The 63,382-nt window shown below is 38.0% G+C and overlaps 4 protein-coding genes, 2 long non-coding RNA genes and 1 pseudogene across 8 annotated transcripts; 5 read left to right on the top strand and 2 right to left on the bottom strand.

Annotated features, from left to right (window-relative positions):
* Positions 1-6,269: 6,269 nt before the first annotated feature.
* On the bottom strand, positions 6,270-8,122 carry LOC148689965 (uncharacterized). Its single transcript, XR_015957992.1, has 3 exons — positions 7,691-8,122; positions 7,153-7,589; positions 6,270-6,408 (listed from the first exon to the last, which is right to left on the bottom strand). It is a non-coding gene; the product is annotated as an uncharacterized LOC148689965 (long non-coding RNA).
* A 9,032-nt stretch (positions 8,123-17,154) lies between these two features.
* On the top strand, positions 17,155-18,811 carry LOC137730510 (S-adenosylmethionine decarboxylase proenzyme 4-like). Its single transcript, XM_068469500.2, has one exon. The coding sequence runs from the start codon at positions 17,450-17,452 to the stop codon at positions 18,515-18,517; it is 1,068 nt and encodes a 355-aa protein (XP_068325601.1). The 5' UTR covers positions 17,155-17,449; the 3' UTR covers positions 18,518-18,811.
* Positions 18,812-26,115: 7,304 nt separating this feature from the next.
* Positions 26,116-30,211, top strand: LOC137731988 (putative protein phosphatase 2C 35). Its single transcript, XM_068471263.2, has 5 exons — positions 26,116-27,799; positions 28,645-28,776; positions 29,256-29,473; positions 29,556-29,616; positions 29,755-30,211. The coding sequence occupies exons 1-4, from the start codon at positions 26,882-26,884 to the stop codon at positions 29,560-29,562; spliced, it is 1,275 nt and encodes a 424-aa protein (XP_068327364.2). The 5' UTR covers positions 26,116-26,881; the 3' UTR covers positions 29,563-29,616; positions 29,755-30,211.
* A 2,467-nt stretch (positions 30,212-32,678) lies between these two features.
* LOC137731804 (SAC3 family protein B) lies at positions 32,679-43,199 on the bottom strand. 2 transcript variants are annotated; one of them, XM_068471029.2, is made up of 19 exons: positions 42,968-43,199; positions 42,436-42,519; positions 42,075-42,173; positions 41,702-41,800; positions 40,902-41,135; positions 40,437-40,514; positions 40,153-40,230; positions 39,564-39,731; positions 38,897-39,127; positions 38,554-38,810; positions 38,196-38,296; positions 37,865-38,080; positions 37,228-37,455; positions 37,058-37,149; positions 36,888-36,981; positions 36,105-36,197; positions 35,174-36,027; positions 34,974-35,088; positions 32,679-34,533 (listed from the first exon to the last, which is right to left on the bottom strand). In XM_068471029.2, the coding sequence occupies exons 1-19, from the start codon at positions 43,117-43,119 to the stop codon at positions 32,761-32,763; spliced, it is 5,046 nt and encodes a 1,681-aa protein (XP_068327130.2). In that variant the 5' UTR covers positions 43,120-43,199; the 3' UTR covers positions 32,679-32,760. The 2 variants fall into 2 exon arrangements, with proteins under 2 accessions (XP_068327130.2, XP_088543671.1); XM_088687545.1 differs by lacking the exon at positions 40,153-40,230 and having other exon boundaries at positions 42,968-43,183.
* A 1,764-nt stretch (positions 43,200-44,963) lies between these two features.
* On the top strand, positions 44,964-47,074 carry LOC148689964 (F-box protein At3g07870-like; annotated as a pseudogene).
* Positions 47,075-52,716: 5,642 nt separating this feature from the next.
* Positions 52,717-57,085, top strand: LOC137731110 (putative E3 ubiquitin-protein ligase RF298). 2 transcript variants are annotated; one of them, XM_068470195.2, is made up of 3 exons: positions 52,717-52,908; positions 53,488-55,769; positions 56,267-57,085. In XM_068470195.2, exons 2-3 carry the CDS (start codon positions 53,493-53,495, stop codon positions 56,807-56,809), a joined length of 2,820 nt encoding a protein of 939 aa, XP_068326296.2. In that variant the 5' UTR covers positions 52,717-52,908; positions 53,488-53,492; the 3' UTR covers positions 56,810-57,085. The 2 variants fall into 2 exon arrangements, with proteins under 2 accessions (XP_068326296.2, XP_068326295.2); XM_068470194.2 differs by having other exon boundaries at positions 52,724-52,908; positions 56,219-57,085.
* A 3,743-nt stretch (positions 57,086-60,828) lies between these two features.
* LOC148689963 (uncharacterized) lies at positions 60,829-61,928 on the top strand. Its single transcript, XR_015957976.1, has 2 exons — positions 60,829-60,914; positions 61,621-61,928. It is a non-coding gene; the product is annotated as an uncharacterized LOC148689963 (long non-coding RNA).
* The last annotated feature ends 1,454 nt before the right edge of the window (positions 61,929-63,382 follow it).

Below are 63,382 nucleotides of genomic sequence, written 5' to 3'. Positions count from 1 at the left end.
TCAAAAGACCATGACTTGATATGCATCGAGTTGTCTTTCGTAGGAAGAACAAGCTCTTTAGGGCCAGTTAACGGCGCATAACGTTTCAACGCCGTTCCCCTATCTTGCGAGTCACCTTCCTTCGCAAGAATAGTGATGGTATTGCTCTTAAAGCACTTGAAAAATACCATGGCTGCAACAAGTCAAAAAAATAAAAAAAAATAAAAAAAAAGAAGACAAAGCACAAGGTGGAATGGCAAGAAAAAAAGAAAGAAAATGATAACAAAGTCACAACGACGAAAAGAAATTAGCCACAAAGCTTGTGCAGCACAACAAAGAGGGCAGCTACAAGATGGTCCTTCAAAGCACGCTACAGTAGCACACAATCGCACTATGCAACCCCGTAACGATTACGCAAGCAGTTTCTTGCACTGTACAACAACGTCATCATCTAGAGAAAACTACAACCAAAAGGCACTACATGGCGTAACACCATTACAGTTTTTTGCATAGCACCACACGGTAAAAAGTGAAGCACTACAAAAACTTGGGTGAATTACAAAAAACTACCTCAACTATTGGGTCATTAACAATTTCATACCTCGTCTTTAAAAAGTTTCAATGTCATACTGTATCTTTCGAATTTGTTGCAATGTCATACCTTCTGTCAGTTGTCTATCAATTCCTCTATTAAATGCTGACATGGCGTGTGACGTGACACACTTTCTATTAAAAATTAATAAAATATTATTAAAAACTAAAAATAAATAAATAAAAAACCAACCCCCTGCAACCCAGAAGAAGAAGAAGAAGGAGAATGAGGAAGAAGAAGAAGAAGAAAAAAAGAAAGAAAAAAAAAACCCAAACTAAACCCAGTTCGTCCCCCCTAACAAAACTAACCCCCTGCAACCCAGAAAGAAGAAGGAAAAAAAAAGAAAAAAAAAACCCAAACCAAACCCAGTTCATTCCCCCCTCCCCCGACGACCCCTGCGCCCACAAACCCCAACCCAGAAAAAAGAATAAGGATGAAGAAGAAGAAGAAACAAAAAAAAAAAAAAAAAAAAAAAACAAACACCAAACCAAACCAAACCCAGTTCGTTACCCCCCCCCCCCCCCCAAAAAAAAAACAAACCCAACCCCCTGCAACCCAGAAAGAAGAAGGAGGAAGAAAAAGAAGAAGAAGAAGAAGAAGAAAAATAAAAATAAAAAACACCCAAACCAAACCAGTTCGTCCCCCGCCCCCCAAATAAACCCAACCCCCCTGTAAGAAGAAGGAGGAAGAGAAAGAAGAAGAAAAAAAATTTAAAAAAAAAAAAACCCCCAAACCAAACCCAGTTCGTCCCCCCCCCCCCACCCCACCCCAAACCCAACCCCCTGCAACCCAGAAAGAAGAAGAAGAAATTAAAAAAATAAAAATAAAAATAAAAAAAACCCAATTCATCGCCCCCCCACAACCCAACCCCCTTCTCCTTCACCTAACCTGCAACCTAGAAGAAGAAGATGGGTTTTTCTTTCTTTTTTTTTTTTTTTTTTTTTTGTTTTTTTTCTGGGTTGCATGTGAAGGGGGAAGATGGGAAAGATAGGTGCGCGGAGGAGGTGGAGGATGGGTTGCGGGTTGGGCTCTGGTTTTGGTTTTTTTTTTTTTTTTTTTTCTTCTTTTGGGTTGTAGGAGGTTGGGGTTTTTTTTTTTTTTTTTTTTTTTTTTTTTTTTAATTTAATTTAATTTATTTTTAATATTTAGTTAATATTTTTAATAAAAACTGGACCCCGCCTCATGCCACGTCAGCATTTAACAGAGGAATTGACAATCAACTGACGGAAGGTATGACATTGCAACAAATTCGAAAGATATAGTATGACATTGAAACTTTTTAAAGACGAGGTATGAAACTGTTAATGACCCAATAATTGAAGTAGTTTTTTGTAATTACCCCAAAAACTTCAAGTAGCACCCACGATAGCAGCAAGAACGGTGCACACGGCAAGGTTGTGACAAAAACACACACCCAATTGTCCTATAAATAAGGGTCAATTGCTTCCTAATGCTATAGGGAGAATACATAGCAAATAGCAAAAGGAAAATCAAAAGAAGGAAGCACATTCCAACTGCAAGAAGGAAGCAAATTCCAAGCAAAAAAAGGGCAAGCTGATTTTGGCACAAAGAGAAAAAAAACATGATGTTTTTGCAACAAAATCAGCAAAGAGAAGACAAGGAAACAAAGAAATAAGGAAAGGGCTTTAAAATTTCTAAAACATCAAAGGAAAGTACCTTTCCTTGCCAAAATACAAAAGGAAATCCCTCCAAAGCAAGGACAAGTCTTCAAGTTTCCCAAACCAAAAGGGAAAAACACCCTTTTGCCATGGAAAAAGAAAGGGAAGAAAAAAAAAATGCAAATCCTACTTACCCAAGGACAAGAATTAAAGCCTTCCAAAACCTTGAAGGAAATCACCCTCATTGCCAAAATTGAAGGAGGCTCTTACGTAAGGAAGGAAAAAGCATTTTTTCCCACACCCACAAGGACAAAATTCAAGCCTCAAAATACACCAAATGTATTTTGTCAAAAATTATGGAAAATCAATACGCACAATAAGTATGTGTCAATTTATCTATTTTCAAAATTTTCATTCAAGATCAAGTCTCTACGGCCCTTGAATTAAATTTTCATTTCATTCAAAATTAAGCCTCTACGACCCTTGAAGAAAATTTCCATTTCATTCAAGACCAAGCCTCAACGGTTCTTGAAGAAATGTTTCGTCCAAGAAATACGCCTCAATGGCCCTTGCAGAATTTCATCATTTCAATTCAAGAAATACGCCTCAACGGCCCTTGAAGAAATGTTTCATTCAAGAAATACGCCTTCACGGCCCTAGAAGAAGCAAACTAATTCAAGATCAAGTCTCGACGACCCTTGATATATAACATTCACATTGCAGGACTTCAAAACATGTGTCCTACATGTGACAAGCACATGCCTACAACACGCCTTAAAGTGGTGGCATTTGTAGACATGTAAATTTCGGTGCATGCAAATGATGCATCACAAAGCTCCACGTAGCATATGACTCATCACAAATGGACAAATCATCAATAACATGTGGCACAAATCAAGCAAAGGAAGCTCAAAAGCATTCCTAAAATGCGGCAAAGGGGAAGAAATCTCCTTAAAATCGGCAAGGGGCCCAAATTGCTCCCAAAACCGAAAAGACAGCTAAAGCATCTTTACAAAATAAGCAAGAATTGAAGATTGCTCACAAAATAGGCAAAAAAGATCTATAGATTTCGGCCAAGCAAAGGAAAGTGGCTGAAATTAAGACACAAAACATGCCTAAATTCTCCCATGGAAGAATCAAGACACAAATCAAAGCCAAATCCATCCAAAGGAAAGCTTTGAGAAGTCTATAAATACAAGGTCCCAAGACAAGCATCAGGTGGACAATTTCTACATTGAAAGGCCGAAATTCTCACAAAAGAAAAACCTCTGCCAAATCTTTGAAGATTAATACACTGCCAGAGCTCTTTTCGAAGAACGTACAACCAAAGCCGAAGCTTTCCTTCAACCAAAGGTAAAGCATTCCCTTGAAGAATCAATAAGCACTTGTGCACCTAGAGGTGAGGACTATCCACGCACTGTTTCAAGCTCAAAACTTGAAGCAATCGTTCAATTGTTCGTCCGAGATCAAGTCATTGCAACCTTTGGGTCAACAACCTACGCATCTACATCAAATTTGAAGACTGAATAAGAGAAAAGTTGTAAACAAAGATTATAACCCTACAAATTCATCAATACAAATCTACTTTGTATACGTGTTCTTGTTTCATTCGTTACAGAATTTTTGTATTTACAATAGCATGTACTAACATGAAGGAACTAGTTACTACGAAATGACTAGGTACTTTACATTGTAATATTATTTTAGCGTTTATTGGAGTGGGGAATGATACTTTGGTTTGTAGTGTTGGTGCCTCCTTGTGTTCTCTACTCCTATTTATTTTGTTAAACTTGTTAGCCAATTGTGGTTTTCCTTTTGTACTTTGGCTTTTGCCTAGTTGTGGAATGCATTTCTAGTTTCTCCAATATATATATATATATATATATATATATATATATATATATATTGTAATATTATTCTATAGTTTTTTAAGGTATTTGCTTAATTTGTTGACTTGGAGCACATATACATACATACATACATATATATATATATATATATATATATTTCTTATTCAGTGTCACACATGCTCTATTTGATTAAAAGAGGTTATGAGTTCAAATTTTATGCAAGATAAACTAATGTTAGAAAAAATATTCTTGAAATTCAAGAAACCTCACTTATGATCACTGTTCTAAAAATCACCGTCTTAATCCGTGTGCATTTGAAAATTGAAAGAGTACTTAGACTTGCTTAGGCACTCACCTGTACTAGCCTATGCATCCTCCTAACATGTCTAGACATTTGCCTAGCCTGCCTAGACCCACTAAGGTAACGACTTGGTCATGACTCTCACTTAGATAGAAGATTAGATAACTTTCATTTTACATTTTATTTTATTTAATAATTGTAGAAGACTTGTTAAATATTTTGATAAACACCTCATTATATTTTGGTTTCCCATGTTTTTGATATGTTCTAATACTTTCTAACCTATATGTCATTGTCTTTTTTAATTTAGGTATCCCAACACCATTATGTATTTGTTAAGTATACACATGCATTTACTTATACGATATATATATATATATATATATATATATAAGATAAGTTTACTTAAATCTGCCTAGGCTCTCGTTGCTTAGGCGCTGAGTCCCAGTCCACCGCCCAATTAATGCCTAACTTCTTTTAGAACTTTGCTTATGATATGATTTCATGGGCCAAGATAATTTCTAAGATACAGCCTACAACTTTTGCATGCACGTTGATCTTCCAAGTTAGCTTCAACAAGCTCTAACGTGTGTGTTACAATGTAATTCAGGTTCTATATATCTATTTCATAAAAATACTAACTTGAGGCTTTTGTTGGAGAATTTGGAGTAAGTAGTGTCTTGAAGTCTCCTTCGAGGATGACATTTTTTAATTGTAGATGAACTATTGAGATAAGTGCTTGTTTTAATGTCAACGTGAAGAAAGTTGAGTTTCATCATAAAAAATTGGTAACATAATAAGTAATTTTGTTATTTATAAGCACATATAAAATTCATTATTTTTTCGATATGGGATTAATACTCGTAACACATTGATTCCACTGCAACACATTTGATATACAAATAAAAATACTTCAAAAGAAAAAAAAAAAAAAAAAAACCAACATCCTGATATGAATTTTAATCTAGCATGCACTGACACTGTCTAGGGATCTCACAAATTATATTGTACGAATCCTACGTTTTCTATAATTAATTAAATATATATAATCAATGTTGAAAACTTGAGTTTGATATCCTTCTGATATACATTGTATTATTCAAGTCACGTTAGGCACATAATCCACTTATAACATATCAACATTACAATGATTATGTTACAGTGGGTGCAAACTACTATATATATACGTATATTGCTTTTTCTTAACCTAATTTTTAATCCATGCAGATTTTCTAATGAGTAATGCTAAGGAAATTAAATTTGTAGACACAATTTTGTAAACTAAATGACATGAAAGTTTATGATTTGATTATTACTTATGCGTTGATAAACGTGCTCATTTCCTATTGGTGACATATAATTTAGTTTGTAAATTTTGTTTACAACTTTAGTTTCTCTAACATTACTTTTTTCCAATATATATGCTACACTAACAGATTATTCTCTAGCTTGAAAGCCTAAATATTAAAAAAATAGGCTATGTCCATTGTGAGACCTTATGCGTTGACAAACATGCTCATTTTCTTTTGATGACATATCATTTGGTTTGCAAATTTTATCCACAAATTTAATCTCTCTAGCATAAATCTTTTCTAATATGCTATACTGATAGATTATTCTCTAGCTTGAAAGTCCAAATATTAAAAGATTATGCTATGTCCATTGTGAGACCTTGTGTATCTACAGGTAAGAACTGGCATGAGCGACTGTTCTAAACATTTCTCCAAACTAATGCTATAAGCGGGTGTCGATAATGACACACCTTGACCGAAGTTGAGGCGTGCTGGCACACACTCGAAGGTGAAGTAACCATAAAGGAAAGTGATGCATACAAATATGGATAAATTTAAATCAAAACTAGGATTTATTTAAGCTAATAAAGTGTGTGTGCAGTAGTGGGAAGAACCTATAAAACACAAATGTTCAGAGCATAGATGACATAGGTAGTGCAGTCGAAACTGGTTAAGTACTTAATACACAATAGAAACAGCTCATACATTTAATTATAGATATGTCAGAACCGTCGGAGATTCCTTGTATGCCACAGAGAGTTCAGCTATCTAAGACCTAGATGGGCAAAAAACAGAAGAGTGAGTGGGCAAAAACAAAGGTTTATAAAACACATTTATTTTCTAAACATACTAACCCTTCGCTGTAAAACATGTATAGTTTCCAGAAAATCATACTATGTATAAGTATGAAATCAAATGCAAATCAACAATAATTCCAGAAATATGCCAATCACAATATCTCAATGGTAGCATAATAATATTAGATGGTCATCGATCTATGCTAGCACACAAGATGGAGTCACCTAATGCAATATGTACGACAAGACTGGGTGTAATCATAATATACGCTCTAGTGCTACAATTATGTAAAGACTAGCGCTATTCGCGGTCACATACGAGTCAGAGTTGCCTATTGCAACCTATAAGACAAGATGTCGGAGTCACCTAATGCAACATGTACGACATGACTGACACCTACTTGGATCCAAGGTGAGCGTGCGATGCGGATGTGAACATACATGTGAAAGACTGGCCTTGGCCTGAGGCGAGCACTAACATCGGGTGCAACAATGATGAGTAGACTACATAAATATAAGCATGCCATAATGATTCAATAATTCTAGTCAACATAATAAACTTACCTGCACATCCCGTAGTATTATTTTAGCATTTCACAACAGTACAACATTTCTTATAACAATATTTAATCATGGCATAATAGGCATGAATCAATTCAAAAACATTTGTGGAAACTATAAAACTTTATATATCATATAAATAAAAGCAAATGTCCACTCACTGATACATGGTCGGATCGTAGCCTCCTTGCCTTACTTGACCTCGTACTTCTTCAGGATAATTTTCTTCTATACGTGAAATAACTAAAATAATTAATTAATTAACACATACACAAAGAGGCTAGGAAAAACCCCATAGTTTGCTTAAACGGAAGGTTTAAATATACAAAAATGTTATATTCGACTTCACGGACCTGTACACGTCAAGCACATGCCAACCGGAGGCTGGACGGGCCACCTAGCCCACGGCCACACGTGTGCCCAACGCGCAAGTCAAAAACTGACAGACCTAGGGAATATTTCGTTAAATAGTAACGGAATGTAACGGTGTCAGAATATTCCGTCAACTTTGATGGAATATTCTCCCTCTTCTCTGGTGATTTCCGCCATCCGTTGCCGCCAGCGCGTTTCGTCGGAAACTGGAAAAAGTTATCTGTTTCTGGAAAAAATTTCAAAACTTCAAAACTTGCTCATTTCTCAACCATTTTTAACGAACTTTATATGGAATTGAAGCTCTTGAGGAGTAGAACAAAATTGTACCTTACAAAAGTCCAAAAGATGGACAAAAATGGCTTGAAAAAGTCTCGAAAGGTTTGGACTTATTTTCTTCGCCTCGAAACCGTGTGTTTCCACGTCAAATCGACTTCAAACTTAGGCTATTGACTCGAGGGAGTTGTGTGGAGGCTTCCAAACGTCCTAAAAGCTTGTAACTCGGCCAGGAACACGTTGGGAAAAACTCTTCCGAGTTGGAGCTTTCGAGTTGGGTGTTCAAAACTCAACCATGTCATGATCGGTTTGCATGGTTGGGTTCGTGAGGATGAGAGAAGTGTCATGATGGAAATTTTAGGCTCTATTCGTGGAGTTTGGTGGTTGTTCTTAGTGGTTGCAGAGAAGAGAGAGTCTCAGGATAGAGAGAGAAGAAGAAGAGAGAGAAAGAGAGAGAGAGAGAAGATGAGTTCTAATTGGCTGAGAAAAAGAAAAATATGATTGGGTGCAATAGTGTGGGAAAGTAATTGATTGGTGGTGAAGAAAAAGGGCACGTGTCCAATTTTTAAAAGAAGAAGGGGATAAGATTTTCATATTTTGTACAGTAAGTTGTACATCAAAAATCTATCTCCTTATCAATAACAGTGTCTCCCACATTGATAAATTAAAATACGAGTGTACCAAATTTTCCCAATGTTAACGTACTTTAATTGTGCATAACTTTTTCGTTACAGATCCGATTTAGGTCTAATTAGCACTCACGCGATCGTAACAATGAGTACTAATTAATTATGATAACGAGAAATTTTTTAATTAAAGCCGAATAACCACGTCCATGTCACTTTGCCCACAAGGGCATAAATGTAAATTTACACACTTAGGAAGAAAATTACATAAGAAATTAGGGACGGGTCGTCACAAATAACCTTGAGCTTATATCAAACCTTATATAATGATCATGCTTATTTAATAGTTAGCTATATAAGGTTTTGTGTTTGGATCAAAATGTCCCATACAATTAATCTAAGAAAATGGAGTATAGGCAAACAACAAATTAAACCAAGTAACTAATTAACCAACGATATCTTTATAAATATGTTAAAGGTAATCATAGGTGATAAACTGATTAGTCCAATGAGGATCTTGTTACTGCCTCTAAACACTTATTAAAGCCAGGATTGAGTTCCAAAAGCCTAAGAACACTTTCCGTTCTTACTAATTGGAGAGATTTTTCAATGTGATCGATACACGGGATGATACACTACATGTCATTATACAAATAGTGGGATATGTGTGCTAAAAAATTAATAACTTAAAATATAAAATTTCTCACTACTTCTATTAAAACACATGATGTACCACTTGTGTTCCTCTCACAATGAAAAATTTCTCTTATTTATTGGTAAAAGTAAAAAATTCAAAAGTAAAGAATAGAAGCATCTTCTAGATTTGTCTTTGCGAAATCCAAAACCCTAAAATAGGGTTTGAGTCAGAAATGTAGAAAGTAGGTTGGTTTTAACCAAATAAATAAATAAACTAATTAATAATTATAAAACTTTTGGAGAGGACAGAGAGTTTGGAGCAGAGGGAACATGATGGCCTCCATGCTTACAAAGCCATGCCTGAAAGTGCCTGACTCTTCCTCACTCAGACAGACCCACTCTCACATTATCAATGGCTTCATTCTAAAAAGAGGCATGGGAAATGTAGTCACTTGATGACATGAATCTCTCTGGGAACTCCCCCCAACTTTTCTTTTCGCTTAAGGGTCCACTACGTACTACTGCCATTTCCTGAACTGGATTTCACTGACTCACTACGAGTTTGCCCAATCTGGACCAGACCTAAAATTTCTTGCGGCCACCACCTCGACAATGCATGTTCTTAGGAATTGTATGGAGATGAAATATACGCATTGCCTAATATTAGTGGAATATCTTCTTAAATTACGTACACACAGATTTTTTGAGATTGTAGTGTGGCAGATCACATTCCAACAAATAGTTTGCACTTAGAATTTCTTCGATGCCATTAAGTTGATATGGATGTGAGAGTGAGACGAGAGTTGAAAGTTGACATCTCAACACATAATTGACTATGAAAATTGAATTTAGAACTTTAAATACCATACTGATCAACAAATGAGTAAACTAAAACGAGTTTAGAACTTCCTATCATACCATAATGACTAAGTTTAGTAAAATAAAATGTAAACATCTATCATAAAAGTAAATGGCAACTCTCTAATATCATACTAGAAACTGAACATCCAACCAAAAATCAGTTGGTAATAAAAGATCAAAGATTATTCAAACTACATATGTGAAACTTTCTTTTCAAACTACATATGTGAAACTTTCTTTTGCAATGTGAAACAACTCACAACCAAATGGTCATGAAATTAATCCAAAACTTGCTCTTAAATTCCTAATTTGAATTAATCTCAACCTAAAAAAATTTCAATAATTCTATTTAGATACATAAGACTGAAGACTTACATACTCTCTAATAGAGGTGAGTTCTACCATCGTAAACATAGGTTCTACTTGTATTAGAAAGTGTGTCAAAAAATGTGAGTTTTGTGTGTTTAAATTACATTTCTCAAAGAACTCATATATCATGTTAAGTTCAGACTATACATGTATAACATTTGACCAGGTATATTCATGTCAAATTAAGTAAAAATTATAACTTTTCGTAAGCTTCGAATTAGCAGAGTGGATGAGAAAGATCATCCATAAGTTATCTGCTATTCAAAATGGATAAGTACTACTCTGCTGTTATGTACTTGAGTGAGGCCTTTGGCTAAGAAAAGTAAGTGAATAAGACAGCAGAGGCAAGGGTGAGGCAGCAGAGAGAAAAAAAACAAGTGAAGGGCTCGCAAAGTCACATAGCAGCATGAATGATGCTTGCCTGGAGCAATTGAGAGAGATTCCAACTGTGAGAGAGAGAGAGAGGCTTTCTGAATTAAAAAAGCACGAGAGAAATGATGTGGCGTGTATGGAGGATTAGGATATTGCTCTCTCTCTCTCTCTCTCTCTCTCTCTCTCTCTCTCTCTCTCTCTCTCTCTCTCTCTCTCTCTCTCTCTCTCTCTCTCTCTCTCTCTCTAACCCCATCTCCCAAGCTTCGAGATAGATTTTACATTTTGGTCTGGAAGGGCTCGAGGACTTGGAGACTGTGTGTATGAAAGGAGTAACCCTTGTTATTATTTGGTCACTTGGGTGAGGCTTTGTTTGTTTGTTTTTGTTACTATGTGGGGGCAGTGTGTGACTTGGAAGATTATGGCCACTTAAAACTTCCTAACATGCTTTGTTTGCTTCAGAATCTTCATCACCTACTAGGATGTATCATATCATTCTTTAGTGGGAGCCATCACTTGTAAAGAAATTAAAGCCCCAAAGAAAAAAGAACAAGTGTTTTTTTTTTTCATATGGCTTGTTAATTAATTATGAATCATGAGTATAGTGACTCGAACCTAGGATAACCCTTGAGATTGCCTAAGTGGCTAGATGGAGATTTAAACGAAGATAACTAGTAAACTCTTTACTGATATAAAAAAGCTTTACTGGTATAAAAAAGCTTAGTTAGGCATGGCCACTACTTGAGAATTTGATTGGCCTTTTAAGGTTCTAATCATCAAGGTTATTCTAACATGAGGTTGACTTGTTATTTGCAATGGGTGAATAATTGAAAGTTAACATTCCATTAAACAAACATGTAAAGAAGTAACTTTGTATTAGTGATTAATTAACGATCATATACTTAAAATCATCTCTAACCTTTTGAAGATCAATATTCTCACTATATTTGTCAACATAATTCCTCTCTAGATATAATAGAATACATCTAATATGTTCATTACTTTTAATATAACCAAGGTGTAGTAGTACACTCTACTTAGTATTTGTCACGTAATCAACATAACTAAAAATAATATCTATGGTTATGGTTGCAGTTTGTGAGCTTGGCAAAGGGCTAATGGGAAGAAAACTCGACGTCTGTTGGATATGACTTAACATGACTCTTTTGCAGACGATTGTAAAATCATCAGAGGGTGGTGCCATCCTTTCCTCGTGGTGCCTTTAGGTCTTCAGTTTGCAAGGTTTAGTCCTCGTGACTAGGGTTTAAGGTTTAGGACTAAAGGGCCTCTGCGAATAAAGATTTGTATTGTATTCTCTGTTGAGTTTGTGATTGTGGAGTTGTTGTGTGATGTGTTCTAAGGACCACGTTTTACATGCCCCATCTTATGTACGTTCTTGACTATTTTTAATGAAATTTATATCTAAATAAAAAATAATAATTTAAAAAAAAAAAACAAAAAAGCCAAACTCACCAAGGACCACGAGACTCATAAGATTAAGTTGTACCCATTTAAGAAATGTGATTGACAATGTGATTAATAGAGGCGATTTTTTTTTTTATCGGTTAATTTGTGAAGTTTCCTAACCATTAGTTTCCAAAATTTGCTTGAGAGAAAACAAAGTAATACATACTTAGCAGTGTTGGCACTAGCACACGTTTAAATTCATCAGAAGGAAAGTCAAAGAATGAGAATAGGACTTATCAAACCACACCATTCAATCCTTTTTAGTATATGAGCTTGATCTCCATAAACAAAAGGAGCAAAAAAGCTTTGAGAGTGAAAACACATAAACTCGATCATGATGAAACTGAGAAGCAAAGCTTTCCAAGGTTTCAATTCTTAGCTTCTGCTGCTCAGCTGTGCACAAACACATGAACATATCGTCAGATGGCACTCCAAGTGAGAGTGGTGGGATCCTCCATACAATACATGATATACATTTAGGAAAATTCTGCGCGCATGGTACAGTAGCACTCACGAATCCTCCTCCACATAGTGCTCCAAGAAAATACACACCATATAGAAAAACACCAACACACTTATATATCTATATATGAAAAAAGGGAAGGATTGTAAAAGGAGCTATAAAAACAGAGAGATTTATTTCATCCACTATTGTATAAAGTTATTCACTTATCTCATAGTCTTATCACTTCAAATCTCGCCCAACACTATGTATAACAGTTAAGCAAGATTCATTCATCGCATAGTATGCGCAGCACAGAAAATACTACGTATGAAAAGTCTATTCGCACTAGTGCACGCTGAGAGATTAGTTATTGTTAATACAAACCAAATATTGGAACCAATTAATACATGTGTGGAAATATGTATTGTGCGCGTGAAAGTATGGCATGACTCATGAGTCATGACATGGCGGCTAGATAATTAAGCCCTCCATCTTGTTCATTATCAATGATCAGTTTCATCCCAACAATTGCAAATGGTGCGACCATGGAGGGGCTCGTAGGGCCAACGTGCCTTCAAACTGAAATACATGGAGATCCGAGGGAGGGGTGGGACCAAGTGTGCCAAGGAGTTGGGACACATGCTAGATGATGTGTAGCTTTGTAGGGTCGTTCATGGTGGTTGTCGGGGGGTGCATGAGGCCGCTGAGTGGGACCAATTATATAGGGTTGGAGATGTTGTAAATTCATGATTTCTTTGATTTGGGATGAGGACGAAGGGAAAAGTAACTCTTGTATAAACTAGTGTATTTGCTATAATTGTATTTGTATCTTCTCCTTATGGTTTCTGCCCTCATATGACACGATAATTTATGTACAAAAAACACTAATTTTCTCAAAACCCTAATATGGTATTTTATTTTCTTACATGTCCAAACCTAAAAAGCTAAGTTAAGTTCATAGACAATATAATTGTATAAGTTCCCTAATTTTTCATGTGCTAATTTTGAGACTCGTTATTGTGAGAGGAGCGTTGTATACATTCAGTACATATAACTGATGAAAGAGTGAGAGATTAAGTTATATATAAGTTTAAAAAAAAAACAAAAAAAAAAAAACAAAAGTGGGCTAGGGGGACCAATTAAGTATTATGGGTAAAGTCTTTCAAAATGCCCTTCTTTGTCCCTTCAAATTACCAAGTTTTTCAAAAAGGATATGAATTAGTCCTCCTAAGTTGAAGTTAAAGAGGAAGATTTTGGATTCAACTTTTCCTCATGTAAAAGGTGGGGACTTTGTTGACACTTGATAGTTTGGTTTGGTTGAGACTTTTTAAGTAAGATTTGATTCTAACAAAGTGGTTGACTATTTTTGAATGGTGATGTGTTTGTGTTGAGAGAGAGAGAGAGAGAGAGAGAGAGAGAGAGAGAAGAAGAAGAAGAAGAAGAAGAAGAAGAAGAAGAAGATTGCGTGCAGAAGAAAGAGAGTGTTGTGGTGTGGGCTTTTAGATAGTGTTGAGTTTGGTGATGCGCGTGCAGCACAAAGAGGTGGGATTGTGGGCATAATGGAGGCTGCCAACCGCATGTCCATAAGATTTATTCATGACGCCATACATTCTGCATCATTCCTCTTCTTAAAACAGAAAAATTTTGATTCCTAAACTCACATATTTTCATCATTGCTTTCTCAACCCTTTCTAATTCTCTCAATTAAAATTTTAACTCTCTATACTATACACCTTAGCTACTAGTGCATGCCCTATATGCATCATACAAATACAAATTGGTTGCTTCCGTTTCTATGCATCATACAAATACAAATTGGTTGCTTCCGTTTCTATTGATGTTTATCTTCCAACCTAACAGCATATAGTATACAATATCAAACGATGTTATGAGCTCAAATCTAACAGAGGTTAGTTGTGTTGTTTATAATAATTGATCACGTAAAACTTCGGTTGAATGTGTGATTTAGATCAAATTTGACACCGTAACTTGTTTTTAGTTGTGCATCTATAACCTAACATGCCAAAAACTTTTGCCAAGAGAAAGCTTCTTCCTAGCTAGCTGATCATTCTGAATTATAGATGTAATCTTTCAGCAATAGTCTTGAATTAAAAGCCAAGGAGAACCAGAAATGTAATGACTAATGAGGCGAGTAGTAGCTTAGGTTGGCTATGAAACTTCATTAGAAAGCCCGCCAAACACTAATTACTCCCTTTTACTTCAAAGTTACTGTACCTAAATACTTTATGTCTGACCAAAATTAACACGAAAATCATTGTATGAGAGATACAATACAACTATGTGTCGGTAGTTTTGGCAAATGAATGAAAAGAGAAATGATAAAGGAACTCTCTATAGATTAATTGTCAACTCATAGTTCAACGTCAATTCTCATACCAACATTATAAAACATTATGCCAAAAATATGAGGGGACAGAGAGTCTCACTTTTGAGAAAATCTCTTTAGCATTTCTCGAATGAAAATATGAGCCAACAAAATTATAAGAAATGTTAGGCAGCATGCAGTTTGAAATTCCTAAAGGTTTAATAAAGTTACTTTTGAGAGAGTCACCTTACCATCGAATAAAATATGAATCAACAAAATTATATGAAATGTTAGGCAACATGCAGTTTGAAATTGCTAGAGGTTTAAGTTACTTGTATAAAGAAAAGGTTTGGCTAATCAAAGTTGACATAATTAATTCTATGTATGGCAATCTTTTTCCTAATTTTCCTTTTGGGCGAATACTTAAATATCATCGTTTACGTTATACTGCTAGACATACGCGTAAAGATCTCGTATTTCGATTTTAGCTCATATCTTGGTTCTCTTTTAACTGTGATTATCACGGTCTTGTAATAGCTCAAAAACAAGTTGGTCTTCCATTTTTTGAAGGGGAAACAAAGATGACAATGTCATTTGCATGGAGAATAAAAATGATGGGAGAATGGCCTTGATTTCACGTATGGATCTCCCCCTAATTCAAAGATATTCTCATTATTTTTATCAGCCACGCCTGATTCCTTTTATTTTTGTTTTTTGCAAACGAAATTATTATTGTTTTAACTTATAAGCTAAAATATTCATGATATTCTGGGCACGTCTTTACCTTTTTTGCTATCAGCACCTGCTCGATCAATGCTCAAGAACATATGGCAGCGTTGTCCCTATCAACCAGTTGTTTTCATATTTTTAGTGTAGTTTTCACCTTTCCATTATCCCACTGCCCATTTTCAAAGTTTTGAGTGGTCATATTGCAGTTCTTTTTACACTAAATTCATCAAAATTACGAGAAGGAAAATTCGAACTTGGGTTCAAAAGATGAAACACATTGCTCTACCCCAACTTGACTAAATTCAAATCTGCAATTTTTTAAATCTCTTTTCTTAACCACTTTTTCTAATCTTCTATAGTACGGAAAAATTATTATGCCTATAAAAAAAACATATTGAATTTAGCAACAATGCTAATAATTCTTGTCATGGATAGGAACAAACAAGAACATATCTACTTCTAGTCTATAATTATGTCCCAGAATTTTCAAGCTAGGACTTAGATATAATTCCTTGTAATTGTGATGCTGAATTTTGACCCATCTTATTTTCAATTATTGACATTCAAAAGTAACCGAAGTTTCCCAAAACTTGGCAGAAAAACACATGCAGATAATTATCTTCATCAGCTAGAACTTGTGATGATAAGGTTCTTGTACAAACAACAGTTCCCTGTAGGCTAAGTACAACCTACTTGTGACTGAGCAGATCAAGCATATATATGGATCCATCTGTCCAATTCTTACAATCGTAGAATTACTATGCCTATTTATGATGTTTGTTTCTTGGTCCAACATCAATTAGTCTTAAGGGACCTCCCCTGTTTTATTGCTTATTTTTTAGACAGCAAGTGAACCATGAAATGAAATTATATGTGCAATTTAGCACAACTCATACCATGCAAATTAAACTCGTTTAAGTAAAGCAAACAACGATAGTAATAATATCTGTTAACCAGTGTTACACCTTGTAACACAATTTGGAATCCACAAGAGATGAGAAAACTCTTCTACCAAACCAGTAGTTGACATAGAAAATGATATCGAAACCCTTAAAATGCCCTATATCATAGCAAAACAATAAATTTTGACCATCTTGACGTTCTTTCGAAATACATAGTATGAATTCAAATCAGGCATCATGACCATAACTTCATAAAACTCAAAATTTGTTTTCTTTAATATGTTTATTGAGTTGTTGCATGATTGAATTCATTAACTGTTGTGATCGTTAAGAAATTGTAAGTCTACATAATAATTTAATTTTTAACATGATAATTGGATGGAATATGTTTGTCATCTTAATCAAAATGGACTGAAATGAATTAAGTGGAAACAAATCATTAATCGGCAATATGCATTGTTGGATTTGCTTAGCACTACTCATGGGAGAGAACAGTGACTGTCTGCCGACTGGAAGTAAGTGGAGAGAAGTGCAGGATTCAGATACAAATCATACAAACAATAGACCAGAAAACAAAACAACAAAAAATATAAAGATTAATATTATACGCGTGGGCATAAATTCCGTTTGCTTGTACACATCAGTCTCTCTCTCTGTGCTGAAAGAAAAGATTTTACTCACGAAAAATAAAAAGGATTTGTAAGCAAATTTCAATATACATATCATCATCCTTGTTCACTTCATAATGCCTGCAATCATGATTCTTGGTTGCCTCATCCGCATGCCCCTCCTCTCAACCCTCCCTCTCTCTCTCTCTCCTCCCTCTCTCTCTCTCTCTCTTCTCCCCCTCTCCCACCTACCTATAAATTCCACACACCCCACCCTCTCTCTCTCATCTCTACATTCCCCACTCACAATCTCTCTCTCTCTCTCTCTCTCTCATCTCATTTCATCCTCTGCATCTCTTCTTATCGCTATTTGTTCATTTGGGCACTTGTTTGATTTGCGCCCTTGTTTTTTAGGGCACTTTGTTCGTTTTCCTAGGGTTTACCCTACAGTTTGTGTGTGACCTAAACAACCCGAATGGCGGTTTCTGGTTTTGAAGGGTTCGAGAAGCGATTGGAGCTACACTTCTCAGGGGACGACCCTAAAAATGTAGGGTCGCTCGGTCTTGGTCTTCGCCTCCTTGACTTTGAGTCCTTGCAACAAGTCCTACATGCCGTCCAATGCACCGTTGTCTCGGCCGTAGCGAATCAGCACTTCGATGCTTACGTGTTATCCGAGTCCAGCCTCTTCGTCTACCCCACCAAGATCATCATCAAGACATGTGGGACCACCCAGCTCCTCAAATCCATCCCTCCACTCCTCCGCCTCGCTTCGCTAGATCGCGGCCTCACTCTCATCTCCTGCCGCTACACCCGCGGTAACTTTATCTTCCCCAGTGCCCAGCCTTTTCCCTACACCAACTTCCAAAACGAGGTCGTTTACTTAGAGGAGTCACTTCCCGCCACTCTCTGCTACCGAAAGGCCAACGTCATGCCCTCCAAAACCCCCTCGCACGCGTGGCACGTGTTCACAGCATCCACGCAAAACACTACATGTCGTGTAGGGGAAGACGACAACGACGGCGGATTGTTCACCCTCGAAATCTGCATGACCGAGCTCGACCGCGACCTCGCGCGCAACTTCTTTCTCCGTCCCAGCGCCAAATACGACGGCGACTCTGCTGGCAAAGAGATGACGGCGATCACTGGAATTTCCGAAATTAACCCTCGGGCTCTGATCTGCGACTTCGCCTTCGACCCCTGCGGCTACTCCATGAACGGCATCGACGGCGACCGCCACTCCACCATCCATGTCACCCCCGAGGACGGGTACAGCTACGCGAGCTTCGAGTGCGTGGGGTCGGTCTACGACGACCGCGACGACGTTGTTCGGGTGCTGAAGAAAGTCGTCCAAATCTTCCGACCGGCGACGATGTCCGTGTCGACCACGTGCGCGAGCCACGAGGTGTGGACGCGTGTCGCGGGGGCAGTGGAGCCGCTGGGGCTGAAGTGCCGGAGTTGCGCCGTGGACGAGTTTCCCGCCGCCGGCAACGTCGTGTACCAAACGTTCATGGATCGTCGGAATACTGAAAATAATAATAAGTAGGATTAAATCGTAATTAAGTGGGGTTTTTTTTTCTTAATTTTAATTAGAATTTTAGGGGAAAAAGCGATCGGACGGTGGAGGTGCGAGGTGAAAGAAGGTGATGATCGAATGTGAGGGGTTGACTGTTGGGATAAATAGTAGAGATGACGTGGAAGCTAGCACGATGATAATGCACCCCACTTAGGCTTGTCACGCCTAAGATTTTGAGGTTGTTTTTTGTCTGGTAGTGGGGGATATCAATATTAAGTGCTATTTGTTGAGAGGGAAGTTTACTTGAAGTTTCTTTCTTCTACATTCTCAACCTCTATTCTTTTCATTTTCTTTTTCCCCCAATCCTTTTGGATTTTCTGTTTAATTCTCTCTATTTTCTTGACCCTCTCCCTTTGTCCCTAATGCATGCTCTAATTTGTTTCCGATAATCAATTACCAAACAAAAATAAATCACACGAAATTGCGCAAAATGAGAACTCATAAAACGAGCAAAGAATGTGCGCATGATTGTCTCAAGATTAGTTGCCCCATTTCATAAGTCTGCAGTTGGACGTCTATCCATAACATGACAATATGTTATATGTATACGTTCAAAAATGTGTTCAATCTCTCTCTTTTTCTGAAATCAAACTCATAATTTTAAATATTCCTTGTTCATTTTATGAGAATACAACTAAGTATTCTGAGATGTTAATATGTTCAAGTCATTGTACTTGTATGCTATAAATTTATAACTCAATATCTTTGGGACCCTAACAACAAAATCATCATCGTATTCTATTGAAAATCTCCTTTGTTTTAAAGTAGCAACCCTAGTTTGCATGCATGGGGGGTTTAATAAACTTTTCCATAAACAAAATAATTCTCCCTCCATGATAATATGCAACGGGCAATGAAGTCACGACCCCTCACCATGATGTCATCCAATAGTTCCATGTCGCATATAATTTTATTTAATTTTTTAAGGAATTTTAACGAAAAATTCTCGGTATTGTTTACTTTAACGAAAAATCATATTTTTACATTAAAAAGTCAATCCTAATATTATTCACTTTATCCTTTATTTTGTCCTTATCGTTAAAACTCAAAAATTTCAAACTATTTTCATTAATTTTTCTAATTTTTTATCCTTTTTACTTTCACGTTAATAAAAAAAATCATATAATTTGCACGTGATAATTATTATTAAGTTGAAGTGGTCCGCCACACCTAATAGCTCCAGGTAAAAAGAGAGTGGAAGCTGGTTCAATGAACCACCTGTCTAAAGTTGATTTGTCCTCAAAAGGGTTCATATGATATGAAATTATTACATTGGGGGCTAAAACTTTATTTTGTCTAAAAGTGGGTTCTTTTCATAAACACTATTTTTGGAGAAATATTTCATTGTGAACGAAACACGGAGAGTATATCACGTGTTTTTATATAAGTGGTGAGAAATTTCATTTTCTAAGTTATTAAATTTTTAACACACCTATTCCATTATTTGTATAGTGACACATGATGTACCATCTCGTGTACCAGTCATATTAAAAAATTTCTCTTATTTTTTGGTAAGTGGACTGATTCGTAAAATGGGTAAAACTGTTAACAGGCTACGGCCCATTTCATGACAAAAACAAGTTCTAAGCCCAAGGACCCAAAATTCTTACCCAAATAACTAAGTGAAATGGACCACCTACACGTGTTGGTCTTTATAAAAATTTTTAAATATTTTGTATTTTAACAAAAGATATGATCTACACTAAAAAAAAGATAGGCAAACTTAGCTTAAAAATAGGCTAGTAATTATGTGGTCGAATATAAAACCTCTCACTTACAAGGAAAGAGGAATACCACTAAATTGTAATACAAAGTAGCATAATGATATTTTTTTTTAATCATCTTTATAATTCGAGGGATGTGAGAGAGTCAGATGACAAGTATGGTGTGTGACGGCTATCTGTATCACACATTTCGTACAATGAAATCCAATCTGTAAAGCAGTATGTTTCTCTACATAAATAAAAAAAATCATAATTAAACATGATCATGTTTGAGCCTTTGAGGAGTGTGAGACAGTTGAACGTCTAGTTGTATGGTGTGTTACAGGATATCATACTTCTCGTAATTGAAATCCCATCTATATATGAAGACGATATGTATCTTTACATTACTTTCGGAAAGTTTTCCATCTACCGCAAGCGTTTGGTCAACCTAAAGATTGAAGTAAAGAAGTTGTATTTCCTTATACGTTTATGATGTCGGTAGCACCTTAGTAATGTGATAAGTAGTTCTCTCTTGCCAAACTTATATATGATCAAACAAATTCTTCTGTTGCAAGATTGAAAGTAACACATCAGAACATGATAATTAATCATGGTTTAGCGAGAGAACATAAACATTATTGAGCTGTTTCCCCTTTTAAAGTGCATGCCTTAATCAAGTAATTAATAAAGCATTAAGAATCTAAGATGATTAACTAAAAACGATAAAATTTAATTAACCCATCAACTTTTGGAGCTTTATTATCAAAAGCTGAAGATTAAGATGGAGAAAAAGGCTACACATCAAAAGCTTGCAAGAATGACAGAATCTAGTGGGACTCTTTTCAGGTCATGCGACAATGCTTTTGGTCCCCCAATCATCTTGAAAATTGAAATTAAATTGCTGCCCAACCCAACACCCTCTTTTCCCAAAAGCAAATATTGGAATTTTTCTGGGAACAAGGTTCAAGTTCTTCGGAGAAATTCTTATGTCATCTCAAGCCAAGGGTTACAGGTCATTTTAGCCCCAATTTGTATAAATCTATCTCAAGTTTGATTCTCGTCAGATATGAAGTTGAACCACATTATTATGGAAAGTTTATTATAAGGTTTAACCCACTCTTCTATCATTTGTTAAAAATAAAAAATAAAAAAAATAAAAAAAAAAGATCAGGGCTAACTTTTGCTTAAGGACAAACTACAGATGGAAAGCCCTCAAGTCCTTCAACAAGCCCTAACATGTGTATTCCATAAACTATAGTCTTGTATAATTGGAGATGAAAAATTTTAGCCCTACAATATTATTTAAAATCTTAATTTTTTTGGAGGGTAAAACATAAGGAAAACTAATGAAAAGAGCTTGAAAATTTTGAATTTTAATGATAAGGTCAAAATAAATGGTAAAGTGAATAGTACCAGGTTTGACTTTTTAGTATAAAAATGTGGTTTTTCGTTAAAGTAAATAGTACCGTGGATTTTTCGTTAAAATTCCTTAAAACATTACCATGGGCTACGTTTACCCTTTTGTTATGAGAGGCAGTCTTATGTATATTAGAAACATAAGTCACGATGTATTATTTTATGTGGAGTGAATGAAGGAATTGATATGTCTCATTTATATTAATAAATAGATTTTAGGTTTTATTATTTGAATGATATAATAATGTTGCATAATTGAATTCTGAGTACTGAAAAATTGTCGTGAGATTTGTCCCACAAGTTACAGCTCAAAGAACTGTAAGCTGTCAGAAGTGGACATCTTAATCATTTGTATTTTCGCAAGTGTTGAAGGAGAAACTTCCAGGTTAAACAGAGATAAGGATTCAAATGCTACAACAATTCCATTTACTAAAGAGCTGTGGATATAACACATCATATTGAAACTCTTAACTTTCACGTACACCTTTTCATCCATTTATGGAAGATGGCTGCAGTTTTGATTTCTAATTTTAGACAATTTTGAACTTCATGAGTCAATTGGTGATTTTCTACACTATCGTGGTGGCCGTGTCATAGTTTTACGCGTATTATTGGTTGTGCAAATTTATCTTCGGATCGAGAAATTGATGACTAAAGAGGATGTATACATTTAGCACCTCATTGTATCAGTGAAATCTCTACATGCATTGCATATTGTCAATATATATCTAACTTAATAGCGTGACTCTCTCGTTTCATGATCAAAAATTGTTTGAAATTTAACGCATTATGTGTACTTATTTACTATACTTATCATATGTTCATTCAATATAATTATTATTACCAAATTATAATTATAACTAGTATTGCTTTACCACACTCAAAACATTTCACCTCTAAATTTAAAAAAATATCGATATGCGTTAATATTTATAGTCGAAAGTTGTCACAAATGTGCGTATCAGGTTTTTCTTTTCTTTTTGTTCCCTTGATCTTGTCTTTCCACAAAGCAACCGATCATTTCGAAAAGCCTGCTCTCTTTACCTTTGCCAAAATTATATTCCATGCGAACCCCACACGTGCTTGTATGGTGATTTGATGCATTTGCTTTGCTTCTGATAACCTTGCTTTTTCGTGGTTTTATTCCAAATTTGAAACGCACTAAATAATAAAATTGCTAACTTAAATTTGCTTTCATATAGCCACTTAGTATTACGGTTTAGTGGTATTCATCATTACTTATAAGTAAGAGGTATTAGGTTCGATTATCGTCAAAGGTGAAGTTAAACCTCATTATTGCTAGTCTATTATGAGGCTAAGTCCACCCTCTCCTATTTAGTGTAAATAATATCGTTTGTTCAAAAAACAAAAAAATTAATTTCATACAAGGTAAGCATATTATTTAATATTTAATTAGGTCGGCAATTTGAAGGACTCAGTCCAATATTTGAATTCAAGGAAGATGGTCGTTTTATTAGCACATTATATATTGTTAAACAAACTCCATATTTTCTTTCTCAATTTTAATACACTCTGCATATTTTCCCTTACTATCCTCACATTCCACACATATTATATAAAATTAAGTGCTTCATTAGTGTCTAAATTATGCCTAGTCTAATGCATATTGTAAATTGTAAGATCTATAGTCTGCGTTAAATGTTGTTAAGTCATGGAAATACTAGAATATGTATAACGACTCTGCAACCGTTGTTGCAGAAAGAATGAAACAACTATGAAGTCTTATTTTATGTGAAGTCTCCATAACGTTGATTTTATGTTTCATTTGTCGTAAATAACTATTTCCAATCAAACGTGTTTGTGCTTTTAGTGATTTGAATGTTGTTCTACAGTAGAGAGGGAGTGGCTATGAGAGCTTGGAAAAGAAGTATATTAGAATACATGTTGAAAATAATTTGGAGCGTATACAGAAAATAAGTTTCTTTCTTAAAATCTTATAAAGCCTAAATAGTCATCTCATATTAGGATATGTAAGTTAATTAATAATAAATTTTTGTGGGATGTGTATTCAACAATATGTGACTTGCATCTTTTCTTCTTTTAGATAGGCAACGGAGGCAAGCATGAGTGGGAATGATCAATGATTTGAGTTTAGTTCTTTAGTTCGAGTGAGGGTAACATTCCGGTCTTAAGCAAAGTCGTCCTGCCTTTCCTATTCAGTCAGTTGCATATTTGTAAGCATGATTGTAGAAATACAAATGGGCGAATGAGTTTTTCAACAAATTAATATATGGGCGTGCCTGGTGAATCCACTAGATTCATCCTCAGAATGCCCTTCGTCTCTATTAGCACGTCACATATTATTAAATACACCCCTAAAAAGATTTATTATTAAATAAAGAAGCCCAACCAAAGTCACTTCCGACATCCACCCCCACATCTCCAAACCCAAAGACACCCAATGTTCTTCACCCCTTCCCCAACGATCCAGCCACGCCACTTGCACCTCCCCTACCACCCACAATCGAAGACCCAAATCTCATCTCATCATTATATAGAAGCAATGCTTCAATACCGCAAGGATAAATCAATTAAGAGACATCATCCAATTAAGTCATTTGTTTAATATGAACCACTAAAAACTAGGTTAACGAGTTTGTGCGTAGAACCTTAGTTATTCATTAATAATTTTCACAAAAATTCAACTATTTTGTGAATTAAACCAATTTGAGTTCAAACTCATTGAGTTAAATCATTCAATAGGAATGAAAAAAAGTTTCAGAGGTTGGATTATTTTTTTTTTTTTTGGGGGGGGGGGTGGTTTGATTTGTTTTCTTGGAGGACATCGATGGGGTAATTAAATATTTCTCTTTTCACTAATAGGTTTTTGTGATCGCTTTTTCTTTCTAAACCCATTTTTTTATGGGGGCAATATTCATAATAAGTTTGGAAAAAGTAAAATACAAGAGGAGTGCATAAATTATTTTCTAAAAATAATTAGATATTTTTGTTTAATGAAAATCATTTGCTTGATATAATAATTAAAAGGGTTAAAAACCCTTGTGGTCACTATCAAAAAATATAATTTTGTCACTGTGTTTCTATCAACAGAATAGTAAAATATTTAATCTATACTAACTATTAATAGAACACTCTTTGTCAACCAAAAGATGGTGAAAATACCATTTTATCCCTAAAAACAAAACTAAAGAAAAATAACCAAAATAAAAGTTATGGGCATTATAGCAAATCAAACACAAAAGAATTTTGCTATTCATTTTCTCTCCCTCGTAGTCACCCCATTTTTCCTCTCATCTCTTGGGCGTGTGTGGCTTTGGCCTTGATTAACAGTGTTGTTTTATTTTGTACGTTTTTGTCAGGACTGAAGACGACAAAAATTTACTACCACAACCTCCGACATCCACCCCTACCTCTCCAAACCAAAGACACCCAATGTTCATCACTCCTTCCCCCAACCACCCACCCACCCAGCTACCTGCACCTCTCCTACCACCCCCAATCAAAGACCCAATTAAATCGCTTCCCACCATAAGGATACATCAATTAAGAGACATCATCCAATTAAGCCAATTTGTTTAATTTGAACCATTAAAAACTAGGTTAACGAGTGTCTAGAACCTTAGTTCTTCATTATTGATTTTCACAAAAATTCAACTATTTTGTGTATTAAACCAATTTGAGTTCAAACTCAATAGGTTTAAATCATTCAATAAGAATGACAAAAGGTTTCGAGGTTGGAGGGAGGGGGTGTTTTCTTAGAGGGGCATAGATGTGATAATTTGATACATCTCTTTTCACTAATAGGTTGCTTTTCCTCATGTCTTTACATGGACAATTGATCTTCTTTACATAGACAATTCATCTTCTTCCTTATGTCTCACCGTTCTACAACTATAGGATTGACCCGTGACCACTCTGGTCCCTTATGGCTCCACCCTTGCCATTATGCACACATCACACCAAATTAATAAAAACATAACGGAAAATTTGCACCAAAAAAGTGCATAATTTCATTTTTATCGTGTCAATAACAACATTGAGAATAAAAGCATTAGTCTCTAAACTAAAAACTTTAATCAGTTTCTAAACTTGCCACATTGTGAAACAACAATTTTTATTTAATATTCAAATAGAAATGTTAAGGGGGTTTTAAAGTGTGACTTTCTATGGATTTTCTCCCACCTCACATTTTAACTTTAATTCCCGTATAAATATTATAAAACGTTGTTGTAAAAATATGAGATGACAAAAAATATATAGTGAACTTTACTTTTAAAATAGTTTCATTAACATTTCTCGTAATCAAAACTCTAATTAGTCCAAAGTTGATGAACCAAGCTCAATTTTTTTTTCTGACAATGTAGTAATAAATAAATTTTTTATATATTTAGAAATTAAATTACAGAAAGGGACAGTACCTTTTACATGGTTTGGTCGATTTCTTGGGACATGGGTTTCTTTAACACACTCAACCCACCCATGCACACATAGAATATCATTGCCCTCCCTCTCTCTCTTGAAAGAAACCCCATTTCGTCACCATTTTCAGTCACAGAGGGACACAGGGACACGGAAAGACCCCATCTTCTTTGGACTCTTCCTTTCTTAGGGTTTCGCATTTTTTGAATCTTTAAGTTCTTGATCCCTCATCTTTCGCCCTGAAAAGAAAGTAGAATTTGTATTTTTCCATCTGAAAAACTGCAAAGTCCTCGGTTTTCTGTGTCAATTCCCCGTTGCGCGTGTGATCACAGAAGCACCAAAATGTTTCCACCTTTTTAACTTTTTATTCCCCTTTGCGTTGCTCTGTGGTTTTGTGTTGAACATCGTTTCTGGGTGGCGGATTTTTTTCTCTTCTGAGGAGAATTTTCCCGGAAAGTTCTTTTCTTTCAGGGTGGAAAACAAAACCCACCAGAAATTATCATCTGGGGAAGCTTAATCCTCTGTTGTCACTGCTCCCAGGGATCCATTTTCTCAGTTCATTTGCTTTTAGGGTTTTATTCGTCGTGCCTAAATTCTGGTTCTGAATCATGAGCTCTGCTCAGAGTCACCACATCAAGCTCCACAATGTCGAATCCCAAGACTACCCATTTCGCCATTCGCACCAAGAATTGCGTTTTGGAAGCTGATCGCGCTTGGTTTCTTTCAGGCATTTTCTCAAACACGGGCTGCAATTGGCCTGGAATTGAATTTCTTGGCTCTGTTCATCTCGATTCTTTTCCTTATAGAAGCCATGGGTTGTGTCCATGGCAAGTGTTGCGGCCGGTACCCCCAGTCTTCCGATGGTGATCTACGGGACTTCAGAGATGCTGGTCCGTACAGCGCTCAGAGGAAGAACATACTCTCAGAGAGGTCATTGGAATTCGTCCCTGTTCCTTCACACGATTATCGTTTAGAGTACTCTTTGTTAACGCAGCGCGGCTACTATCCCGACTCGCCGGATAAGGAAAACCAGGACAGTTTCTGTGTTAGAACGCAAGTCCAAGGTAACCCAAATATCCATTTCTTTGGTGTGTTTGATGGGCATGGCCAATTGGGTACCCAGTGTTCTAATTTTGTTAAGGACAGGTTAGTAGAGATACTAGCGAATGATCCCACATTGTCAGCTGACCCTGTGAAAGCTTACAATTCTGCTTTTCTAACGACGAATTATGAGTTGCATAATAGTGAGATTGATGATACTATGAGTGGTACTACGGCGATAACTGTGCTTGTTATTGGGGATACCCTTTATGTCGCAAATGTGGGTGATTCGAGAGCAGTAATTGCAGTGAAAGATGGTAATAGAATTATTGCAGAGGACTTGTCTTCTGACCAAACGCCGTTTAGGAAAGACGAATGTGAGAGAGTGAAGCTGTGTGGGGCCAGAGTTCTGAGTGTTGATCAAGTGGAAGGGCTGAAGGATCCAGATATCCAGTCGTGGGGTGATGAAGAGAGTGAAGGTGGTGATCCTCCAAGGTTGTGGGTTCCAGCAGGGATGTATCCTGGAACTGCGTTTACAAGGAGTGTAGGTGATAGTACAGCTGAGACGATTGGTGTGGTTGCTACTCCAGAGGTGTCAATAGTTAAGCTGACACCTAATCATCTCTTCTTTGTTGTTGCAAGTGATGGAGTTTTCGAGTTTCTCTCAAGCCAAGCTGTGGTTAATATGGTATGTCACTTTGACCATTTACAAACTGCAATAAAGCTATACTTCCATTATTTGTTATCCTTTTAATTGATGTTCAACTGGTTTTGTCATTGATGCATTGTATTTGATTGTCTCATTATGCTAATACATTGATCTTTTGCTGCTTTTGTTATCTCACTGATAGTTCATCATCTTGTGTGTTGTACAATGACCAAGGAGGACAATTGTTTGTATGCTCTTGTGTTCATATGGTCTATGATAAATTGGGATTTGTTAGCTCTTAAATCCCGACATATAAAAGCAAAAAGTGCGGAAGAAACTTCTATTGCCATCAGAAAATAAGTTGTTATTTGGAGTTCCAGATACGTTGATAAGTTGATTTCAAATATCGTTGTGGAAGAATGTTGATAAAACTTTCTCGTCATTGGTATATCCATTATGGTTGTTGAGTCTGATCTCAATATAAACTAATGGTAGCGCTATTGGTTGCTTATTTAGAATCATTAATGTCACGTTGTCGTATCTGTACCAAAGAATATTCCAAAACTAGAAGTTAGCTTGCGTATTTTCCTCTTTAGCATCTATGAACTGCTAGTCTTTTGATCCTTTACAGTTTGCAAGCAGTTAGCGTTTGAGGTACTGCCCTTTTGTATCCATATATCATCTTCTGCCTGTGTAATTGACCAATACATATATGTGGATTTCATCCTGTATCGCTACAGAGTTTTCTGTAAATATGTAATTATTTAGCATCAATGCCACTCCAAAAAGAATAAAAATGTCAAACAGTTTTCTCTTTTTAATTTTTAACATTTCTATTACTATCCTTCCTGCTCACAAATATTAGGACAACATTCTTTATACAGGCGGCAAGATATCCAGATCCTCGAGATGCATGTGCTGCCATTGCAGGAGAATCATACAAATTATGGTTGGAACATGAAAACCGGACAGATGATATAACAATAATCATTGTTCACATCAAAGGCTTGTCCAATGTACGAATTGTGCAAACCTTCTCTTAATTTTGTTACATTTTCTTTAGGCTGATTCCCCTGCTCTGTATGAACTCTCATCAGTAATTATAGTGGTATGCTGTAAGATTCTTGGGTGTGGGATATGTTGTCCCTAGGGCTTCCATAATTAGGTTGTACCTTGTTTCTGTTTGGTTTCTATAGAAAAGTTGCACGTTTTAAGCGGTTAATTTTTTATCATATGATTTAGCAGGGTGACATCCGACACTAGATAACATATGCCCATGCCCAGAAGAGGATTTAAATTTACAACTAGCTTGATGATATTATCTATAATATGAAGGAATAGAGGAATATGAGCAATCATGTTACACTCCTATCATATTGCTGCTATTTCACATGACACATGCATAATCTGATATTAGCTATAGAGGGCATTGTTTTCCGATGTACACTTTCAACTGATTGGCTCGTTTACCAACTTTATAATGTGCATGCTACAGTCTGCTGGTGGTGCTGCAGATGAAGCAAGTGGGGCCAATAATAGGCCAGCAACACGAGTGAGAAAAACTTCAGAGTCATCTGTTACCACTGGGTCGGAAGTTTACCGCTCTGTGAGAAGTGATTCCTCAGAAGTACAGTCTTGTCAGCTTGTGCTTTCGATGAGTCGAAGCCCAGCTATTGTTGTTCCATCTCCTTCATGTCAGAGATCTTTGAGTTGGTACGTCTGTTAAGCTCTCGTATATCATTTTGTGACTATTATTCTATCAACTGTCCATTTATGTTGCCTCCATTGACTGCAGTGGTTGAACTGAAGGGAATTGACAGAGCTGCCACACGCCCCCTTGTTATTTTTCTCAAGTGGTACTTCTTTACACGATGTTCCCTTGGGTCCTTTTATATCTGATACAATCCCAATTAAGTTGATTGTAACAAGCTTATTTTTGGAGAGTAAACCGATGCCTTTGTTCAAATACCTGACTCAACTTTTTCTGTTTGCAGGATGTGGGTTGGTGGTGCATTCAGCCGTTAGCAGAAGTATTGGTTCTGCATATAGAAGAAGTTCCCCTGAACGCTAATCTCTGATCTCTAGGTTCCGTTGCTAATCTCACTAATGACACAGTTTCTGACCTATATGATATGCCTGGAGAACATTTCTCCTTCTGCTAATCCAAGAATGTAGAGAGGGAGGAAATGAGATTTGATATAGGAGGCACATACAGGAGATTCCTTTACACGAAATTCAGGGTGAACATTTCACGCACTCTTGTAAAATCTTTAGCTTCCGTTGTAATTCGTCATATCCTAAAACTGATGATTAGTAGATGTAACATATTGTGTGTTCCTCTCTCTCGCTCTCGCTCTGTGTGTAATATGATTTCCTATTGAGAATATGAATTCGATTCTTAACTGATTCAGGCATGACATACTTGTGAGCAATATATTGCGTTTTCTATAACGCTGATTCTCTCCCCACCTATTCCCTCCCCTCACAATTCCTTTTTTTGTCTCTGTAAAAAATCAATATAAGGTGTTGACGTGATTTAATCGTAACAGTTTAAAATATGAGGAAAAGGAAGGGAAGGGAAGAGAATCCTACTCTTCCTATTATAGCGTTTCAGATTCGAATCTTGTTTAATTTTGTTAAAGATGAGAAGACGTGTGATGTTATTTGGATGATGATTTTTTGAGCAATAATGTTGGGTATTGGATTCAATAATGTGATGACGGTATGAGATTGTTTTGAATGTGGGGCTTTTTTCATGTTGTTTATTTCCCCATCAAGTGACCGAACCTTCAGTGCAAGAGTGGCCTACGTGCCTTCACCTTTCGCGGTGGACTTTAAGTCTTACCCTAGCCAGTAGCCATACCTACAGGTGAGGTAGTTGAGGTAAATGACAAAAAACTACTTGTATCACGATATTTTCATATCTCATTTTTTAAAATTGACAATGTCATACCTCATCTTACGAATTTGTGCCAATGTCAGACCTTCGTCAGTTTTTTCTGTTAATTTCTTTGTTAAATGCTGACGTGGCCAGACATGAGATCCACTCACTAATCCAACTGGATTAAAAAATAATAAAATATATTTTTAATAATAAAATATTCAAAAATTAAAAATTAAAAAACTAAAAAAAAAAAAAAATTGGCCAGGGATTCGGCCTTCCCTTTCCTCCACCTGCACCAACCCTTTTTCTTGTTCTCTTTGATAGCCACCAAACCCTTCCCCATCCCCTCAACCTTCCTCCACCACCGTCTCTCTCTCTCTTCTCTCTCTCCTCTCTCTGGGATGCAGTCTCCCTCCTCCGTCCCTTTCCCCACTCGCACTCATCCTTCCCTCACCACCACTTCCCAACCCGACCTATCCCTCCCCTAGTCCCTCCATACCCAATCTTCCTTCACCACCTGCACTCGATGCTTAGCTCGCCGCTGGGAAGCTCGATCCAGAGGAATCGAATCTCGTTGAAATTCTTCAAGACTTGGGTCAGGGAGTGGTGGGTGACGCCGGATTGGTCGAGGCTGTTGTTATCGGCTGCAGAGGAATATGGGTCATCGACGGAGAGAGCGGAGTGGGACCCATTTGGGGATCGCCAGTTAGGTCCCAGGAACCGGCCGAGCGCTTGCAAAGGCAGACCACAACTCCATCCCTTTCTTCTCCGATGAAACCACCAACCCAGTCCTTCTTGTCTCTGGTTACCCCACCTCAACCTCTCTGCTTCAGCGAATGTTATTCCCATCTCCAACGAAACCCAACGTCTCTCGTATGGACCTCAGCATCCCATCTTCCAATATATCGATCTCCTCATCATCTCACCCCCTCCATCTGAAAAATTTGAAGCTGCCGCCGGCTATCCTGAGATGCGAGGCCATCCCCTGTGACAAACTCGAAGTCGCCTTCCAGGCCGTCAAGATTTAGATCGCCGATCAAGTAGTTTTGCCGGTTGAAAACTCCGTCGATGGGGACACAGAGGTCTGCAATTTGACGAACCTCAAGGAATGGTTGGAGCTGCACCGCGCCGTTTTGGAGGGAGGGAAGGTGAAAAAATTAGGGAGATCTTGTTGAAGACAAGTATGAGGAGGAGTCAGGGTGGGATCTGGGTTTGGGTTGGGGGAAGACGGGAGAAGATAAAGACGAGAGAGAACGGTTGGTGCGGGTGGGGGAAAGGGAAGGCCGGATCCCTTAGGCCATTTTTTAATTTTTAATTTTTAATTTTTTTAATTTTTTTAATTTTTGAATATTTAATTATTAAAAATATATTTAATTATTTTTTAATCTAATTGGTTTAGTGAGTGGGTCTTGTCTGTGGTCACGTCGCATTTAAAAGAGATATTAATAGAAGGTCTGACATTGGCACAAATTTGTAAGATGATGTATAATATTGTCAATTTTAAAATATGAGGTATGAAAGTGTCATGACACGAATAATTGAGGTAATTTTGTGTAATTTATCCAAATTATAATATGCTCTGGTGTATCTTATAGATGGGGTATTTTTTTGGACAGATATTGGTTATTGAATTTTTTATCAGGGCATTAACGGCTAGAAGCAATAGTATATAAGATACACCAGGCATACTAAAAAATCACAACTCCTTTGTTTATTAGTGTTGTGAAAACATTGCCGGCCAATTACTGGAAAACAAGTGCTCCATCATGGTGCCGTTCAACGCAGAGCACCTTCTTTTTTGGGGACCCGCGGCCAAAGAAAGAAAAAGATTGAAGTTTAGGTGCAAGCACGCGTTTGTCGTTTTTGTAGATTCGATGAATGTAAACCGAGAAGCAAGAAAAAAGATGCTAGCGGCAGTCGTGCATCAAATCATGGTGCAATCTTTTTATGAGAGCGGATTGGCTGTGTTGTGCAAAACCATCAACGGCTAAGACCGTGTCATGCGTGGTGGATGTGGTCTACAGTCATCCGTGGTTGAAAGATGGAAATCTAACGGTTATATTTCAAGTAAATTAACTCAAGTCGTTTGAAAATTCGTACAAAAATCGTTAGAAAATTAGAAATAAACGGACAGCTTCTCGTCTATCACATTCTGTAACATGTTACACTGTTCTAGCAATATGCTTAATTTTTCAGCTCCCTTGGTCGCTTCTCCAGTCACCACCATTTCTATGCCAGCATTCTCCAACCTCCCATTTTCGTGGGATACGTTTTCTATTTCCGCTTCACCATCGTGCGCTAAACTTCGTTCATCCTCCATCCAGTCATTTGCATTCAGGGTCTCGTGGATTTCACCATCAGATGTTTCACGAAGAGCTAGACCCGATTCTAGCAAGGGCCGCCCTCTATGGGATGAAGGAGGGCCGCACCCAACTTCGATGACTTCATCCAGAGTCGGCTGATTAAGGTAAGAGGGCGAAGGTCCGGTATCTTCAAGCCCCAACTTACCCAGGTTCCCAGAAACTGTGTTAAGACGAGGACTTTCCAAGACATAAGCCGAAGAGAATGCCCCATTGGCTAAACCCATTAACCGCCAGTTGAAAATTCGTCGGAAGATGATAACCCAATTCGGAACTATATAGCAGCACGAGTCATGGCGCTCAAGTCGGCAGCTTCTTTGTAGCATAACATGTGCCTCTTTTATAGCAAGTGCAGGTCCCATCATCTTACTTGAATGCGTCAGGTATTCAATCAAGCCATTTTCAAGTTCATCTCTCAGGTTTTCAATCTCATTTCCTGCATTACATCTGGGTAGCCACGAAATACTGTCGGGAAACGTTGGAAGTCTACAATCCCCTAGAGCCGACATTAGTGATTCAACTTTTTCCGACGAGCTCCATCCTACAATTGGCAGGCACCAATTGACAAACCTGTAATCATCACTGAACTCCTCTAGCAAAGCAATCTCGGGGCAAGGCCAACTGGATGGATTTGATTCCACAGCAGCAGCAATTTTCTTCTGTGACCAATCCAAGGCTTTGTTGAAGGCAAGGATACAGTTGTCTGGACCTACTTCATAATCTTTCATTTTGTCTAGTGGCTCCAATGAAGAATTCAAGTAGGTAAGAATGAGTTCGCGTGTTTTCACATGACGAAGAATGGGTTGAAGGGGCGATTCACTTGCAAGCCATCGTAGCCCTTCCCTAAGTCGGTTGTCACTGAAAAACCCATCCCATTGGTTTTCAACAAGCGGGACAACATGAAAGCTGCTTATTCGTGACTTATCCAAGTCATGGAGACCCAAATTATCGACAATAGTGGAGTCATCAACATTGTTCTTGTATGAGCCACTTAAGATCAGAAGGGGCAAACAGGAACCGTAAGGTATCGACATCAGAAGATTACGAAGACGGTCTTTTTGCAATTTCCAAGGGATGCTTTCAGATGTAAGAAACAAAATAGCACTTGCACCGGATACACTTTCACTTGGATTATCAGAACTTGCATCCTTGACCACAGACAAACAGCAGTTCAGATCTGAACCAGATTGGTCACGAACCCATTTCTTCCATATTGAGACACCAGGGGATGAAATTACAAGATCCTCATCATCATCGTCCACATCATTTGCCGAAGGCATGAGCTTTGAAAGCAACCAGGGGGCTGCTCCTGAGACATGGCTCCTCTGCCCCAGTTCATCACCTTCTAGATTGTTCATCTGAGAACATACAACAGTTTTCCAGCATAGGCATCTAGCATCCGGGTTTCTTCTGCCTAGTATATCTGCTATTACATCTGAAACATTAAGTCTTGACCATGACTGACCATGCTTTTTATATCTCTCCCTCAAAACGAGATCAATGTCAAACTCGCCAGAAGTGCTTGGTTGCTACAAAATGAAACAAAAACGATTTAGGCGGAGATAAATAATCACTTAGATTTCTTCCCAGCAAATAAACCATGTTCCAACAGATGTAAAAACAATTCTCCTATAGGAACCAATGCTTCAATAAGTCAGAAAAGAACATTATGGGACAAGAAATCCAATAAGACAGCAGTACACAAAGAAACAATCTCTAAAACCAAAATTTTAGTTATCCTTCCATTGACGAAACTATTGAAACATACTTGAACCCACAACAATCACCCAACTACAGCTTCACCAGCGGCATGAACAAGAAAAGAAAGGAAATCTCTAAAATCTGAATTACCTAAGCTCACAAAGAAGGAAATTTACTGTCTTCTTAAACTATCATCTTCTAAGCACAAACAAAAACAAAATGATAAAGCACACGGGCATATTAGCTTCAAAAAATTGAAAAAGCTTACATCTCTCTTGAGTTGAATTGGTGGCCCCAATGATAAAGAATTCAATGCAGCATTTGCTGCTAACTGCTTTTTCTCTCGCAGTGCTCTTAGCTTCAGAGAACGTCGCTTCCATAATCTGATGAGGAAAAAAGTGGGAACATGAAGGTACTGGATAACAATAGCTTCAACATACAGCCAAATAAGTACAACACGCTAAATACCTTAGCATCAATTTGAGTTTTGCCTCCTCAATTTCTTCCTGTTGAGAATTCGCCATAACATCATTGTTTTCATCTACCTGATGGAGGTCTGGAATTTCCTCGTCTTCCAACTTATCGGTGACCATATTTTGGAAAACTGGATATTCCATACTGGAACTATATGTACCAACAGATGATCTCTCTTGTACAGCTTTTTTTGACTCAATTTGCAATGGCATTTGTTCCATTCCAGAATGCATGCGTCCCTCTGGAGAGTTACTAAAAAGAGCACCATAGTTTGGCTTCTCCATGGTATCAACTTTATCAGGCTGGGGTGTAAATGATGAGAAAGCCCACGAGGAAGGAGACACAGCAGATGCCCTACGGGGACCTTCACTGTATTGACGAAAAATTGGTGTTTGAATCGTTTGCTGCTTTTGTCTGACATCTTCTGGAGATGAAAAAATTGGTGCTTGAATCATTTGCTTCTTTTGTCTGATATCTTTTGGGGATGAAACATCTTCAAAATTAGGCCTTTTTTCATCAACTTCACTAACAGATTTTGTTACTTCAATGGCTGGGACATGACGAGCAGGACTTTCCTTTTCAACATATGAAATATTTTTTGGTTCAGGCTTCTTTGTCTTAGTCATCAGAATTTCTTTTGTTGCTTCAGAAGACAAGGATATGACTTGACTAGAACCCAAAACATCCTTGACTATCCTTCTTGACTTTTTCATATTGACCAGTTTAGAACACTTGGTAGGATAATCCTCATCAACATTGAGAAATGGGCCTTCCTTCACGATATATGGCTCTTGGAATGACTTTATTGCAAACCCGTGATACTCTGAAAGGCTTTCAATTTCATCTTCCTAATTTCAACCATCAAAGAAGAAGCATAAGATAAGTAAAAATGGTTCATCCTTCCCCTGTACCAAAGCATACATACCTCCATTGCCAGCCACTTGGCAGCATCCGCAATAGGGAGACCTTGGTTATTCTGGAGACCTGCATGTATAGAAGCAAGTGCCTGGGTTCGTAACTGGTCAAAACAGCAAAGAATGTTAGTTACAAGAGACCCTATGGCCGAATCTTACTGCCTTGGGTCTTTATGTATGACTATCATTAGAGCCTAGGCCCTAGACACTGCAAAGCAGTGCTGTGAAGGAGGAAGAGAGAAGAAAACACAGTAACCATGCTTTAATCAAGTTCAACCTAAACTTCTAAGTCTTCTATTCACAAAAGATTTTCATCTGAGTACAATGAGATTGATTCGCAACTTCTTCCCTTCTTTACATAAGAAAAGCTACCAAGCAAAAATCTTAAACACTTAACCTCGAAGAAACCACTTAGAAAACCCTAGGTAAACCGTATTCTAAAACTAATCTATATTTAGCAAAAAAGTAAAACTCTACAATAGCATAAGAATAATGGAGACTTCAAATTCTTTTAAGCCTACACTCTTGATGACACTTTGTTCAAAATAATGTTCACAACATTTCCCTTGAATGTCACAGATAGAGCAGCTGGAAGGGAAAAAACAAAATCTTTAATATGTTTCAATCAATCTAGCTCAGCAAGTTTCTAAAATCACAGCGCATACTGCATTTTACAGTACTTGCTACCTTAGCACTGAATGCTTTGCTGGTAGATAGAGCAGTCTTGTTTATTTTTTGTGGGGTCAAAGATCCCCATTTTAAAGCATACCACAAACTAAGAAATTTAATCATACCTTTGAGAAGTGAGCATGCATTAGGCAAGCTTGGAGGTAACTTGCTTTCCTCGCAAGTCGAAAGAAAGCTATAAAATTACCAGTTCTGCAAGCTCTGCAAGAGGAAATCAATTTATATTAAAATTCAGTTTACACCAAAATCAGAAAATACATTTGAAGGAAGTGATTACCTAGCTACATCACGCGCAAATAGCACCTCTGAAGTTTGTCTTATTTCTGGAGTCATCTTTGCAAGATCAAGTGAGAGCTCTGCGGGTTCAACCTAGCAGGAATCCCGAAAACTTTAGACAACAACAAAATGAACCGAGTACAACAGTGTGACTACTGCAGGAGACCTTACCATGTACCCAGGATGCTTGTCCAGCTTGAGAAGGGCATAGTAACCTCGAAACTCTTTTTCTGTAGGAATGTTTATTCCTTTCTTTCTGTGATCATCATACAATTGGAACAATTCAACAGATGTTTTATTCATCTGTTCGATATTGAGGTGTGCATCAAATCCCTCAGAAAAGCCCTCTCCTCTTGAGTATTCACATAATTCATGCATGACAATTATGTGAAGTCTTATCTGAAACTCAATGCATAACAATCAGTGCTTTGTACTTATCACCAACCAAATGCATATCCTTGAAGAAGAAGAAAAAATGCTGAGATAGTATGTATGTGAAATACGTAGAAAGGTAAAGAGGAGTTTCCGAGTTACTTATCAAAACAAAGAGAAAAAAACATGAGTACATAAGAATAATTTAACCAGCCTTTTTTATACAGCTTGGAACTAGACGATGAAAAGGACCTCAGAAAACTATGAGGAAGAGCCCATAAGAATAAGATAATTTCGCTATCCCATAATCCTCACTCCTTTCATAATAAAAACATGTCCACACATTTTCTTCACAGTTAATGTTGATAATTACAAGTTATGTTAAAGCAATAGCATATCAGCAAACAGGAAGAAAAGTATAGAGGAGAGGACTCACCATTTGCTCCAGCATAGTAATAGCCTCTTGGTTAAAAATGTGCTGCATTCTCAAGTCCATTCGAATTGCTCGCATTCGATCCCATAGGAAGTTGTATATGCTAAGAAACTTATCATTGTAAGGCTTATCAAGCAAATTGAGCAAATAATCAATTGTCCTCTGCAGGATCCGCATTGGTCGTATCAGGTTTGCATCTCGCTCAGCTGTTCTGTTATACTGTATACAAATGACATTGAACATCCATCATGCTTCATCTTATTAATGAAGTAATTTCTTGAAGAGGGGACGGAGGTGCGTGTGGGTGGGGGTGAGGGGATAGCACAAAGAATACCTTTTTAACAGCAAGGGACATGCTGGTTTGATTTCTATCCCCATCCAAGCGCTCATATTGATCAAGATCCCCTTTCCTTTCTCGTTCTGCCCTTTCTGACTCTGAAATATTAAGGAAAACTTAGTCAGATTAAAGGACTGAATGTCTCATACTCTTCTAGCACAAAAGAAGAAAGCAACAGATAAATTACTAAAAATGGAGCGTTAATCTTTCGTTGATATTTCCTCACTTATGGACCCTCGATATTTTGGTCAATACTATTGGCCATCTGTCCTACTTTCTTCCACATTTTATCAAGTGGTCATGCTAGAGGCATAAAGAGCCATAGATAATTGTGTATCATGGTTGAGAGGCATACCAGGACACATATCCGGGCACAACCCAATAATGATACCAGACGACTCCACGCCTTCATCCTCAGGTAACGCATTGCCATCAGTACCATCCATAGCCAGTTCGGTAGATTTATATGCAGCTAATTTGTTCCTCTCAACATTAGATAGCTCATGTCTATTTGCAGAAACCCCTGGCTCTACAATATCAGGATTGTTTTGTGGAGTTTTACTTAATTCAACCTTGAACCGGGCTAACCGCTTAGCTTTGGCTTGCATTTCTCTGCAAATGACATCAGGAAAAATACTTTAGTAAACCTCAAGCTTGAGTAAGCATGTAGAAAAAAACCAACACACCTAAAATTTTACCGTTCAGTACCATCTTGAGTGGCATAAGAGTTTCCGTGAAACACTTGATCCTCGGGAAGTAAAGGAGGTGACCTTGTTCTTTTGGCCACCGGGACGCTGGTCAAATTTCTTGCAGCAGCTTCAGAAATAGTATTGCTTGCAGGTTGCAAAGACTTTTTGTGTACCCGAGAATCAGGAGTACTAAAACTGGTATTTGATCTACTATTGAACCCAATAGGAGATACAGAAGGCCTGGAAAAGGTCATATGAGATTCACTCAGAATATTCCCACCTTGTTTCTGGGGATGCAAACAGCCATATGCCATAAAAATGCCATTAAGAATAACAGATTTAAGTGGACAAATTCCATTAAACTTCTCTTTTTCCAAACCTAAAGATCCACTTTCACTTTACAGTAAACAACTGCTTGGATAAACTTTGCAATGAAACTGTCCCATTTATATAGAAGAAGATAAGAACTCCTCTATTTCTCCCCTTATGCACTTCACATGAATCTTAATCCTTTTTGTATGCCCAGACTACAGATAGTAGATCCCAATTGTCTTCACAAATCTTAAAAATTTTAAGTGTCTACTAATATATGTTAATTTAAGTTTTATAGTCATCTCGAGGAAAATATGAATTTTCTTGGACAACTTCATTAGTCGTAACTAGTAAAAGTGGGAACCTTGTTCTTTTCGGGACTTGACCATTGTCATGTTTCAGAGGAAAATTTCTACCAGTACCATAAGGCCCATCAAAAGGTGATACTAGAGAAGGTTCTTGAGGAGCCCGCAATTCAGCATGATCAAGTAACTCCGGACAACTATCCACTTCAGAAGAGGGAAATGCATGCCTATGTACAAAACAACAGCCTGTTCAAAGAGAGATCACTACGAGAAAAAAACTGCAATAGAATAAAGTTATCTTACAGACTAAAGCCATGTTTAAAAGAAACACACAAAAGGAAACCATGCATATCATCTTGGATAAAAAAATGAAGCACATACCTATATAAGAAAAAAAATATGTTCACAGGGAAAATATTTTAATTTTCTATGTTGATCCCATAGCAATGAGCAGACATGCAAACATAAAGGGACCAGTATTTTTGGAGATAATGTAGCTGAACTATTATGTGCTCACCCAGAACACAGTTTCCCAAATACTGTACATGACAGTGTTACAATAGCATACAAAAGATGGTTTTCATCAGAACATTAACAGTTTAATTGTCACCGAATCATCTCACACAAAGAGTTGAACTTAGAACTTACTCTTCAATTCCAACAGAAGGATGCAAATCCTCATAAGAGACCAAGGGAGGCGATCGTATTCTTGGAGAAACTAAGCGACTGCATATATTTACAAACAAATCTAAGTGGCTATAGGATTAAGTAAATTAAACCAGAACTAATAAGGCCAAAAACCAAAGCAGTCTTTCAAGGAGCATATCCTCATGGAAACTTTTCAACCTCAAACAAAAGATTAACAGTTTAAATGTCACAGAATCACTTCACACTCAAACACGCATGCACAAAAAGTTGAACTCAGAACTTACTCTTCAACTCCAACAGAAGGATGCAAATCCTCATAAGAGACCAAGGGAGGCGATCGTATTCTCGGAGTAACTAAGTGACTGCACATAGTTACATGCAAATCTTAGTGACTATAGGATTAAGCAAATTAAAGCAGAACTAACAAGGCCAAAAACCAAAGCAATCTTTCAAGGAACATATCCTCATGGAAACTATTCAACCTCAAGTCAAAAAAGTAAAGAAAACATATTAACCTCATTATGAATCAATAACCAAGCATAGATCATAGCACTAAAGTTGATAAACTGACCCAAATTAAAGTTTGCGGTCATGTGATACAGTTTTACTCACACAAAAGTGAGCACACTTCCAACAGCTAGAGTCACTAGGTTGACGTAGTGCAATTAATAATGTAAATAAGTGCAAACTCATCAACATCAATTACAGAGAACAAAATGACAAAACTAACAAGAAAGAAAGCACTTAACCTTCTAGGGACAACTTGAGTGGAATTTCTGAAATTGACATCTTTAGACAGAAAGGGAGGCGATCTGATCTCTTTAGTGTCTTGGAATCTGGACACCTTGGCAGTAACACTAGTTCCAGAATTACGAGAAACAACAAATGATGTGACGGCAGATGTCCTTTGATGAGCCTGGGTATCATAATTCTTAAAGGAGGATCCCTGCCCACCATCCCAAGTAGGATGAGAATCTGTGGACCTGGATGCAAAAGAATAGCTATCAGTATGAGTTATCACATATATGATTTAAAAGGATCAGTGACCAATCAAAATAATACGCAAGGGTCACATTAAACAGAAATGACTTACATGCAAACAAATGCATACATGAAAATGCAAAGCACAGAATCAATGTTGCTACTGCTAAACATAAAGGTCTGTACATGTAACAGAAAAGTATACACAACGACCATAATATGCAGAGGACACTGGTTTGATAAAGTTAAAAATATCTAAACAACCAATAGTATATCTTTCAGAAGAAACGAAGAAAGAAAACTAATATTTTGTAAACTGTTATAGTCAAAACGTGCAACACATATATCCAGCTCCTTAGTTTAAAGCCACAATAAATTTATAGGTTGGGGTTTGTCTTTACACATTGACCACAAATATAAATTGCGGACAAGCCTCAAGCGCTCAGTTCTCCAAGACCACATGCCAAAATTACTCACCAAGGGGTACAAGAGATGCTAAATGTAATTGGTTTTCTCAAATCATCTTAAACACAGAATACTGAATGTACAATTACAGGGGTTGTTGTACCTATGGACTCCTGCAGATGGGTAAGAATGACTTGCAGCAGGACGAGCTCTTTCAAAGGCCAAATGAGGTGAATGCAGCTGCCCTGGAGCTTCAGGCCCCCTATGTTGAAATAAAAATGATTAAGTTTTTAATACATAACGAAACCCAAATGCTCAATGGCTATTCAATCACAGGTGTTTATGCATAACTCAGGCACATTCATGCATCGATAATATATCACAGCACTATATTCTTCTCTAACGTGTCATAAATTAAACATGTGCCACAAGAATGTGATCACATTGAGACAGATACACATGGAAAAAAACATAAAACACTAAGTGAAACACAAAATAAGGAATTTAGACGTTTAATTTACAAGGGTTGTCCTTACCCATGGACTCCTGCAGAAGGGTAAGGTTGACTCGCAGCAGGAAGAACTCTTCCAAAGCCTAAAGGAGGAGAATACAGCTGCCCTGGAGCTTCAGGCCCCCTATGTTCAAATAAACCAATAAGTTTTTACCAAAGCCAAATGCTCGATGACCATTCAATCACAGGTTTTTATGCGGGACTCAGCACACTCATACATCAATGATATATCACAGCACCATATTTTTCTATGACATATACATTAAACATACACCAAATAATTTTGTGATCGCATTGGGACTGATAACAAAGACAGAAATCATATAACACCAATTGAAACACTTTTAAGGAATTTAAAAGTTTACAGTTCTTGGTGTTGTCATTACCTATGGACTCCTTCAGACGGGTAAGGATGACTCGCAGCAGAACGAGCTCTTTCAAAGGCCAAAGGACCTAGAGCTTCAGGCCCCCTATGTTCAAATAAAACCAATAAGTTTTTAATACATGACCGAACCCAAATGCTCAATGGCTATAATTCAATCACGGGTTTTTACTATGCTAATTAAATTAATCCAGACTTGCACATGACCCATAAACCCATACAAGATATGCAGATTTAGAAAGCTGACAATGAGCTATTGTTATAGAATTTGATTAAAAAAAAAAAAAAAAACAAGAACTCGAATTCGATCACGAATACATTCTTCCACTCATACATAATTGAGGACAAAATTCTTCCCATTTATCCAAATTTCTGTAGTATGCTTAAACACAGAAAAGGGAAATTTAATATCTGAAATTCTTAGAGAGGAGAAAACACAAAATAAAAAAATAAAAAAGAATGATACTTTGAATTAGTTTCAACTATCCAAAAGAAACCCATGTGAGGAGCAATTAAGAAAAATTGAGAGAGCGAACCTGGACGGAGAACGCAGCGGAGCAGCGTCGGAAAAAGGAGGGTTGGTCGGCGGAGAAGGCGAAGGCGGCCGACCGCTGCCGAAGTTTCCGAATAGTGGCCGCGATCCCGGCGGTCCTGTTGGTCCTGACGCCTTGCTAAATCCCGGGTACATTGTGTGTTCAGAGTGTGCCTTCTTGCTGATGGTTTGCTCTCTTTCCTTTGTTTCAGACTTTTGAAAGTTTTGAGCTTTGAAAGCTTGAAACGCGAAGGGATGATTTGGGTCTTAATGGCCCAGATCCAAGCCAGACTCAGACCCATTTGCGACTATTGGGCCGCATCACATCACCAGTCCAAATGATTGAGGAAATGCACATTTAAGTTAGGGTTATTTTATACGGATATAACTTGGCTCTTGAAAGAATTAGCAGCATCCCTTGCTGATCACCAATCAAGGTTAAAAACATGTCAAAGTTGTAATTAAAAAATTCATAATTTGGACACATGTTTAGTCGTGATTGGTGATGAGCAGTTCCTGTTCATTTTATACACACCCCACAATTTTATGAAAAACCCCACATTACAAAACTTTCTAAAAAATTTCAGCTTTGTCTTGATAGAAAAAATAAATAAATAAAATTCCAGCTTTGTCCCTCATTCTTTTGGAGCAACCCCATATCGCCACTCCAAAAACCAAAGGGCACGTTTGGCAGTCCCAATTCGACAATCAAGTATTGGCTCGTTTAGATGTGCTTTTAAAATGACTAGAATCACTTTAGATAAAATGTTTTCTTTGGTTCTAGGAAGCACCTTAAGTGCTTTTCTAGAATTTATTTGCATTTTTACTAAGGATTGGTTATAAAAACATTTTCACCAAAAATTCTTTCAGTCATTTTAAAAACACATTCAAACGAGCTCTATATTTGATTACCTCAATAAACATTGGTCGGAAACTCTCATTTCATTGGTTACAATCCAACACTTCGACTCACCAACCCGGATACTCCTTTACCTTTATCACCTTCGTCGTCGAAGTCGTCGTCCCGCATAGGCCACCCTGTTGTGGCCCCTCTTTGTGTCTATCTCTTTGAAAAAACATAAAATAAATAAATAATATATATATAAAAAAAAAAAAGCGAGACATTTCTTCTAGAGTATCAAATGCAAATGAGAGAGAGAGAGAGTGAGTGAGTTACGCTTTAAATAAAAGCCGTTACATGAGATATAATGGGCAAGGGGTTCGTGATTGTGCAGGTTCTTGGATGCCACCCCACAAGTCCAGAAAACTTAACTCAAACTAGAGCCATAAGGTCGTCTCCATTTGCTTGTTACTTATATATATCATCTTCGGTCGACTACAGTTTTAACTGTGCTTGATTAGACGTTCGTATGACTATTTGTAACACAGATTTCAGTCACAAGTATATCTGGATCTGATGGTTTTGTAACAGCAGTTTGTGTTGTTTCAGCTAAAGTTGACAAGCCGATAAGGATCAAATTGCTTCAGTTTATATGAATCATAATGTGATTTCTGTTGTCTTTAAACTTATCATTTTAAAATAAAACGAAGCATGTGTCGGAAATTTGTTACATACAAGAGGATAAAAGGCACATATACACCGATCCCCTTAGATTGTACTTGTACAAAAGAAATTGCCACCTTTCAAACATCAGATATTATCCTTTTTGGTGAAAAGTAATATGGAGAGCTAGAATCATTTCTTTTTTTCTCGACTTGAAAGATATTCTAATTTAATCCAAATGTGAGAAATGAGGTGTTGAGCGGAGATCACAATGCTCTAGCTATGTTTCTTCGTCCATTTTTGTAGAATCATTTTATACTCAACCAGACATAGATACTTCGCATTTGGGACATTTTCTAACATCAGAGAAAACTTACCGGCCCACAATAGGAAGAAGGAACCAGCCCAAATACACAAACCCGACTCAGATACTTCACCTATAAAACCACCACAACTCCACGGTTGTTTTCCCTCCCATTTCATCCAGGAAATCAAAATGCCGAGAGCAAATGCAGGAAACCCTACGAATCCAAGGAAAAGAGCAGCCAATCCCCCACCATCAATCACCGCCAATGAGCACCAACAACAAGTACAACAATGGCAACCCGATCTCCCCTGCAAATTCCACCAACTTCCAAATGCTCTGATCATGGAAATCCTCTCAAGGCTCCCCTTCAACACCCTCTTCAACTGCAGGTGTGTTTGCAAACCCTGGCTTTAGCTAATTTCCGACCCTCAATTTTCCCCTCTCTGCGTTTCGAGATCACCCGTTGGCGTATTGATCAAGAACTTCCCCCCCCAAAAACATATCAAAGAGGCTCGACTTTATCCACATTGAGGAATCTGCCCATTCACAATGGCGGCACGAAAAAATGAGGTTTACCCCCAAGACTAGCCTGCCCATGTCTGATTGCACTCTAATAAACTCGTTCAATGGCTTACTTTGTTTGTCTGGACCTGGAATTGATCAACCCCCGATTTTCGTGTGCAATCCAATTATTGGTGAGTACATTACCATTGCAGGTACTGATAAAGGTCGGCCAGGTTACAGTTCTGTTGGACTTGGATTTAGCGTCGGAACCAATGAGTATAAGGTTGTGCAAAGTTTTAAACTGGTCAAGAGCGACAACTCTGAGGCGGAGATATACACCATTGGTACAGGAGTTTGGAGAAGCATTGGAAATGCTTATGGGGGCTTGATTGTCAGTTACCATTCAATGCTTATCTTCGTGGAGCTCTCCATTGGGTTTCCCATGGTAGTGAATCTAGTGATGTTTCCGAGCTTATAAATTCTTTTGACTTTGAAAGAGAACAGTTTCATCCCCTGCCCCCACCCAGCTAATTTGGACCAAGAGATAAGTAATTTTCAGACTGTTTGAAGCTGGGAGTGCTCGAAGGTTGTCTCCTTCTGTGCGTGTTTGGGGACGATTCTAGCAAATTTGACATGTGGGTTATTAAGAATTATGGTGTCCAAGAGTCCTGGACTAAAACTCTTGTCATCGAAAACTTGTATGATAGAGAACTCAGCTGTGATTTGTATGAACCAATGGTGTATTTGAGCAATGGGGAAATCATAATGTCGTAGTCGTACAATGACCGGATTGTGGTTTGTTATAATCAGAAAAGAAAGAGTCTTAGGGACACTAAATTTAATTTACTAAAGAGTCGAGAATTTCGTGCTATTGGTTACAATCCCTGCTTCGTTTCACTCTACGATGTTGCAAAGGCAGAGGAGGTCAAGAGGTATTGACATTATACTGATTTATACATGCCAAAATTTTGCTACATTTCTCTGTCGCTACTATTTGTTTTGCTTCTCGTTCGTGGAAGTTAATTAAATTTGCCATTTTCTCTAAAACTGCATTGAAAATTTTGAACTATTCCGACCGTGATACTTTTGTTAATTCTGTGGTTTGTTCAATTCGTTTGGTTATTTCAGAACTGAGTATACTTTTAACAAAAATAAAGTTGCTACAGAATTCTTGTTTTGAGCCTTTGAGTTTTATCTGGTCGATCATGTCTTCGCCTCTTCGGTTCTATAGTAGTAGTCAAACCACTTTTTAAAGATTTTTTTTTCTTTTCAGTTCATGTCACTGGTTAGCATGTTACGTTATTAGTCCCCTTCAGTCCTTCATATGAGCTACACGACACCTAGCAACTTAAATGCATATATATGATTTATCTGTAGATTGAACACGGTTACAAAGTTACTAAAGAAATCCTCTTGCGCTTGCTAATGCAATGATCGTTCTTCGGCGGTGGTCTAAAGAAAAAATGATCTTGTTCAAGCTTCTTTTTGGTTATCCATAAACTCGTAATGTATACGGGAGGAGGCTAGGACATTGGTCACCGATCATATCAACTAATTTTGGCATGCTTAATTACCATATGATACGCAGGGTGCAAGGAGCTAGGAAATGCGACAAACCGTCTGCCAAAGGGAGTTCTGGCTGTGCCGAAGGGAGTTCTGGGATGCCACCCCACAAGCCCGCAAAACTTGACTCGGGGCATGACTTGCCTACTCTATGCGGCGGTGACTTGGGCTATCTTTTCAAAGGCAAGGGATTCCCAGCATGTCAACAATGCTTCGACGCCGGTTCCACGTGAAAATTATTCAGTTATTAAACCATGCTTATGATGATCGATACATTTCAAAGTACATAGAGGTAGAGCATCTCTACTTTTTTGAGCTCTCGTAAAATTTCATAAAACGGACTTTCTAGAGAACCCCAAAAGCAATCTTGGCATGAATGTGTTGTGTTACCATGACTTTTATTTATTTGAACAGAGTTTTTGCTGGTTAAATTAAATGATCACAATATGAAACAACGTAGTACATTGAGGGGGCGTTTGTTTGCCCTCGCTAACTCGGACTGGACTGGACTAGCTATTAGTCCAATACTGTGTTTGTTCCATGTTGGGACTAACATTAATGAGACTAAAGGGGACTAGCATGGACAAAACCCTTCACTAAGAGGTCTTAGTGAGACCCCCCAATAACCATGGGACTAGCTAAGACTATCCTATATTTCTCGTCCTTGTCATGCTCAACGACCACTCCCGACAGACTCCTCATCATCGCTGGTCACCTAGATCAATCATTAACTTCCCGACTATCTTTCAGATCCATTTCACAACCGACTTTCATATAAAATATACCAAATTGAAGCTAGGAGTGACAAGATTATGATTTTTCTTGAATCGAGGCCAAAATGTGGTCGAATGTGGTCGGAAAATGGCCTGGAAGTCTCTGCCTGTTTAGGCTTCTTCAAATCTATGACAAATTCGAGCATGCAAAGCTAAGATCTCGGTCCAGGGATGGTGATGAATTTTTTGGCGGTGCTAACTTCATCAAATTTAATGAGGGTTGGCCAAAAAACACATCGGGAAACCTGCAACTCGTCGGGAAAATTGGAGCCATGAGGTTCCATTCGAACAACGCATAGCTAGAGAGAGAGGGAGGACAGAGAAATAGAGACTGGAATCAATAAGGAGTTTGACCAGGAATGAGAAAGAGACATGAATTGAGAGGTCTGAGAGGAAAAAAGGAGGGAGAGTGTGGGACAATGAGAGAAGAGGAAAAGAGTGGGAGGGAAATGGTAGGAAAAGATGGAGAAAAAGATAAGATCATAATAAAATATTAATAATTTATATATTAAATAAAATAATATTAGAATTTGTTATTATCCAGCTTCTTAGTCCAATACTGCACCAAACGCTTCACTAAGTTAGTCCAGTTTAATCTAGTCTAAGCTAGTCCAACTTAGTCCTTGAAGCTAATCCAGTCCGAGATAGTCCGGCGCAACAAACGCCCCCTGAACTACCATCTAATTTCGAGAAAAATAATGAGACTTCTAAACATTTTTGTAATAATCTAATAATCAACAATTATGTTATTTGGTTTGTAAATTTGGTTTAAAAAATTTGGTCTCTCTAGCATCACCTTTTTACTTAGTTAAACAAATACATAGAATTGTTCGTAAAACGACAAATTAAAATACGATGTACAATATTTATAAAATAATAAGAAATGCTTTGATAGATTATTAATCAATCAATAAACTTAATAATGTTATAATTATCGATTGGTAGGTGTGATTTTCAGATACGTTAGACCGGAAACAAGCTTTCTAATTCCAAAATATTCAAAATTTTCAGGCTTGGTGTTATCATAGAATTTTCAAATTTCCTTCAACTTACAAGTCCTTGAAATTATTTAATGTGTGTGCATAAAATTCATTATGTTTTTTTAGTGTTATGCTTTTGTGTGCATGCATGAAATTTGATGTGTTTTCTTTTTCAATGCTTGGGACTCGGGGGAGGCAAAAGTCACCATGGATGTGTGTTTTTATTTTTTTTTATTTTTTTAAACAAACGATATCATTAACACTAAAGGAATGAGGTAAGCTTAGCTTGATGGGATAACATTAATTCTAAGTGTTTGTTTAATCTACCGTTTTGATGCGATACGCATTCTACGATACATTTTTCAACGATCCAACCATCAAACTTGTTTGTACACACTACGAGATCGCATATGTAAAAAATCACAAAAAACAAACATTCAGAGATTACGTAATGGAACAAACAGTCAGACCTTGAATCTCTTTCAAAGTAGTAGGGGATTTCATATTCAAGATTGCTCGGATTTTCCTTGAGCACATTGGCAAACCTCGTCCCAAAGTGCATGCTTTTCTGCCATAGCGAAAGAGTCTGCTAGAGTTAGATATTCTTTCATGATCAATTCTCCGAATAGTAGGTGGTTTGTTGAGAGTCTTTTTTTGAAGGCTACACTAACTATCGAGTCGTTGCATCAAACTAACTTTGCCTTCTCTGCTTTGAACTTCTTCATATAGTCGCGAAGTGATTCCTTTAGGTTCTTTTTGACGTTAAACAAGTGGTCGGACTTCTTCTTGATTGAGCGATAGAATGAATATTCTTTGGTGAAAACCAAAGAAAGTTCGTCGAAACTCCGGATGGATTGTGGTGACAGGGTGTGGAACCAATCTTGCGCATCGCCTAGTAGAGTAGTGGCAAATATCTTGCACATGAGAGCATCATTGTTCCGATAGAGGATCATTGCACTTCGATAGTGTTTTAGGTGTCTCTTTAGGTCTTCATCCATTTTGAAGGATGTGAAATGCGACATGCTGAACTTGCGTGTAGGCTCTGCCTGCTCGATCTCGTTGATGAAGGGGGTCTCATTGCGTTGGAAATCGTGCAATCACTTGGTTAAGAATCTTACTACTTCTTCTTGAATTTGCCCTTGTTAGGGGTAACAGAGCTCTCGATTGCCCCCAGTCATGACCTACTGGTCTAGGCTGCTTTTCCATGTGTTTAGCTTGTCCATGCCCAATCGTGACCTTTCGGTTGAATTTGAGCTGAATTAAATGACTGCTTCTCTATGTTCGTTATGCTGCTTACTCCGATGTTAGGTGGAGGATGCTCCTTGCATGCCTAGCCGCTAATGAACATTTCGCCTGAAAGGTTCCTCATGTTGATTATCGAAGTATGACCCCAACCTGTGAGTGTATGCTTATCTATAGGCCTAACCGAGAGTGCATGCTCCTCCACACACTAAAACAAGAGTATACGCTGTCTTGAGGGCCTAATCAGAAGTGTACACTGCCAGAACGCTTAGTTCGCGAAGTGGCTGCTTACCGGAACGTTGCTGGAAAGGTTCTTCGTCTGCCCTTGTCCTACTTCGAGACATCTCGTTAGGGGCACATTGCATTTCGATGCGCTGCAAAAGATGGTTCATCAAGGTTATCTGCTGTACGAAGGCGCTTGTTAACTCCATGACTTGTTGAGACAAGTGTTCTACATTTGGGTTAGAAAAGCTTGGACATAATACGTCTTCTTGAGTAACAAAAATGTAATGGACTCCGGGAGTGAGATTTGAGTTGGGAAATGTCAAATCCGTAGAGAAATGGGGTGAAAATGCCCCCGGTTCAATCATCGGCCCATAAATCTAAAGCCGAGATGGTTGAACCAGTCTTGGACCGGTTTGGTTGCTTAGGAAACCACGGGGGTGGGTTGGTCCCCACGCGACGCACGTGGGTATGAGGATTGGGTTTGTCTCGAGTATGCGTTGGGCTTGCGCGGGGTTGCGGCTCGGGCCGGCTCGCTTTGGGCTTGGGCTCGCGTGGTTTGGAGTGGTGTGGCCGGGTTAGATCCACTGGTCCTGGGCTTAGCCTTAAAGCGCACTGGGCTCGTGCTGGCCTTGGGCCCATGAGGTCTGGGCTGCTCCAATTACTGCAGCTGCTTGGGCTTCAGATGTCATTGTAGCATCGTGGGCTTGAATATGGGCTGTCTTGCATTGTGTTGGTTGCCTTGTCACATGGGCCTGGGCTTGGGCCTGCTGCTACTAGGTGCCCTGTTCACCGTAGGCAGTGGGCTCGCCGAGGGTCGCTGTCGTGGTTGCTACCATGGTGGTTGCCACGGTAGTTCCTCGTGGGGGAGATGTCGCTCCACTTGTCATTGCATTGAGCCTCATAGATCATCGCGGTCTAAATCCTTGAACGAAGGAAGTTCCATTCGTCATGGTTTTCGAATTTCTTGTCATTGTATTTTTCTTTTACGTTTATTCAAAGATTTTTTGTATAAAAAATTATAGGAATGAGAACGTACGAAAAATCTACAAATAAACAAAAAAATAGAAACCTTGAATGCGAAAGTCTTCTTCGAGCGTGTGAATTAAGACTTTCAATGAAAGCACCAATTTGTGGATGCAAATTTCCGATTTCTTCTTCTTGGATGAAATTGCACCTACAAAATAATTAACATCTTAAGTCAAGGTCAAGAGCCTCACGCACCTACAATGAATTTGTTGGGGGGGGGGGGAGGGAGGGCTTTGGCCGAAGAACCTCCAATGCCAAAATTAGAATTTGAGGGAAAAGTGTTTACAGAAATTTGGAGAATTTTGCAAGAGAGTTGGAATTAGGTTTTTGGGAGAAATTAGAGCTATTTATAGGGGTGGGGCCGGCTCCTATTTGGAGAAAAGGGGTCCGGCCACTTATGGTGGTTTTTGGGTGTAATTGCAAAATATTATGCCAAAATAATATCTTGTAATCAATTAGAAAATTAATTAATTAGGAAATTAATCAATTATTTAGGTAATAACCCTAATTTGAATGAATAATGGAGGGTTACCTTGTGAGGAGGATTTGATGAGGATGGATAAAATAAGTTTTGAATAAATACCTATTTTGATCACTTTTACCTTGATTGAGTTGTGATTATCCGTTGCTTGCGCGTGGGAGTTCCGGTGTGCCTCGAGGGTAATTTTGTCTTTTTATCCAAAAATCCACATGTCGTCTCCATATTCTTCTTGATTATTTTTGGCTCCACACAATTCACATTGATTTGATGGTCGAAAATTGAAAGGTGTGAATGAAAGCTAACAAAGGTGTGCAGATAACACCACCCATAAAAAAGATGAACCACAATTTCTCCCACAATGTGCAAGTACATAACTTGTAAATTGCTAAATGTCACATTATGGGGGGAAAATCCCTCACCTAGTGCAAAATAATTAGATATAAAGGAGGAAAAACATTATTAGCAAACTCATAGTGTGTACATAAATTTGTTCTCTATTTTATGATGTGATAAATGATTCACTCTGTTGAGATTTATTAGTATTAAACCGAAATGCACCATAATATTAATATAAAGCGATAAAGAGTAAGGTAATTGATAGAATAAATAATAAAAATTCTAAACTCGTAATAATTTGATTATTTTTTGTGCTTTTGCTGAAGGATTTGATTTTTTTTTCTTTTTTCACAATGGAGGGTACAAATATTGAACTTAACTTAATCTTAAAAACATTAATTTAAATATTTATTACCGTAAAATATATCGTTATATAAGAGAAAAAATCATTAGCAAAAACGAAAACGAAATTATTATTCTTTATTACTTTAATCTATAAGTAAAGAAAGAGACTTTTGTTAAAAAAAAAAAATGAGATCAAATTTTCAAATATAAATATTCAAGTATTATCTACGTCATTTAAAGTGTTACATATATAAAATAATAATACGTCAACATTACGAGCGTAGGATCGGGTCAAGAAGCTAGTTATGAAAATAATTCATCTACATGGGCTTGGTGGCTAATTTTCCTTAAATATGGTTATTAGTAAATTGAAATTCAGCAATCCTTGGCTTTTTTTTTTTTTTTTAAGGTCGTTGAAAACATTGGTTAATTGGTCTGCTTATGACAAAAATAAAAAAATAAAAAAAATTACCCCCCAGAATGAAACTTTTGAGAGAGACAGACGTTCAATTCTCTCATATTTCTCTTTAAGCTAATAATTAAGAGGGAAAAAAAAAAAAAAAGAAAAAAAAAAGCCAACTATAAATTCTCTTTGTGATTTTCTGATGTTCTGAGACTGGTTCGTACCTTTGATTGATCGAACAATAAGCTCAAATCGGGTGCGTTTCGACCGTATCTATCTTCTGATTAATCACCTCAAATTCTTGTATTTTGTATTAAAGATCTTTATTTTTCGTGAACACCCCCACATACCAGATTTTGCAATTGATTTTTCTTTTTTGATCTAATCTTCCTGATTTTGTTTTTGAGATTTGTATTGAGTTTCACATTGGTAGCTCATAATCGTCATCTGAATCCAACTGGGTATCTTGCAAACGGATTGATTATTCAGTTTTTGCTTCTGGGTAGTCTCTTTTTTTTTTTCCCCTCTCATAATCTGATTGATGTGTTCTTGTTGATTTTGGTTCTGGAATGTTAAAAATCGTTAATTTTAATACTGGGATTTAACCTTTAGTAATCTGGGTTTAATTGGGTTGTTTAGATTGACCAGTTGATGATGTTGTGAGCTGGATTTTTGATTGATTGCAGCTATGAATGTTGGTTTCAGTAGTTTGTTGTTTGATAGATTTTTGGTAGAATTGGTGAATTTGGTGTTTTGGTATTGCATTCGGAACTGTTAGATAGGACTCGATGCATATACAGATGAGAATGTATTAAAATTAGATTGTTTTGTGCAGCTGAAATGGCATCAATGGTAGCCAAGGGCAGTAATGGTTGTACCACCCAAGTCTCTTCCTCGATAACTTTTCAAGAAAAGGGAAGTAGAAATAAGAGGAAGTTCCGGACTGATCCGCCTTTAGGTTACCCTAGTAAGATTATTCCTTTATCTCAGACTGAATCCACAAGTTATGAGTTTTCAGCTGAAAAATTCGAAATCACGCAGAGTCATGGACAAATTGGTGTCTGTGACCTGTGCAGTGTTAATCAAGACCATTCTGATGGGTTGAAACTCAACCTTGGATTGTCTAATGCTGTTGTTCCATCCGAGGTTGGCCCAAGCCGGCCCAGAGAGGAACTAGAGGCAGATGAGTTTCAGGATGCTGATTGGAGTGACCTCACAGAAACCCAACTTGAAGAGCTTGTTCTAAGTAATTTGGACATGATTTTCAAGAGTGCAATAAAAAAGATTGTTGCTTGTGGTTATGCAGAAGAAGTTGCTACAAAGGCTGTTTTGCGGTCTGGTCTTTGTTATGGGTGTAAAGACACCGTGTCTAATATAGTGGATAATACTTTAGCTTATCTTAGAAGTGGCCAAGAAATTGATCCTTCAAGAGAGCACTGTTTTGAAGATCTACAGCAGCTGGAGAAGTACATATTGGCAGAACTGGTTTGCGTTCTTCGGGAGGTTAGGCCTTTCTTCAGCACTGGTGATGCAATGTGGTGCTTGTTGATTTGTGACATGAATGTCTCTCATGCTTGTGCAATGGATGGCGATCCCTTCAATAGTTTCATTGGTGATGGAGCTTCAATTGGAAGTCCCTCCATCCCGAATCAACCCCAGTCGGAAACAGAATCCAAAAGTTCGGAATTGAATAATCTGAATAATTCTATGACAGTTCCTTCAGTTCCTGGTTCTCATAGCTCACAGTCTGAGACACCTACCATTGCAGGAGGGGTTCCCAGCATAGCTAAACCGAAAAATTCTGTTGTTCATAGTGGATCATTGTTTGAGAGAGAGGGCGCACATTCCACATCTGATAATGGGGATAAATCTTTTTGTGCATCTGGAACATCTCAATCTCCCGCAGTAGAGGAAAAGCTTTTAAGTAGTAGAAAGGTCCATTCTGTTACTACCAAGAGAGACTACATGCTTCGGCACAAGTCGCTTCATTTGGAGAAAAGCTATCGGACTTATGGATGTAAAGGGTCTTCAAGAGCTGGGAAGCTGAATGGTTTGGGTGGTTTAATCTTGGATAAGAAACTAAAATCTGTGTCAGACTCTACCGCTGTTAATTTAAAGAATGCTTCCATAAAAATAAGCAAGGCTATGGGAGTTGATGTGCCTCAAGACAGTGGAAACAACAATCTTTCTGCCAATGCAGGGCCTTCTTCCCCTAGACCATTTAACCTGGATGTTGACAATACTGCTTCTGTTTTGCCTAAGAACAGTGTCCCGTCCATATTACCTGCTGTCGGTAATTCAACGGCATTACCTGCTGTCGGTACTTCAACGGCATTACCTGCTGTTGGTACTTCAACAGCATTACCTTCTGTCAGTACTTCAATGGCATTACCTGTAGTCAATACTGCAGCAGCATTACCTGCACCAAATACTCTGCCTGCATTATCAGTTGCTGATACTGAGCTTTCCCTTTCTCTGCCTACAAAAAGCATTTCAAATCCAGTTCCTATTAGCTGTCACTCTGATGCAACTAATTCTGTTTTTTCTGGGATACCGTATGATAAGTCCTTGGGGCAATGGGTTCCCCGGGACAAGAAAGATGAAATGATTTTAAAGTTGGTTCCGAGGGCACGGGACTTGCAAAGTCAGCTCCAAGAGTGGACAGAGTGGGCCAATCAGAAGGTTATGCAGGCTGCACGTAGATTGAGTAAGGACAAGGCTGAACTTAAGTCATTGAGGCAAGAGAAAGAAGAAGTTGAGCGGCTGAAGAAAGAGAAGCAAACGCTGGAGGAAAACACCATGAAGAAGCTTTCTGAGATGGAAAATTCTCTGTGCAAGGCTAGTAGCCAGGTTGAACGAGCAAATTCTTCTGTCCGGAGGCTTGAGGTGGAGAATGCTGCCTTGAGGCAGGAAATGGAGGCTGCTAAAGTACGTGCTGCAGAGTCCGCTGCAAGCTGTCAGGAGGTATCAAAGAGGGAGAAGAAAACACTGATGAAGTTTCAGTCCTGGGAGAAGCAGAAAACCATGTTCAATGAAGAACTTGTGACTGAAAAGCGCAAGTTAAAACAGCTCCTGCAGGAACTAGAACAAGCGAAAGATCTCCAGGAACAATTGGAGGTACTTAGTAAATACTTTATTTCCAAGTGCTCCAAATTGGCAATTCATGCATGTAAGCTTTATTTGGATTTGAGGTATTTACACGTCTTATAAGTATAACATGCTTCTTTGGGATGACAGATTGTGCAGTCGTTTGGAATACAAGTGGTACTTGTGCATGTTTTGTAATGAAGATGATTTAGTCTTGTCATTTGCTTGCTATATAGATTTGAGCTGTTGATTATTTATGTACTCAATTTGCTTTCTCCTTTTGGAGTTTATCATTCGCTTATATTAGCACACATATGTGCACGTGTGCAAACAGGCATTTTGTAACCAGGGATTGATGGACCGATGGTTTGAACTTTGAGAAAGAGCATGTAACGGTGTTGTACAGTTCATTTTGAAACAATCTCGAAAATGTTGTGTTGTTGGTTTTACAATAGTTTCATTCCTACTTTCTGCCGTAGGTTTTTAGTTCTGAGTTTCTTCTCACTAAAAGAGAGAGTATGTCGCAGGCTAGATGGCAACAGGAAGAGAAATCAAAGGAAGAACTAGTTGGGCAGGTCAGTTTGATAAGAAAAGAAAGGGAACAGATAGAGGCTTCAACAAAATCCGAGGAGGATGCGATTAAACTGAAAGCAGAAAACAATCTGCAGAAGTACAAAGACGATATTCAGCAACTCGAAAAGGAAATCTCTCAATTGAGACTCAAGAGTGATTCTTCAAAAATTGCTGCGCTGCGGAGGGGCATTGATGGAAGCTATTCCAGCGAAGTAACAGATATCGAAAATGGCCTGGATGACAAGGGGTCCAGGATCCCATACATCTCAGAAGCAGTAAAGGATATTCAAGACTACACTGAGACAGGAGGGGTGAAACGTGAACGGGAGTGTGTCATGTGCCTCTCGGAGGAGATGTCTGTGGTCTTCCTCCCGTGCGCCCATCAAGTGGTTTGCAGGACGTGCAATGAGCTCCACGAGAAACAGGGCATGAAGGATTGCCCGTCTTGTAGGAGCCCGATACAGTGGCGAATTTCTGTACGTTATGCTCTTTCTTAATAAAAGTCCGTAGAATCTGAGTGGAGTGTTCTGAATAAAGATTTGTGGGACTCATATAAACAGAATAAATACGTTTGGATCACTCCGTCGAGGAGTTTTTGACAGTTGTAAGTTGCCTTGTATTCTGAGGTTTGATCCTCTGGGTGGTTTGATAAATTTTCACATCATTGTACTAGTTTGAAATTTATAGAGGGCTATGTGTTGTTAGCTCTAAATTTTGTTCCCACATTGTGAATTTGTTCTAAATTATTCAAAAATATTGTATGAAACCCAAAATCAATGTTGGTTACTGTAGTTAAATGTACAAAAACTAGAAAGTCTCGGGAAAAATGATTTTTGCACTTTTTAATTTAAGTGATTTTTGTTGTAACCTATTTTATCTGACAAGGGAAGGGGGTGGCGGCAGAGAGAGAGATGTGTTTGTAGGGTTGTGTAGAAGAATTTGTAAAGGATGTGTTATTCCCCTACGTAGTACCTTTATTTATAGTAATAAGAGAGAAAAAAATCATTCTCCTCCAAGGAATACAAGTCCATATAAGAAAGAATAACTAGAATCAAATCTAATCTAGAATTTACACAATCACACTTAAACAAGAAGTTTATAACATTCCCTCTTGAGTGTGTAAATACTCAAGTAGATTCGGCATCATGTAGAGGGTAAGGAAGTCGACTCGTCGGCACTGATTATGGGAACACGCTATTCTCAATAAGGTAGAAACTTGCATAAGGAACTAAGTCTCACTAAAAAAACCCTATGGCTATGGTATAAACCTGAGTATGGAAAAAACCCATAGTCTAAGGAAAAATGCGTGAGAAATGCAAAGTCAAATAAAACGTCTACGAGACGTCATCAAGGATATGATCAACCTAAGGCGGGTGCCTCGTTAAAACCTAGTTAGGTAGCAAAAACTCAGTGGGAAAAATGCTCCTAATCGTAGGGAAACAGAGTACATTAAGATCAAGCAAGTATACTTCAGGATACTCTCCTTGAGTTTGACACAATTCCAAAGAGAACTAGCAGTGTTACAACTCAGAAAGTTTATGCATACCAATTTCTTAAACAAGCTTCTGAAACGTCGCCTTCAGTAGTGATTTGGTGAAGAGGTCGGTCAGATTGTCTTGTGAACGGATTTACGTGAATGCAATCTTCTGATGTTGTTGTTAATGTGAAAAGAAAAACTTCGGCGCAATGTGCTTGGTGTTGTCTCCTTTGATGTAACCCTTCTTGAGTTGTTCGATGCATGTTGCGTTGTCTTCATAGGTCATCGTCAAGACATCAACGACAAGGTAAAGATCGCAGGAGCTTCGAATATAGTCCACAACTGCCCTCACCCAAAAGTATTTCTAAGTTGCTTCATGTAAGGCGAGAATTTTAGCATGGTTAAACGAAGTGGCAACTAAGGTCTGTTTAGTTGACCTCCAAGAGATTGCGATGCCTCCAACGGTAAAAACATAACTCGTTTGAGAACGCGCTTTGTGCAAATCAGATAAGTATCATGTGTCGGCATAACCAACAAGGCGAGAATCGACTCGAGATAAGGGGGTATGGCATCACTTGAGGATCCGTAGGGATATAATAAACCCAAATCCGGAGTACCCTTAAGGTAACGGAAAATGTCTTTAACACTAGTCCAGTATCTGCGTGTTGGTGCATTATTGTATCTTGCCAAAAGATTAACAGCGAAGGAGATGTCGGGTCTAGTGCATTGAGCTAAGTATAACAAAGCGCCTATCACACTTAGATAAGGAACTTCAGGCACCAAAATCTCTTCATCATCCTCCTTTGGACGGAAGGGATCCCGTTTTGCATCTCGCGATCAAACAACCATAGGAGTACTTGAAGGCTTTGCTTTATCCTCATTAAAGCGACACAACACCTTTTGGGTGTAGTTCGTCTGATGCACTAAGGTTCCATCCAAACGGTGCTCTATCTTAAGACCAAGACAGTTCGAGTATTTCCTAGATTTTTCATGTCAAATTCTGACTTCAGGTGCACGACAGTTCTCGCGAGCTCTTCAGGAGTTTTGATGAGGTTCATGTCATCGACATATACTGCAACATTCGTAAAACCGGAATGTGACTTCTTAATAAACATACAAGGGCATAGTTCGTTGTTCACATATCCCTTACTAGTTAAATACTCACTCAGACGGTTATACCACATTCTTCCGGATTGCTTCAAACCGTATAGTGAACACCTCAACCGAATTGAAAGCTTGTCCGGGGTTTGGAAATATTTGATCCAATCAATGTAAGTCCTTCGGGAACTTTCATATAAATTTTCATATCAAGATCCCCATCTAGATATGAAGTTGCTACATCTATCACTTGCATACTCAGTTTTTCAGAAACTACCAAACTGATAAGGTAGTAAAACTAATCATATCCATAACGGGTGAATAAGTTTCGTCATAGTTAATCCCGGGGTGTTGTGAGAAGCCTTGCGCAACAAGACGAGCTTTGTAATGTACAATTTCGTTCTTCTCATTATACTTCTGAATGAAAACCCACTTATGGCTAACGGGCTTCACATGTGGAGGAGTCTGAGCTACAGGTCCAAACACCTTACATTTTGCAAGCGAATCGAGTTCGACTTGGATTGCTTGTTTCTAGTTTGACCAATCGGTTCTACGTCGACATTCATCAACAGAACGAGATTCAACATCATCGCTCAACATGATCTCAGTAGCTACTGCATATGCTAATGCATCATCGACGATCATCTCACTTCTACACCACACATCATCTAAGCTAGTATAATACATTGAAATCTCATGATTCTCAGGAGGTGGATTCGTCTCTTCAAGGACGCTTTCGTAATCTAGAATTTCCTCATGAGTTGGATAGAATGAGTAAGCGATAGTTGGATTCACTATAAGCTCTTCAAGTGCCTGTGCCATGGGTTTCATCTTCCGGGGGTGTGAATTCTTTGAACTAAGTGGTTTGCAACGCTTTTGTGTAATGGCAGATGATTGGGTAGCCGCTAATGTACGTGGATCACCAAAGTTGGTGTCCTGGGCCTCCAGGATGGAAATTTGTCGTACATTTGGTACATCCATCTTTACAGGCACATTCGCAACTGGAATATGTGATCTTGTCACTCGCACTAGATCGCTGAAAGCATCTAGCATGCTCTGAGCTATGCTTTGGAGATCTAATATGCGCTGCACTTCAGTTTCAGATTGAGCGGTGTGGGGATCTAAATAAGAAAAAGTGGGAGTCGTCCATGATAATTCGTGTCGTTCTTTAGGAATGTTGACATTCTTATCTCCCCCTAAGGACGGGAAGACTGTTTCATAGAAGTGACAATCCGCGAAATGAGCAATAAACATATCGCCTGTCAAAGGTTATAAGTAACGAATGATTGAAAGAGAATCATATCCAACATATATTCTCATCCTTCGTTGAGGCCCCATTTTTGTATGTAAGGGTGAGGAAATCGGCAAGTGGACCGCACAACAAAAAATGCATAGATGTGACATGTCAGGTTCATATCTGGTAACCAACTGAAAGGGCGTTATATGGTTGGGTCGTAATAGGCCTCAGGCGGACCAACATGGCTGCGTGTAATATTGCATGGCCTTAAGCAGCGATCAGAAGCTTGGTATGTATTAGGGTTGGGCAAACGGGTCCTAGGCCCGCGGGTAGGGGCGGGTATAGGCGGGTCGAGGCGGGTACGGGGCGGGTCCTGTTTTTAAATAGGGGAAATGGGGCGGGGCAGGCCTAGGTAATGGCATTCTAGGGTCGGGCCGGTTCCAGATTTATAGAAAAACGGGGCCCCGAACCGGCCCGTTTGTAATTGAAATGGACGGCCCAGATTGAAAATAAACATACCTTCCAATCATGACCGTTGGTTTTACCCTAACTGATTCAGTGAGATGTGAGTGAGAGTCTTTGCTGTCTCTCGATCGACCTCAACGCCTCTCCGTCTCTGACCTCGACATCTCCGTCTCTGAACTCTGATCTGAACTCTGAATTCCGTCTCTGCTGTGAGAGTCTTTCTTCTTGATTGTTCTCCTCCACATCTCCGTCGAAGCGCGGCATTGCTGCGAGCTGTCTCAGGGTACCTCCATTGATCCCTCGTAGTAGTTTCTCTCTTTCTGCGGTGCGTCTTGTACTGACATTTTTCCCCTTTCAAATTTCGTTGAATTACTTGTCATCTGTGTGTGAGATTTGGTGAAATGGAAGTGTAATGATAAGGAATTTTAATTGAAAGAGAAAAATATGGGAACTTTGAGTATTTTGTGTATGCAATGCCTTGTCAGCTGTTTGTTTAATGGGAAGCTTGTGATTCATGATACTCAGCACTAGCTTATTGATTTGTATGGATTTTTCGATCTTATTGTTTTTTCCAGTTATCTACGTGTTAGATTTTGAGAAATGGGAGTGTAATGATAAGAATTTCAATCGAAAATAGAGCAAAGATGGGAGCTTTGAACTTGTTGGGTATGCAATGCAGTGGTTCTTCAATCGAAAATAAAGCTTATAGTTGTTTCTGAACCCAATAGAAGTTGATTAATTGTGGAGTTTCTAGATGTGATACTATGATTCTCGGTAACATTTGGCATTTCATCCTTGTGCTTTATCCTTTTTGGTGGTGGATGATGAAAGCTTCCGTATAGGTGTTATTCTTCGTCCAAATTCCAATATTTTGGACAGAATTGTGGCTGCTATATTTTTAACTATCCATCTAATCTATTATTATTATAAGCCATCTCAAGTGAAATGCTTGTGGGGTTGTCTTTCGGTGTGAGTAGTGTCTGTTTAGATTTGCATCTCAGCTTATTGGTCTTCTGGGTGCAATGTTGTAGGTTCTTGAACGTTGGATCGACACAGCAGTAGTTGTTGCTTTATTACGTGGATCCTGAGAGTGGAAGCATTCTGTACTCCTTATGTTTGATAAGGTGGGTGTAGGATGTAATTTCACGTTGTAGTGGATAATTTCTAGTTTCAACATTGTTGCTATAAGGCGTGTTCATTTTCTTATAAGCCATTTGGCTTGTGTAGGCTTTTATGTTCAGAATTACAACATCATATGACTATTTCCTGATCTGACTAACAGTGTTGTTTTACTGTTATTTATTGCTATCGAAATTAATGGATCCAAATTGAAATCTAATACACGACATAAAGGGAGCATTTTTACAAGCCACATTATTGTGGTTTGCTGACATGATAATTTCTAATCTTCACAGCTTCCTTTACCATATCTTAAAGTTGGATATCTTACTGATCGTGATCGTGATCTGACTTTACCACCTGACTTTACCACCTGGTGCTGGTGAGTGCATGCATGCTGCTTGCTTACTGGTCAGTTCTTGGTTTGGAATCTGGATGGTTATATTTTAAACTCAAATGCGGTAATATTTTAAACTCAAATGAATAAACTTTAAATTTCAATAATTCAATTTGCGGTAATATTTTAAACTCAAATGAATAAACTTTAAATTTCAATAATTCAATTTGAATGAGGATAGATAATATGATGTTGGACGTTAAAAATGTCATGTTTATATTCTATTTTTGTTTACAGATTCAATAAAGATTGTTGTTGGAACTTGGGCGTTGGAACTTTGATTTTCGAATATTTTGTATGTTGATTTAATTTTTAGATGTTGGAAGATGTAATATTATTATTTTGAATGTATTGTTAATCTATGAACTTGGATGTTGGACTTTGTATTTAGATTGGATGTTGGACTTTGTATTTAGTTCTGTACAATTTTTTTTTTCTTTCAAACAACCAAAAAAAAAAAAAAAAAAGGGACCCGTGGACCCGGCCTGAACCGGCCCGTTCCAATCGGGCCGGGTAATGTCCGGTTCTTATATTAAAAAATGTAATCCCCGGCCCGGCCTGGCCCGTTCCCTTTGAACTTAGGTCCGGTCCGTTCCCTTCAAAATTGGGCCCGGCCCGGCCCGGCCCGTGCCCAGCCCTAGTATGTATGACCAACGATTGAGTAATCATTTGTAAGCGCTCAATGAATGCCTCTGCCAGACTATTTTGGGTGTGAAGATAAGGTACTGGATGTTCAACTTCAACCTCAACTGACATGCAATAGTTATCAAAAGTTTTAGATATGAATTCTCCAGCATTATCCAATCGAATAATCAGGGTGGTGAGCCTTGAGCTTGATAACCTGAGCTAACAATTTGGAGAATGCAACGTTCCTTGTGGACAACAAGCACATATGTGACCAAAGTGTGGAGGCGTCAACCAAAACCATAAAATATCTAAATGGTCCGCATAGAGGGTGAATTCGTCCACAAATGTCCCCCTAAATCCTTTGTAGAAAAATAAGAAGATTCGAACGAATCTTGTCATAAGGAGGCTTAATAATAAGCTTTCTCATAGAACATGTTTGACATGTGATTCCTTGAATCGAACCTAAACTTCGGGTTAGTGGATACTCGTGTGATGATTTGAGGATATGGCGCATCACTGTTTGTCCAAGGTGTCTCAAATGATCATGCCAAAGTGTAATTTTGTGCACGGTCCCAAAGGTAGGGTCGGCCACATAGTGGCTCTCTATGGGCCGTATAGTCGTAGTATACAAACCATTCAGGATACGCTTC

The sequence above is a fragment of the Pyrus communis genome, chromosome 16 (assembly GCF_041283825.1).
Source record: "Pyrus communis isolate YQ-2024b chromosome 16, ASM4128382v1, whole genome shotgun sequence".
NCBI classification, from domain to species: Eukaryota; Viridiplantae; Streptophyta; class Magnoliopsida; order Rosales; family Rosaceae; genus Pyrus; species Pyrus communis.
Note: the sequence above shows the minus strand (reverse complement) of the source record. Positions and strands in the feature narration are given on the sequence as shown.

Coding starts and splice junctions, on each gene's coding strand:
- LOC137731110 (XM_068470194.2), top strand. CDS start 53,493: ATGGCATCAATGGTAGCCAAGGGCAGTAATGGTTGTACCACCCAAGTC. Junction 55,770..56,218: donor ATCTCCAGGAACAATTGGAG/GTACTTAGTAAA, acceptor TTTCTGCCGTAG/GTTTTTAGTTCTGAGTTTCT.
- LOC137730510 (XM_068469500.2), top strand. CDS start 17,450: ATGGCGGTTTCTGGTTTTGAAGGGTTCGAGAAGCGATTGGAGCTACAC.
- LOC137731804 (XM_068471029.2), bottom strand. CDS start 43,119: ATGTACCCGGGATTTAGCAAGGCGTCAGGACCAACAGGACCGCCGGGA. Junction 38,297..38,553: donor GTGCCCGGATATGTGTCCTG/GTATGCCTCTCA, acceptor TTAATATTTCAG/AGTCAGAAAGGGCAGAACGA. Junction 37,150..37,227: donor ACAAGCATCCTGGGTACATG/GTAAGGTCTCCT, acceptor GATTCCTGCTAG/GTTGAACCCGCAGAGCTCTC.
- LOC137731988 (XM_068471263.2), top strand. CDS start 26,882: ATGGGTTGTGTCCATGGCAAGTGTTGCGGCCGGTACCCCCAGTCTTCC. Junction 27,800..28,644: donor GCCAAGCTGTGGTTAATATG/GTATGTCACTTT, acceptor TTCTTTATACAG/GCGGCAAGATATCCAGATCC. Junction 28,777..29,255: donor ACATCAAAGGCTTGTCCAAT/GTACGAATTGTG, acceptor TGCATGCTACAG/TCTGCTGGTGGTGCTGCAGA.